This window comes from Triticum aestivum, chromosome 7A (genome assembly GCF_018294505.1).
Source record: "Triticum aestivum cultivar Chinese Spring chromosome 7A, IWGSC CS RefSeq v2.1, whole genome shotgun sequence".
NCBI classification, from domain to species: domain Eukaryota; kingdom Viridiplantae; phylum Streptophyta; class Magnoliopsida; order Poales; family Poaceae; genus Triticum; species Triticum aestivum.
In genome coordinates this window covers 544223639-544295727 of record NC_057812.1, presented here as the reverse complement: position 1 = coordinate 544295727, position 72089 = coordinate 544223639, and the positions used below count along the sequence as shown (strand labels likewise).

The 72089-nt window shown below is 45.6% G+C and overlaps 1 protein-coding gene across 1 annotated transcript; it reads right to left on the bottom strand.

The window, feature by feature from the left end:
- Positions 1–20139: 20139 nt before the first annotated feature.
- On the bottom strand, positions 20140–23341 carry LOC123148088 (probable LRR receptor-like serine/threonine-protein kinase At3g47570). Its single transcript, XM_044567443.1, has 2 exons — positions 20625–23341; positions 20140–20516 (listed from the first exon to the last, which is right to left on the bottom strand). Exons 1-2 carry the CDS (start codon positions 23296–23298, stop codon positions 20164–20166), a joined length of 3027 nt encoding a protein of 1008 aa, XP_044423378.1. The 5' UTR covers positions 23299–23341; the 3' UTR covers positions 20140–20163.
- Between the last annotated feature and the right edge of the window lie 48748 nt (positions 23342–72089).

The window sequence follows — 72089 nt, the reverse complement described above, 5'->3', positions numbered from 1 at the left end:
CTCCTGTTCTTGTGGCTACTCCTACCTTAACAGAGGTTGCCGGATAAACCGGAAAAGCCTGATGAGCCGCTTGCTCAGCTGCCAGTTGAACCGCCAGCTCAGCCTCTTGATGGATTCTCTCTTGATCCGCCAAGTTAAGGGCTCCACCCTGCGCCGGCTCATGCCTGCTCGGTTGGTTACGGTGTTGAGCGTTGCTCGACATAGCGGCTGAGTCCATATGCCTGCTATAGCTCGGGCTCCGGCTTGGGCGAGGGGTTGAATGGATTCTGTCTTGACTGTAAGAGTACGCATCCTGCTACGCTAGAGCCGTCTGAAGAAGTTCTCTCACCCTTCGTGTTTCAATTGTTGTCGGAGAGTTGCCTTCCATCGGGAGAGCCACCAAACGAGCCGACGCAGCAATGAGATTCTCCAAAGGGTTAGAAAAGTGACCCGGTGGTATTGGTGTGTAATGAGGCAGAGCAGTATTCCTATGGGATGCCTCCATGGCCCGCGGTTGAACCGGTGCCCCACCCTCGGGTGTCATGATCCGGTTTGCCTCCGCGGGTTATTTGGACCAGCCTCGGGTGTGTGGAAAGGTTACTAGGATCGTAAGTCAGAGGCAGGCGTGACTGAATTTTCTGGTGCCTTCTTCTCGTGACCTCGTTTGACGCGTTCAGATCCACCGAGAGCCGGAAAGTCTCCGCTTGAAGCTGCTGAGCACGAGCATCCAAAACTGCCCGCTCCGTGGCCATCCTGACCTCTTCTGCTGCTAAATTTTCCTTGACCTGTGCCATCTCTTCGCGTAGCCATGCCACCTCTGCATCATGCTGAGCCTTATCCGCTGGCTCCACTACAGCACTCAACAGAGCCGTCAACTTATCCATGAGGGCCGTTAGCACCTGAGCTGGGGGCGCGCGGGGTCTCTTGACCCGACTGCTGACGACCCGGTGGTTATTGCTGCTGCAGTCGTAGAGTTCTGATAAGTCTCCGTCGTATCTACTTTTCCAAACATTTTTGCCCTTGTTTTGGACTCTAACTTGTATGATTTGAATGGAACTAACCCAGACTGGCGCTATTTTCAGCAGAACTGCCATGATGTTGTTTTATGTGCAGAAAACAAAAGTTCTCGGAATGACCTGAAACTCCACGGAATATCTTACAATAAATAATAAAAAATCATTGCCAAAGATGAAGACCAGGCGGCCCACACCCTATCCACGAGGGTGGGGGGCGCCCCCCCTAGGGCGCGCCCCCCTACCTTGTGGGCCCCCTGGAGACCTCCCGACTCCAACTCCAACTATATATATCTGCTTTTGGGGAGAAAAAAATAGGAGAGAAGATTCATCGCGTTTTACGATACGGAGCCGCCGCCAAGCCCTAAAACCTCTTGGGAGGGCTGATCTGGAGTCCGTTAGGGGCTCCGGAGAGGGGGATTCGTCGCCCTCGTCATCATCAACCATCCTCCATCACCAATTTCATGATGCTCACCACCGTGCGTGAGTAATTCCATCGTAGGCTTGCTGGACGGTGATGGGTTGGATGAGATTTATCATGTAATCGAGTTAGTTTTGTTAGGGTTTGATCCCTAGTATCCACTATGTTCTGAGATTGATGTTGCTATGACTTTGCTATGCTTAATGCTTGTCACTAGGGCCCGAGTGCCATGATTTCAGATCTGAACCTATTATGTTTTCATCAATATATGAGAGTTCTTGATCCTATCTTGCAAGTCTATAGTCACCTATTATGTGTTATGATCCGTTAACCCCGAAGTGACAATAATCGGGATACTTACCGGTGATGACCGTAGTTTGAGGAGTTCATGTATTCACTATGTGTTAATGCTTTGTTTGGTTCTCTATTAAAAGGAGGCCTTAATATCCCTTAGTTTCCGTAGGACCCCGCTGCCACGGGAGGGTAGGACAAAAGATGTCATGCAAGTTCTTTTCCATAAGCACGTATGACTATATTCGGAATACATGCCTACATTACATTGATGAATTGGAGCTAGTTCTGTGTCACCCTATGTTATGACTGTTACATGATGAACCGCATCCGGCATAATTATCCATCACTGATCCGATGCCTACGAGCTTTCCATATACTGGTTTACGCTTATTTACTTTCCCGTTGCTATTGTTACAATCACTACAAAATACCAAAAACATTACTTTGCTTTCATTACTCTTTTGTTACCGTTACCATCACTATCATATTACTTTGCTACTAAACACTTTGCTGCAGATACTAAGTTTCCAGGTGTGGTTGAATTGACAACTCAGCTGCTAATACTTGAGAATATTCTTTGGCTCCCCTTGTGTCGAATCAATAAATTTGGGTTGAATACTCTACCCTCGAAAGCTGTTGTGATCCCCTATACTTGTGGGCTATCAAGACTAATTTCTGGCGCCGTTGCCGAGGAGCATAGCTCTATTCTTTGAGTCACTTGGGATTTATATCTGCTAGACACTATGAAGAACTTGAAAGACGCTAAGACAACAATTTATCCCTCAACTACGAGGGGAGGTAAGGAACTGCCATCTAGCTCTGCACTTGATTCACCTTCTGTTATGAGTAAGCTTGCGACACCTAAACCTACTTTTGCTATTCGTTCTGCTATGTCGCATGTTATTGATGATGCTACTTCTGCTATACATGATACTTCTGATGAAACTACTTCTATGCTTGATACTACTGTGCCACTTGGTGATTTTCTCGAGGAACGACTTGCTAGGGCTATAGAGATTGAAAATATTGAATCTGATTATGATGATGAAAGTGATGATGAAGAATCACTTGTTATTCCTGAGGGTTATTTATTTGATCAAGAAGCTTATTTAGCTATTTTAGCTTGCAAAGATAGATATGAACTCAAAAGGTTATTAGCTAAATGGAATAAGCAATCTCTAAATGCTAGGATGAAACCTGACCCTGCTTTTGCTACTTCACCTATCTATGTTACTAATAAGGATTATGAATTCTCTGTTGATCCTGATATAATTACTTTAGTTGAATCTGATCCTTTTCATGGCTATGAATCTGAAACTGTTGTGGCACATCTTACTAAATTGAATGATATAGCCATCCTATTCACTAATGATGAGAGATCTCGCTACTTTTATATCCATAAAATATTTTTGTTCTCATTAAAGGGTGATGCTAAGATATGGTTTAATTCTCTTGATCCTGGTTGTGTGCGTAGTCCCCAAGATATGATTTACTACTTCTCTGCTAAATATTTCCCTGCTCATAAGAAACAAGCTGCTTTAAAGGAAATATACAACTTTGTGCAAATTAAAGAAGAGAGTCTCCCACAAGCTTGGGGGAGGCTTCTCAAGTTACTTAATGCTTTTCCTGATCATCCTCTTAAGAAAAATGAAATACTTGATATCTTTTATAATGGACTAACCGATGCTTCCAGAGATTACCTGGATAGTTGTGTTGGTTCTCTTTTCAGGGAAAGAACACCGGATGAAGCTGAAATCTTATTGAATAATATGTTGACAAATGAAAATAATTGGGCACCTCCTGAGACAGCTCCTGCTCCAATTAATGATCCTATTCCTAAACCAACTCCGAAGAAGAGAGGTGTTCTATTTCTCAGTCCCGAAGATATGCAAGAGGCAATGAAATCTATGAAAGAAAAAGGTATTAAAGCTGAAGATGTTAAGAATTTACCTCCTATTGAAGAAATACATGGTCTTAATTTACCGTCTACTGAAGAAACATATGATCTTAATCCTTTATTTATTGAAGAACCTCCAGACCTCGATAACCCAACACAGGTAGTAAAGGTAAATTCTCTCTATAGATATGATAAAGTTGAAATCCCTCCTGCTAAAATTGCTAGTCAATGCTTGGATGAGTTTGATAATTTTATGTTTAAGCAAGAAGACTTCAATGCTTATTTTAGTAGACAATTAAAACAAGATGCTGATATGATTAAATATTTGGGTGATTATATGGCTAATATTAGAGGTGAACTTAAACTTGTTAGCAAACATGCTTCTATGGTTACCACTCAAGTATAACAAGTACTTAAAGCTCAAAAGGAATTGTTTAATGAGATGAATAGTAAGAAAAATGATTATGTTGTTAAAGTGGTTACTAAAACTGGTAGAATGACTCAGGAACCTTTGTATCCTGAAGGCCACCCTAAGAGAATTGAGCAAGATTCTCAGAGAAATAATATTGATGCACCTAGTTCTTCTAAAAACAAGAAAAAGGAAAATGGTAGAACTGTGCAAACTTCTAGTGAACCTATTGCTGAACCACCTGATAATCCAAATGGTATATCTATGTCTGATGCCGAAACACAATCTGGCAATGAACATGAACCTAATGAAAATGTTAATGATGATGTTCATAATGATGCTCAACCTAGTAATGATAATGATGTAGAAATTGAACCTGCTGTTGATCTTGATAACCCACAATCAAAGAATCAACATTATGATAAGAAAGACTTTGTTGCTAGGAAACATGGTAAAGAAAGAGAGCCTTGGGTTCAGAAACCCATGCCTTTTCCTCCCAAACCATCCAAGAAAAAGGATGATGAGGCTTTTGAGCGCTTTGCTGAAATGATTAGACCTATCTTTTTGCGTATGCGATTGACTGATATGCTCAAAATGAATCCTTATGCTAAGTACATGAAAGATATTGTTACAAATAAAAGAAAGATACCAGAAGCTGAAATTTCCACCATGCTTGCTAATTATACTTTTAAGGGTGGAATACCAAAGAAACTTGGAGATCCAGGAGTACCTACTATACCATGCTCCATTAAAGGAAACTATGTTAAAACTGCTTTATGTGATCTTGGAGCCAGTGTTAGTGTTATGCCTCTCTCTTTATATCGTAGACTTGACTTGAATAAGTTGACACCTACTGAAATATCTTTGCAAATGGCTGATAAATCAACTGCTATACCTGTCGGTATTTGTGAGGATGTGCCTGTTGTGGTTGCAAACGTTACTATTTTAACGGACTTTGTTATTCTTGATATTCCCGAGGACGATAGTATGTCTATTATTCTTGGAAAACCTTTTCTTAATACTGCAGGGGCTATTATTGATTGCAACAAAGGCAATGTCACTTTTCATGTTAATGGTAATGAGCATACGGTACACTTTCCGATGAAACAACCTCAAGTTCATAGTATCAATTCTATCAGAAAAATTCCATCGATTATTGGAGGTTTTGAATTTCCTATTCCTACTGTCAAGAAGAAGTATGATATACTTATTATTGGGGATGTGCATATCCCCGTTGAGGTAACCTAGTGTTATTCAAAATTTCTCCAGTTTCATGTTAATCGGAATGAGTTTGTTAACAAGACCTGATCAACCTTGCTAGTAGATTCCTTTTGACGAGCATGAGATGGATGAAACTAGAAGCACAACCTTCTGTACCCTCTCTATACTTTCTGTTATTTAGTTGAAATAAAGTAAAAATAGTATTTTTCTGTCTGTTTCCTGATTTATCCGTGCAATATAAAAATGTCCCGAAAATAAAAGTCCTCAGAATGACATGCCAATTTAAGATGATTTTTTCGGGAATATTTGAGGATTTATGGTGCAAAAATTACCGCGGGGGGGAGCTGCCACCTGGTCACGAGGGTGGAGGGCGCGCCCCTGCCTCGTGGGCCCACGGTGGCGCTCCTCCACTTATTCCTGCACCCATCCTCTTCTTCTTCCTCCCACAAACACGAAAAACCAACTCAAGCACGAGTTCCAGCCCTCTTTGCTGTAATTTTCGATCTCCTTGCTCAAAGCACCTCTCACAAAACTTCTTGGGGAGATTGTTCCTTGAAAATGATGAGGAGACATTTGAGGGGCTCATTGAGCCAAAGCTCGAAGGAGAAGGCACCGAAGCCTAAGTATAATTTGCCTCGCACCGCGGAGGTTCGGGCGTGTGAATGGCCTACCGAGGATTTCTTAAGAGCAGCCGGGATTTATGAAGATTTTCATGAGTTGGCTCAGACTGCAGGCCTTATCGCTTTCCTCCACGACCAATGCGATCAGTATCTCTTGCTCACAAATACCTTTGTGCAAAACTTTCATTTTCATTCTAAGAACTCACCACCTACGGTGGAATTTCATTTATATGATGAGCATAAGGAGATGTCACTTTATGATTTCTGTCAGATTTGTTTAGTCCCTTTTGGGGGCAAGACAGAAGAACCACATCGTGATGATGTGGATGGATTTATTGACACTATCACTGTAGGGGAAACAAGGAAGGTTTCCGATGCACGAATCACTAGCATACATTTTCCTGTTTTACGCTACTTTGCATTATTTGCTAGTCGTTGCTTAATTGGTCGGAGAAACTGTGGAAACCTGAGTATCCCTGATATTATTATTTTGCACCACGGCTTATACGGTGATAACTCTTTTAGTATGGGCGGCATTATTGCTAGACGGTTAAGTATGAACCGTACTAAGGGTCCCATCTTTGGAGGCATTTATGCTTCACGCCTCGCTGCACATTTTAACATACCTATTAGGCATTATGAGAAGGAAGAAAAGGTGTTGCCTCATGTTTATTTAGATTATAAAAGTATGGTAGCACATGATTTTATTGTTAAGAATAGGGAAGGAGAGCTTAAATATCAATTGTTCTTTAATAAACATCATCCTGAGACTATTACCTTGCCTGCTCCTTCTTTGTTCGATTTGACTGTAGGCACGTACCTTGTTCCGTTGGCGGCTATTCACGCCTACCGGAACCCTGCACCAGCCCCGGAACCGGAACCACAAGAGGAGCCTCCACGATAGTCTGTTTATTCTTGGGATCCGGAGATAGCTGTCAGCCAATGGCAGTCAGAGTATTCTTCATCACAGTACGACCCCAACAACTATTATTATGGATATCATCCAGGCCAGCCATGGTCATAGATGAACTTAGGCCAAAATCCTAAGCTTGGGGGAGTACGTATTTCTTACCGACATTACATTTATGTTCACACACACTCACTGCTAGATGTCGGTGTTCATACTTTTTCATTGTATCATCCATGCTAGTTTATTTCCTTTTATGCTTTCTTCTTGTGTGTTTGATAAACCTTAAGAAAAACCAAAAAATTAGTAGTAGTTTACTTTTCTGGCTGTAGTAATAATTAAAAAGAAAACCCAAAAATATTTCACGTTCTTCTTTTGCTTGTTGGGAGCTTTCCCGTGTAAATAGTTTTATTTATTTTCTTTTCTTTGGGGGTCAATAGGAGAAGACCATGATTAAATTGTTGAAGTGGCTCTTATATGCTTTATTGTTGATTTAACTAAGAGCCCATATTGCTTTGTCTTCTCCTATTTATTGAATGCTCGCAGATTCCAGCTTAGTCCAATGCACGTGCACTCTTATTATTATTCACATCGTTCGGTCGTGCAAGTGAAAGGCAATTATGATGATATATGATGGACTGACTGAGATGAGAAAAGCTGGTATGAACTCCACCTCTTTTGTTTTTGTAAATATGATGAGTTCATCATTCTTGATTCAGCTTGTTATGAATAAACATGTTTGCAATGACAATTAGAGATCATAGTTGCTTGTGCCATGCTTGATTAGCTATGAGTTATAATGGTTTACCTTACATGCCAACATGCTATTGAGATGGTTATGATGTGGTATGATGGGGTGGTATCCTCCTTTGAATGATTTAAGTGACTTGACTTGGCACATGTTCACGCATGTAGTTGAAACAAATCAACATAGCCTTCACGATATTTATGGTCATGGTGGATTATATCCTACTCATGCTTGCATCCAATGTTTATTAATTTTAATGCATGTACATGGCTGTTGTCGCTCTCTAGTTGGTCGCTTCCCAGTCTTTTGCTAGCCTTCACCTGTACTAAGCAGGAATACTGCTTGTGCATCCAATCCCTTAAACCCCAAAGTTATTCCAGATGAGTCAACTATACTTTCCTATATGCGGTATCTACCTGTCGTTCCAAGTAAATTTGTATGTGCCAAACTCTAAACCTTCAAATAATCATCCTGTTTTGTATGCTCGAATAGCTCATGTATCAACTAGGGTTGTCTGTATCTTCCAAGCTAGGCAGGTTATTCTCAAGAGGAGTGGACTCCGCTCCTCACTCACGAGAAAATGGCTGGTCACCAGGATGCCCAGTCCCATGCTTTATGCAAACTAAATCAAAATAATTGCAAAACAAAACTCCCCCTGGGACTGTTGTTAGTTGGAGGCACTCGTTGTTTCGAGCAAGCCATGGATTGATGTTTGTTGGTGGAGGGGGAGTATAAACTTTACCATTCTGTTTGGGAACCGCCTATAATGTGTGTAGCATGGAAGATATCGCCATCTCTTGGTTGTTATGTTGACAATGAAAGTATACCTCTCAAAATGTTAATTATCTCTATTTCAAAACCGAGCTCTGGCACCTCTACAAATCCCTACTTCCCTCTGCAAAGGGCCTATCCATTTACTTTTATGTTGAGTCATCACCCTCTTATTAAAAGCACTATCTAGAGAGTGCAACTGTCATTTGCATTCATGACTGTTAACTTATATTGAGTGTGACTATGATTGGATCTCTTTTATCATGAATTACAATGTCTAGTCAGTCCTTGATCTTTAAAGGTGCTCTGCATTTATGTTTTGCGGTCTCAGAAAGGGCTAGCGAGATACCATCTTGTTATATCATATTATGATTGTTTTGAGAAAGTGTTGTCATCCGAGATTTATTATTATGGCTTGCTAGTTGATTATGCTATTGATATGGGTAATCATGAGACCTGAGAATTATTGCAGATATGGTTAGTTATAATATTTGCTGAAAACTTGAATGCTAGCTTGACATATTTACAACAACAAGAGCAAACAGAGTTTGTAAAAGTTTTTCTTTATTTCTTTCAGTTTGTCAATTGAATTGCTTGAGGACAAGCAAAGGTTTAAGCTTGGGGGAGTTGATACGTCTCCGTCGTATCTACTTTTCCAAACACTTTTGCCCTTGTTTTGGACTCTAACTTGTATGATTTGAATGGAACTAACCCAGACTGACGCTATTTTCAGCAGAACTGCCATGATGGTGTTTTATGTGCAGAAAACAAAAGTTCTCGGAATGACCTGAAACTCCACAGAATATCTTACAATAAGTAATAAAAAAATCCTCGCCAAAGATGAAGACCAGGGGTCCCACACCCTGTCCACGAGGGTGGGGGGTGCCCCCCCCCAGGGCACGCCCCCCTACCTCATGGGCCCCCTGGAGACCTCCCGACTCCAACTCCAACTATATATATCTGCTTTCGGGGAGAAAAAAATAGGAGAGAAGAATTCATCGCGTTTTACGATACGGAGCCGCCGCCAAACCCTAAAATCTCTCAGGAGGGCTGATCTGGAGTCCGTTAGGGGCTCCGGAGAGGGGGATTCATCGCCGTCGTCATCATCGACCATCCTCCATCACCAATTTCGTGATGCTCACCGCCGTGCGTGAGTAATTCCATCGTAGGCTTGCTGGACGGTGATGGGTTGGATGAGATTTATCATGTAATCGAGTTAGTTTTGTTAGGGTTTGATCCCTAGTATCCACTATGTTCTGAGATTGATGTTGCTATGACTTTGCTATGCTTAATGCTTGTCACTAGGGCCCGAGTGCCATGATTTCAGATCTGAACCTATTATGTTTTCATCAATATATGAGAGTTCTTGATCCTATCTTGCAAGTCTATAGTCACCTATTATGTGTTACGATCCGTTAACCCCGAAGTGACAATAATCGGGATACTTACCGGTGATGACCGTAGTTTGAGGAGTTCATGTATTCACCATGTGTTAATGCTTTGTTCCAGTTCTCTATTAAAAGGAGGCCTTAATATCCCTTAGTTTTCGTAAGGACCCCGCTGCCACGGGAGGGTAGGACAAAAGATGTCATGCAAGTTCTTTTCGATAAGCATGTATGACTATATTCGGAATACATGCCTACATTACATTGATGAATTGGAGCTAGTTCTGTGTCACCCTATGTTATGAATGTTACATGATGAACCGCATCCGGCATAATTATCCATTACTGATCCGATGCCTACGAGCTTTCCATATACTGGTTTACGCTTATTTACTTTCCCGTTGCTATTGTTACAATCACTACAAAATACCAAAAACATTACTTTGCTTTCATTACTCTTTTGTTACCGTTACCATCACTATCATATTACTTTGCTACTAAACACTTTGCTGCAGATACTAAGTTTCCAGGTGTGGTTGAATTGACAACTCAGCTGCTAATACTTGAGAATATTCTTTGGCTCCCCTTGTGTCAAATCAATAAATTTGGGTTGAATACTCTATCCTCGAAAGTTGTTGCGATCCCCTATACTTGTGGGTTATCAAGTTCTGCCCGGGTTGAGCGCCAGCCATGAAAACTCTGGCTCGATTCGGCGGCTCAGAGAGGTCCGGAATACTGCTGCCATCGGAACAGCCCCCAAGCATGCCATCTTGTAGCTGATACAAATAATTTGTCTCGCCTGAGGACGACTCACCGTCGGAATAGATGGCCGTCTCACCGCCATCCACTGATCCTTTAGAGAATTCACCTCCATGGATGCAACCCACGAAGGCATGTCTCACGGCAGGTTGAGCCCGGGCGAATCTCGCGCGCTGAGCCGTCTCGATGAGGTTGGTGCAGACATCCGGCTCAGGGCCCGACTCGTCGATCCGGCCGATGAAGACATGGATTCCACCAAAGGGGGCCCGGTACCCATACTCAATTGAGCCGGCTTCGGGGCCCCAGCCTTCGTCGTCCATGTAGAGCTTGCCGCGATGACTCTTGGTCATCTGGCCCACAGCGTATCCCTTGAGCCCTTCGAAGTTGCCCTTCAAGAACTCAAATCCACCGTGCGCTGGCCCCACGGTGGGCGCCAACTGTCGTGGAATTGTCACGACAGATGTCCTAGCGAAAGGACTTAGTCGTAGGGCCATCGCAACTAGGATGTTTAAAGGGGTTAATTGGGACAAAGGACACGAGAGGTTTATACTGGTTCGGCCCCTTACGGTGAAGGTATGGCCTAGTCTAGTTGATGTTGTATTGCTAGATTTCGATGACCAAGGAGCGAATCTGCTAACTTGGCTATCGATCTCTTGTTTTCTTGTCCTAAGCTGCCGCCGGTTCGTCCCCTTATATACACGGGTTGACGCCTGGCGGCCTACAGAGTCCCGGCCGGCTCATAAAACGTGTCCGGCTCGGTGACTTCTTTTATATTCCTTTCTTTACAAGTCTTTCTTTACATACGGCGGTTTACAATATTGCGCCTTAAGCCGTCTCTGGGCTTAGGCCTTCTACAAGTCTTAATAGACTATCACCCTGAATATTACTGGGCTTCTTTTGTAACCCGCCATTGGGGTTGACCCGGCCCCTCCTGGGCGGGTCATACCTGGTAGCTATATCCCCAACAGGGGGCGTGCGCGTCGTCGTGCGGAGGAGGTGTATGAAGACGAGTACTTCGTGAGGAAGGTCAAAGGTGCTGGGCGCCTCGCCGCTGTGTGGAGGTGGGCCGATAAGTTCCAGCGTGCCACCGACGAGGAGCGCCGGTGGGCGCCCAACGAAATGGCAAGATCGTTCGCGCTCGTCCGCCATCAAGAGGCAGATCGATACGTCGAGTGCTGTGAGGCGGAGGAGGCGGAGTACTGCCCTGCCTCCGCACTGGGAAGACGCCGCGCACGAGGGAGCTGCTGGCGAGGGGCTACCGGAATACTGGCCCTAGGAGGAATTATTAGTTTTAGTATTGTTCGTTTTCAATTTTATGCATTGTACCTAGTAGTTAAGTATCATCACGTATATGTGATGATATTATATATATATATATATATTATGAATTCCATTTTCTATTTATTTTTGTATACTAATCCGAATCTAGCTGTTATCATCCACATATACATAATGGAAAACGTATACACACACAATGAAATAGAGCATATAAGAACGGAAAACAGAATACACACATTGAAACAGAGCAATAAACAAGGCAATACTATGATTGCTGTGAATACATAGCTATCCACGTCAAAACAACTCAACAAAATAAAACGCGTCCATGAGACCATGACCAGCAGCCCTTTCCTACGGTAGCTCTTGTCTCTGCCTGAACTCGTGCACGCGTTCGTCCAAGCGGTCGACATGCTCGCGGTACATCTGGAGCGCGATCTCGAGCTCCAAGTTGGCTATTTTATCAGAGATCACCAGCTCGAGGATGTGATGACCATGTTCCTCTACTGTGCCCAGGTGGACACCTAGGCCAAGGAGGCGGTCGAGCTTACCGACCAGTGCGTTGGCATCGAGCGGGCCGCAGACAAGGCGAACGGTGTGACCCATGCGAACGACACGGCGGGCGTCCGGTGCAAGTACGGCGCGGCCGGCCTCTAGTGCAAGTATGGCGCAGAGGGCCTCTGTCCATTCCTAGCGAGGAATGGGGGTACTGACAGGACGTGTACCCAGCTGCGATGCCCTGTCGACAGTAGGCAAGCGCCGATGGATCCGCTCTTGCTGTGCGGCCGCCGCGCCTCTCGCTCTGCGGCGCTCCAACGGTCTCGCCGTGCGGCGAGCCGCAGCCTCTCGATCATGTTGTGAGGCGAGCTACAGCCTGTCACCGCTGACACGCCTATCTTGATCCGCGGCGCTGAAGCGCCATGTGCGAAGGGTCTGCTCAACCCTGGCGATGACGCGCATAACGGCGTCGTCCATCGCGTTGCCGGGGAGCGCCTCGACCTCGACGGGCCGTGGTGCCTACTCGTTGGCGGCGCTTTGGTGGGTTGGCATGCTTGAAAAAGGTGGATGTGCTACAGGCTGCGCTTGTTGCCTCCGTGCGTCACGCGCCGCCTAGGTTTATGCGCAATATCGCTGAGTGGCGGGAAACAGTGACGTGTTCATAAAATGCCATCAATTAATGGAAATTTAGCATAGAAGGAACATCGAGCTAGCACAAGAAGTAGATGATAATCAGATGATCGTTTATCCTAGTTAATTATGCATGTAATAGTTTATTTTGGTGTGTGGAATTGTCATGTGTGTGTTAGCCACCTATATAATTGAATGTTTGCCGCGTATTACACACATCTTGTTTATATGAAACGTTTCTGTTCTCTTGGCTCAACACAAACAGTTTATCAGAATGAACTGTATACCCTACATTGCATACACCTTGATCTGGTTGAACCGTTTCTGTTGTGTTGCCTAATCCAAAATAGTTCATCCAAGTGAACCGTATGTCGTATATCGCAGACACCTTGATCTGGCTGACCGTTTCTTTTGTGTTGTCTAATTACAAATAGTTTATTCAAGTGAACCGTATGCTGTATATCCCACACACCTTCATCTGGCTGCCCGTTTCATTTGTTCCTCCTCATCGCAAACAGTTAATTTAACTGAACCGTATGCCCTACATCACACATGCAACTAAAATCTGAATTGTGTTTGATGCATCGTCCATCGCAAACACTTTGCACTTTTTTAACGTTTTTTACACCACCGTGTGCGATTATTGCATCGCACACAGTTTCGTTGAAGGGTCTCTGATCATAGTGTCGCGTTAGCAGCATCCTGCAGTAGTGCAAGTAACTAATGAGGTATATATATATATATATATAAATATATATATATATATATATGCAAATGAAGTAACATAAGGCTGTCCGTAATGAGAGTATTATAGGTAGTATCATGCATGACAGCTAGACAATTTTAATGAGGTAACATATAATTAAATGAAAAAGAGAGGGTTGAGTATCATACTAAATGGCCTGCTACTATGTGTCATGCATAACATCTATGATATCAACATATGATACTATGCACTAGGATGTAGTATCATATGCATAATATTAGTATATGATACTCCTCAATACAACCGGCCTAATATATTACCATCACATAGCGGTTTTCGATGTAAAATGACTCTACAAAGTAATAAATGAAGATTTCTATGTTATCACACCTATGACACTACTCCCCATCATGACTTGTAACTAAAGTGCTAGTGTGCTACCAAGTATGCTAGTGTTCTATAGCTAGGCTACAACAACTTGGAGAAGAAGATGACCCCCAATCCACACAATGTGTGAGCTACTTAAAGGGAAAGAAATTAGTGACAGCAAAATAACGGGCAATTTACCAAAGTACGGGTGAATAATCTTTACTTAACTGTTACTCCCCCGATCCTTTTTACTCCGCATATAAGATTTGTTTATAGTCAAACTTCGTCAAGTTTAACCAACTTCATAGAAAAAATATTAACATTTCACAACATGAATTTATTTTTCGTATTGTGTAATTTTAATATTGTAGATGTTGATATTTTTTCATACAAATATGATCAAACTTTAAAAAATGTGACTTCAGACCAATTTTATGTCCATAGTAAAAAGGAGGGATTGCATTTGCCGAACGGTAATCACGGGAGCCGAGCGTCAAGGTGAACAGTTGATCTGGCAAGTGTCAATCGTAGTCGCTCTCGAACTGTTTTGTTCCTCCCTTGTTTCTTCAGTCCGCACCCTAGCATGGATTTCTCCACATAGTTGTAGTTTCGTCAGGTTCGTAGTATCTCCAGCCGCGTCCTAACAGATCCCTAGGCCATTTTTTAGCATCGACGCTAAAAAATGATCCAGTCATGTCTTTAGAAACCCAATTTTCATTGGTTAGACCCGAAATTGATATCGGCGGACCCATGCCGAACCCGGCATGCTGGAGGCGTCCAGAGGCGTCGGGGGAATCATTTTTGGCGCGAAAAAACGGCAGGCCCGCCAAGTCAGCGACTCCGCGCATCGTCGTCCTCATCGCCTCGGTTTCTCACGGGGAATCAATGCCAATGCTGCCGCCGGTCAGCCTTCCATTGATTCCTCACGGGCGGCGCAGTGCGGCGACGCGCCCTCTCCCGCCACGCGTACACACGTTTTGTCGCCCCTCGGCTGCTATAAAAGCCACTCCCTCCCTCATCGGTGGACGCACTCGCCCCGCAGCCCCTCTGTCTCTCGTCGCCGACGCTCTCTCTTCCCCTCTCTCCCCGTCTAGCCACCGCGTGCACGCCCCAGCCGATGGGAGAGCAGTTCCCCGGCGATGGAGCAGCGGCCAACGGCTTCGGCCGCCGCCACCTGCACGAGTGGGAAGCCAACCTCCTCCACGAGGCGAACTACCCGGCGCCGCCCGCCATGTGTGTGCCGGGGCGGTGGAGGCTCAACGCCGGGAGCGTCCCGGTCCCCCCGCAGCCCGGCGTCGCCTACCCGCCTACTTCCACGCCGAAATAGAGCGCGCTTGGGCCTCTCTGACGGAGGAGGAGCGGGGCCTTCCGGAGTACGCCGAAGACGACCACGCGCACTGGGTGGCGTACTTCCAACGCCGGCAGGAGGAGTGGCTCGCCTCCACCAACAACGTGGTGGTTAAGGGGCGCAACAACAGCGACGGCCGCCACCTGTGGTGGGGCGCCCCGGCCGCACGCTCCATGCCGTCCTTGAGTACCTCGAGGGTGGCAACGATTCGCCGCTCGAGTACCAGGCGCCCCCCCCCCCCCCCGTCAGAGTGGCGACCCGTGGCTGCCGAGGCGCATGCTGGGCGGGTCCTCCTCCTCTTCATGTTCCTCCCACTCCCCTGGGTCGCCGGCGCTCGTCGGCGTCAAGGCCGAGCCCATGGAAACGCCGCTCGGCCGGCGCACCCGCGGAGATACCCTCATCATCAACGAGGGCGATCGTGCCTCCTCGGCGCCTACATCCCGCCTTGTCAAGCCGAAGACGAAGCCGAGAATCGCCGCCGTGAAGAGCGAGCATGCGCGATGACATGCCCGCACTCGACGACGAGGCCGCCATGAAGTGAGCGCGGGAAGATTGGGCCCGGCTGGAGATGGAGCGCCAATGCCGTGCCCTAGAGGAGATCGCCGCTCGCCGCCGTGGTCGCGATGAGGGAGGCGTCATCATCCTCGAGGACAGTGACGACGACGTGCTGCCGCCGGCCAAACCAGTCCGCCAGTGCGACCCCGGGCAGAGATCCAGTAGGGACGACCGTGGTGTGAAGAAGGAGAAGGAGGAGGACGACGACGACTATGACACCTTCAGCAAGCTCTTCGGCCTGTAGGCGGCGGCGACAACAATTTTTTTCTTTTAGTATATTTTTATGTTTTCAATATGCAAAAAGTTTATGAAACGCCTAAATATCGCCGAATCTATGTCGTGTTTGCCGAATTTTGTTCAAGTATATTTTAAAAAAAATTACAAAAGCGTCGACTGAGGACGATCTGGGGGTGGCGGCTAGGAACCCGATCACCCCCACGCCAAAATTATCGCCGGTTCGCGGTCTGAACAGCTGGAGATGCTCTTAGAGCGTCAGAGTCCTGACAGGCTGCCGGCGGTACGGCCCTGTCCTGACAGGCTCACCGGTCAGGTTCCCCCACTTTCCACTTTCCAGTCCTACGTCTCCGCCGCGAGTAAATAGTATAAAACTACTACTTTACAGGCTAGGGTTCTAAAAAACTATAGGTTTCTAATTTTTCGCTGATAACTACCAAGTCAGGGGTTGACTGTTTCAAAAAACCCTAAACACAGAATGCTTTAAAATTAATCATGATTATGACAGTTGGGACCCGCACGTAAGAGAACCGTTTGTTTGACCGTTTGTTTGACTGATACCTTACATGTAGGGCCCATATGTCAGTATTTTTGTAAGTTCTTTAAAAAAGCAATGAGGTCCCTGTAACTTTTTTAAAAAAGCAATCGGGTCCCTGGCTGTTTTCTAAAAAAGCAATCGGGTCCCTGACTGCTCTCTGAGGAACGGCGCAGGCAGCTCGCCGGCGGCCTGGTCGCGGCCAAGCGAAAGAAGGCGGCGCGGCCGCCGCGTTCCTTGTCGCGAAGGCGGGGTTCTCTAGTCGTTCCTCGTCGCGAAGGCCGCCGCTAGGAACGAGTATTCCTCGTTTCGCGACGGGCTAGGTGGAGGAGCTCCTTGCCGACAACTGCCGCTGCTCCTGGGCCATTGCGCGCGGCTGGAGGCGGCCAGAGCCTTTGTCCATGGTGTGGCTGGCGAGGGCCCTTGCTCCTCGCGCGTTCCTGGCCATGGCGTACGGCTCGCGACGGCCCGAGCACCTGACCATGGCGCAGCTGGAGGCGGCCCTTGCTCCTCGGCGCGCTCCCGGCCATGGCGCGCGACTCGCGACGGCCTGAGCCCCTGGCCAAGGTGCGGCCCGTGCCCCTGCGATGCGGCTGCTCCTCCGCGCGGCGTTCTTCCTTGCCGTCGGTAGGTGGTGGTTGTAGGGGAGAGGAAGAAGAAAGAGACAGAAGGAGAGAAGAGAAGATAAGAGGAACAAGAGGCAACTTACATGTGGGACCCATATGTAAGTTAACGGTCAAACCAAACGGTCAAACAAACGGGTTGTTTAGGAGTGGGTCCGATCTGTCATAAAACGGTTTAAAGTGTTTAGGGTTTTTTGAAATAGTCAATCCCTAATTTGGTAGTTATCAGCGAAAAATTAAAAACTGGTAGTTTTTTGAAATCTAACATGTAAAGTACTAGTTTTATCCTATTTACTCCTCCGCCGCAGATGGTGATCCAGCGCCTCCGCGCCATGCCCTCGTCCGGCAGGCTTAAGGTCCTGGTGGCGCCGCCGCGCGTCGACATGGCGTTCTGCGGTGCCTCGGTCACCAAGGGACGGGCCGAACGTCGCCGCCTCCGTTGCTAGTACCTCGCCCGCACCAACATCCCATCGCCGGCAGAGGTGACCCCCACTCCTTCCCCTCCCTCCCTCCCCGCCTGCAATCTTAGTACCAACTAATTAATCGCCCGGTTCGATTATCTCATGATCAATTGAACTTTGAAGCCAATTGGAGTTTAGGTTTCATATAAACATTTTCCTGATTGGATTCCAGACAAGTGGCGTGATGCAGGGTTAAATGAATCTGCTGAACAATAATATACTGTAGCTTATACCTTTGCCTGCAGCCGGCTCACTACTGAATTTTGGTCCTGGTTTGCATTTCGTAGGGGTTTTGACTGTTGAGAGGTAGCTGTTATTGTTTATCTGACATGTTCTAATTTTTGTGAGGTTGCCAATGCTTCATTATCTCTTCCTGCTGATTGCAGAAGACTGGTCGTGTTCGATTGCCGTTATTAGCTATGATGTAGATGCAGTTTATGAGCTCCTTCGTTTGCTTACTAGAGTTTGTTGTGTGGGAAATGAAACCTTAATAGAGCTTATTCAGAGACAGTAATGCGGGTAGGGTGAAGGTCTGCCAACAGAACAGACTGCTAGCTAGATTGTTCATCTTGTAAGGTAGCTTCAGCCTTCAGACCACTTTGCCTCCTTAAGCACTTGCTTTTACATGGTCTTCTCTTCAGCCACAGCAACAGCTTGGGCTACAATCAGCGGGTGGCACGTCACAAGCAGCGGCGGTCAGTATCAAGGGGCGGGGCAAACTAGGCTTCCGCGGCAACCAGGTACACGCTTGTGACATGCCTATCTGCTTGATATGGGGCGTTCTTCTCCGCAGATTGGGCGTAGGTTGGTTCTCAACCCCGTTAACTCTGGTTTGTTGAGGTGAATTTTGTGTTCAAGCCATGTTCAAAATCGAGGGTTAATCCTCTATCTGGTTCCAAGTCAGCTTCCCAAATATTTACTCTGACTGCGCAAATCAGTCTAGCTCACTTGTACAACTAAGGGAAAATCCAAACGTGAAACAAAATGCTATGGCAAGAGAGAAGGGTACAGTCTGCAAGTTTCACTAACTTGAACTAACAAATGGAAAAGCCATATATAAGATATTATACCATCGTTCTTTTTGACATGAATTTCTGTCACTAGCTACCATCCTGCCAATCGTTGCTTCATCTGACATCCATGCGTGAGGCCAGATGCTTGATTCTAAGGATCTCGGCAGAAACTTGTCCCATGCCTGGCCGGTCTAACCATTAGAACAACACAGTTCTTCATCACTTCCGGTGCGTTGCTGTCATCTTGTAGCATTGTTGGATCAACAACCTCACAAATATTATCTGGAAATGCTCTACAAACAAATTCATGAAGGCTTGCACCTTCACTGAATTTTCCGTCGTTGGACTTCGCCCTGTTATCATTTGTAACAGAAGCACTCCAAAACTGTAGATATCACCCTTGGTTGATATCTCTTCACTGATGCCATACTCTGCATTTACATTTACAAACACAGTTAAAGAATCTGCAGCATTTGCAAGTTGCAACTCCGTAAAGAACAAACACACCCAACAATCTAACATTGCTGAGGATATGCTTAATCTGACCTGGTGGGATGTATCCGATCGACCCTTTATGAAATGATAAAAGTTTTTACTTCTTGCACTATCTTTTCGATATCCAATGTATCTAATAATCTCACCTGGGTCTTTACTTTTACATGGACAGTGGCCTATATTTTTTCCGATGGATAGCACTTCTTCTTTAATGTAGTCGTTATTCTTACAAATACTATATTTTGCTTTGCCTTTGCTTCCTCTAGTTTATATAGAACTAGATCAATTTTATTATTCAATCCAGAGTACTTTTCTACGAGTCTTTTGTATTTTCTAAATAAACTTTCAAATTTTTGGTCCAAGTTGTCTTTTCTTTTCCCCCAGGATATAAAAAAGCTATATATCAAATCAACAATTGTATTTAGTTGGCTATGAGTAGTATGCCAAATTCTTCAGAGGGATTTATTCTGCACCTTATATCAATATTTTCTTTAGCATTTATTACTTTACCTGTGCTAACTTCTAAATTTAGATACTTCAACCTTTCAATGATTAAACACTAGCTCAGATACCAACAATGCACAATATTCAAGATTAGAATATGTTAATATTCAGTTTATTATTGTTAATATTCGAGATTAATTATTGTAAAATCATTAATAAAAAATATTTAAAGATGTTAATATATGATTTGTACTGTTCAAATTTCCTAAAATCAGATACTATATTCATGTGAGTCTACTGTTCAAATTTCAGGAAATTTGAAGTTACATTTGAAAAAAAATAACTAGCCCAGCCGTGAGTTATTGCAATTCTGAGATTAGAGAAGAAATTTTTAAAAACTGAAATAGAGCAAAAGAGAAGATTACACTGTCAACAAGGGTCACTATCTGTCTAACTGAATTCAAAAGAAGGAAAAGCAATAAGATAGTGCATCATCATTATTCTTTACACAAAATTTTCTCGCTAGCAACCATCCTGCCTATGCTTTGCTTCATCTGACATACATGCGCGAGGCCACATGCTTGATTCTAAGGATCTCGGTAGAAACTTGGCCCATGTCCGGCCGCTCTTTGGGAGATGTCATGGAGCAAGAGAGGCCTATTCTAACAAGTGGAATGACACAGTTCTTTATTACTTCTTGTGCATTGCTGTCATCTTCTAGCATTGTTTGATCAATAACGTCACAAATATTATCTGGAAATGCTCTACAAACAAATTCATGAAGACTTGCACCATCACTGAAATTTTTGTCAGTTGGACTTTGCCCTGTTATCATCTGTAACAGAAGCACTCCAAAACTGTAGACATCACCCTTGGTTGATATCTCTGCGCTCATGCCATATTCTGCATTTCGTTTACAAACACAATTAGAGAAATCTGCAGTATATGTACAACTCTAAAGAAAAAACGAACCCAATAGTTCAACATTACTGAGGATATGCTTAGTCTCACCTGGAGGGATGTATCCGATGGATCCTTTTAGGCAGGCCAGACTTGTTGAATCACCTTCTTGTACATTTGATGTTGTGAATACAAACCTTGCCAGGCCAAAGTCGGTGACATAGGCAACCATGTCAAGATCCAAAAGAATATTGCTTGGCTTTAGGTCACAGTGTATTAGTGGAGATGCACACTGGTTATGAAGATAATCCAAAGCAAAGGCTACATCCAAGCCAATATTGATCCTTCGGCTTAAAGTCAGGATATGTCTCTCACCATGTTCAAGGTCTCCCGGATGCAGCCACATTTCTAGGTTCCCTTTCGGCATGTATTGGAACACTAGGGCCTTGAAATCTGCCCCATTAGAATCCACAGAAGAACATGATGTGATGATCTTTACAAGATTCCGGTGACGGACATTTCGCAGGGCTTCACACTCTGCAATAAAGCTCCTATTTGCTCCATAATTGTTTAGGCTGAAAATCTTGATGGCAACTTGATCTTCCTGAAGCCTTAAACTGCCCTTGTAAACCACTCCAAATGATCCTGATCCAATTAGGTTTGCTGGAGAAAACCTATCTGTTGCCCTTACAATGTCTTCATATGATATCTTCTTCATGTGCTCACTGAATTCTTTCAAATCTGGATTTTCCTGCATCCTCTTCCTCCAGTAAATTGTTGCAATACATGACAAAATTAATAGGACAGCAGAAACGGCTGGCATTACTATCCGTAGGACTAGAGCCGATGAATTTTGTTTCCCTTTTCTGTCAACTTGTGTTGAACAAAGAGGTATACCTCCTGTTGGAATGCTGGTACACAAATCATGATTTCCTTCAACTGACACTGCACCAGTATTGTTAAAAATACCGCCTCCTGGAACTGCTCCATCAAAATTGTTGAAGGATAAGTTGAGATTTTGCAGGGAACTTAAGGATGTGAGGAACTGTGGAATCTTTCCGAACAAATTGTTATGAGAAATATCCAAGTACTCCAGAACCACACACTGGCCAAGAGTGGATGGGATGTTGCCAGACAACCTGTTATCTGATATGCTAATTTTGTTCACATTAATGAGATTGCCAACTTCCACTGGCACTCCCCCAGATAGGTAATTATGTGACAAGTCCAATTCTTCAGAAAGCGAAGAAATTTTGAAGATTTCACTTGGTATATTCCCATCTAGTGAGTTGTGAGCAAGGTTGAGTATTTGGAGTTGATTACAATGTCCTATATCTGCAGGTATCCTTCCGCTAATGTTGTTCCCATCCAATTTCAAAGAATTTAGCTGAACCAGATTACCAATAGTATCTGGGATTTGCCCTGACAGTCTGTTTTGTGCAAAGGATAGATGGACCAAGCTGTGCAAATTACCAATTGTTGCTGGTATATTTCCAGTGATAAGATTGTAATCCATGTACAACCTGCGGAGGCTCTTAAGATTGCCAATCTCTGGTGGTATAGGCCCAGAAATTTGGTTTTCCCTTAGCCACAGCCACTCCAGACTATCAGAAAGATTGCCTATTGAACTTGGCATTTCGCCTTGAAGATTGTTCCCAACCAACATCAGCATAGTCAACCTGGTACAATTTGCGAGTGAAGAGACAAATTCCCAGTCTCCTGCTTCTAGTTTGTTGTATGACAAATCAAGTTCCTCCAAATTTGGCAATGACCCAAAGAAGGGTATAAACCCAGTTAGGCTGTTAGTATACAGGTAAAGCTGACGAAGGTTGTAAGCTTTGGGAAGAGAAGCTGGGATAGGGCCATCAAACTTGTTTGATGAGAGGATTAAATCCTGAATATTCGGGAGTGTGTAGCCAATATTGGAGGGTAACCTTCCAACAAGCGAGTTGTTTGCTAAGCCAAGAAATGTCAGAGATGACATATTGAATAGAGATGGTGGGACTGTCCCAGACAAGTTGTTGGCTGTCAAGGCCAGTACCTGCAGTGTTGGAATATGACCTAAGCTGTCTGGTATACTCCCTACTAAATTATTCTCTGTAAGAAGAAGATCGATGAGGGAGGAAAGGTTCCCTAGCGAGGAAGGTATTTTTCCTGAAATATGATTATAGCTTAAATCGAGGTATTGAATAGGTGGGGAGGTGGCAGTAACAACAGGTATAGAACCAACAAGGTTGTTCTTTTGGAGGGAAATGTCAAGAAGAGATGGACTATTTGCTAGGGACTCCGGGATGACCCCTGTCAGAGCATTCACCCCAAGATCGACATATGTAAGAGAATGGCTGCTGCCCAAAGACGGTGGTATGTTACCTTCCAAAGTGTTCATGCTGAGGTTGAGATCACGGAGCCGGCTTAGGAGGCCAAGCTCCGATGGTATGCCACCATTGAAGCTATTGTTTGACAGCTGAAGCCTTGCAAGAGAGGTCAGGTTGGCAACGCAAGGCGATATGGGGCCTGAGATGCCTTCTGACTTAAGGTCCAGCTCAATCACACGACAAGGGGACACCGTGCTGCAAGTGATCCCATGCCAGTCGCAAACGTCCAAGGACGTGTTCCTCCATGAAGCTAAAACTCCTGCTGGACCCGAGATCCTGGACTTGAAGCAGAGGAGAGCTTGCCTATCATTTTCAGTTTCATTGCAGGTGGATAGTGGCAGGCTGCAAAGGAAGCAGAAGAGGTATAGAAACCAAACAAAGCCTGGAAGCAAGACACCCGAAGATGCCATTTTTGTTGTTCACAGGCTACAGCTATGGAGTATGGTGATGAAAGCTTTCATTTGCAGACGGATGTTTAAGTACTCAGCTGTTGAGTGTGTCAGTAGCCAACCGCTCAAAATAGCACACATATTCGCGGCTCAGTGGTCAATATGATGGAAACGGGCATGATGCATCAGGGGTATGCTTTTGGATCAGATATGGTGTTCATTCAAACTATTTGCTGACTAAATTAGCTGTGACTTGGTAGTTGCTCAAATCCACACTTGTGGAATATTTGTATTGTGAACACGCATTTGGACGCTAAGAGATTACCCTTCACATCTCAGACTGGGACAGGGTGATGCCTCGAACCTCTGCTTACATACATTGCATTGACCCAGCCATCCTCCAACATCAGCAGGAGTGTGTGGTTGCCTGAGGTACAGTGTGGATGCACGCTTCATCCTGAAGAATAATGAACATGAATTTTGATATTACAAAAATGTGAAATATATAATACAGGAAGTGAATGCTAGGAATTTATGACATTCAAAATTTCACAAAAAAAGAGTGTTTGTGTCATGTGCAATCATAAGAAGAGTTAAATATACTCATCTTCTATTCTTTTTACAGAAGATAAACAGTCATGTTTCTGGTTGAATGTTTGGAGGTTCCAATCTTGTGGATGATGCTTCGGTGTCTTAAGGCACCTACCTTTGTGTTCTAATTTTGTTCTAATTTTGTTCCAACAGGTGGCTGGCCCACATGTCAGTGACCCAAAAGCAGGTGCCTTTAAGGCACTGAAGCTGCGTCCCAATCTTGTAACATCCCCAACGTTCACATCGTTTTCAAATTTTCATCCAATTATAGGGTACAAACAACTCTATAATCAGGTTAAGGTTTAGAGTGTGGTTTGTATTTCAGAATGAAAAGAAGGTGTGGAGAATGTTTAAAGTAGGAACCAAAAAGGAAAATCATCAACCAATATGATAATCCATGTAGCATACGAAAAACACCAAAAGATAAAGGGATAAGTATATTTTCCGTCCCTCAACTCTTTCGAAAATATAGAAATCGTCCCTTAACTCCAAAACCGGTAAAGGTTAGTCCCTCAACTTCTCAAACCGGATAAGTTTAGTCTCTCATACCGCTTCGGATGGCTTCGTTGATGGTGTGGCATGGTTTTGACCCTGGTATTCGGAGTTGACTGTCACCTCTTCTTCGTTCTATTTCCCACGCAGTAGACATTTTATCGAATAGTTGATGTGCACACTCTGGCTCGTGGGCTCCTGCCACCTGTGGCCAACTTAGATCGGGAGATTGGAGAGCCATGGAGAGGCGGGAGGAGATCGCGGTGGCCGGTGGCTGCATGGCCCTGGTCGTAGCTTGAGCCTTGAGCAGGAGGGGGCCCGACACCGGCTCTTTTCCTCCTCCACGCCAATGCACGGCCCTCATCGTAGCTTGATCCAGCGGCAGCCTCTCGTACGTGGTGTTGCCGGACGTGGCTGCAATCACCATGACGGGGCTAGAGCCCGGACGCGGGTAGCTCTCCCATCACGGTACCCGCCCACAGGCGAGGTACGCTGCGAGCCCCGTTGTTCTAAGTGGGGCCGGCGCCGGACAGGGACAGTATCTCAAACCGGCCCGTAGGATGAAGGCGGCCGCCCCGGTCCGCGCGGGCTCCAATCGTGAATGCATCTGTTACTTGTGTACTTCTAGCCGGGAACGCGTCCTTTCGGGCGAGGTGCACGGCTAGCTCGAGTTCTTTCCGAGCTAGCTACCGCAGTACACGCTACACGGAGAGAGATGCATACGTACACAAGCAACGTATGCTAGCTAATCGATTTACCCTGAAGGAATCAATCAACCTGGTAGTAGCTAGCTTCGACTGATAAGAGGAAGTAGGAAAAAAAAATGAGGATGCAAAATAAATTGGACCGTGGTGTTCAGCTCAATGCCAACGAGACGTGGTGCCAGCCAAGGACCTTATCGGCCTCGCCGCCTCATCAAAGCTTGATGCGGCGAGTACGGTGACCAAGCTAGAGGTGGCGTGAACGCTGGCCAAGCTCCAGGCCGCTTCCCTCGCAGAAGCTGCCACGGCCACCAGGGTCAAAACCATGCCACGTGCAACGAAACCATAAATGGTATGAGGGACTAAAGTTATCCGGTTTGAAAAATTGAGGGACTAAGATTTACTGGTTTTAAAGTTAAGGGACCATTTCTATACTATCGAGAGAGTTGAGGGACGAAAAATATACTTATCCCAAAGATAAATGAAGTTCTTTTATCATTTATGCACATGGCATAAATAACCATATTTTTTGATGATTTTTCACAGGTCATCATATCTTAACATTCTCTACTACCATGATCTTTTTCTCGTTTTTTTTCAAAGGTTCAGTACACAAAAGTACTTATCAGGACTGGCTAGGTTTTTGTCTAATGTTTATAGTAAGTTAAGTGGTTAATTCTAGGTTGCTTCTTAGTTTAGGTTTAAGTCGGACAACACAAATAGTTTGAGGGCTCAACAGTTTTTTTCCCTCGAAATGTAAAAGTGAAAGTGTTCTCGATCTCTAGCTATGGATTTGCTTAATGGATAATTACTTTGAATCAAATTCTCGTGAGGCCAAGAACACAAGAACAGCTACCAATGTTGCTAAAATTTGCACAAAACGTTGTGTTGAAAGGACAAGAATCAGATTAAAAAATTGTTGCAGCCCTCTCTGGATCGTAGGAATTTCATAGGATATTTGGAGGATCTTAGTGTGGCAAACTTGTGCCGGAAATGTTCTTTAGGTTGACTTCCTACGCCGTAATGTCGTAGAAATTTCAACATCTCCTGGAATCACACTTTCCTTGTGTTCTAATTTTGTTCTATTGAAACCCTGCATGTTTTTTCACACACAAAACGAAAACACTAGTTCTGCATGTTTTTTCCGCAAAAAAGACTATTTCTGTAAGTTTTATGTGTTTTCCAATAATTGTGCCGTACGCGTATACCTGTCAAATTCCTACATTTTCTTATATTTCTCCTGGTTACGATCCAGAGAGGCCCCGCCTGTCCATCTCATTAGTCTGAACCTCCTTTTGGCGCCGCACTTTCTTCAGCCTAAGATAGCGAGGCGACTCTATGGCTGTATGCACTGCATTGACCCAAGCCAGCGTCACCGCACTTCTTCTATGTCTTTGGTGCACCTTCCAGGGTGCATCCTGTCAATACGGCCTTTTCAAGCCAACTCCTTTCCCTCAGGAAAAAATATTTTCTGTACAGATGTTAATGAATAATAGTGAGGGCTACAGTTTGCCAAAAGAAAAAAGGTCCATCCTGTCAAAAAGGGCCACCGGCACTTGCCTGATGAACAGTGGCGCTCCATAATCTGGACGCGCTACCAAGACCAGACCAGCGGCAGAGAACTTTCCTGAAGAACGTTAATGGTACGGTAATATTGGCGCGGTATGAACGAGCGTCTCATCAGGTCATCATCATAGGATCCATCCATCAAGTCTCTCTCTCTACCTCAAAGAAAAAAAATCCATCCATCAAGCTCAGATTCAAATAAATATGATGCTTAAGGGCATCTTGACCCTCAAATGGTCCGCATACGTTCGGATCGTGAAATCCATCTAACGTGGGCATGTATCGGTCCGCCGAGCGGTCCGGACATGCTTTTTTCTGCAATCCAAAGACAAATGTCGGGGGGCTTTATGGGCGTCTGGACAACACCCACTTCCGTGTCTGATTGCCCTGGCCCACTAAAAACCCACCGCTCTCGCTCGTGCGCATTCCCTCCCAACGCCAACTGCCCGCATTCATGCCGTTTGCCGTTGTAGAGCGGCCGCTCCACATTGATGTCGGCTCAGAGCGGACATGATCTCTCGTTGGTTCCGCCATTGAAGCGGTGCCGAGGGTGCCGCCCGCGACGCGTCCTCAGTATCCGTGCATGCGTTACTGGATGGGACGGTCGGATATCTACCACGCCCGTTCAACGCCGTGTCTGTCCGTATGCCGTTATTAAGCAGGCTCGCCGGCCGAGAAACCCACTCTGGCGCCACGCATTAATGCACCTGGATGCCTGGCCTCAGTGAGATCCGGCTAACTCCACAACTCAAGTCGCTCGCTCCACATCCTCCTCCCTTGTCCACACCACATTTGCCATGACTGCAGGCGGCAATGCAATGTGGGAGAGCCTATCAACGGATATGAAGCACGAGGTGGCCGCCCTTGCGACCGGCTGGCAAATCCATCGTGCCAGGCGGATCAAGGCCGGCATGCCAGCCAAATCGCCCGAGATATCCAACGACGAGGACAACCCCACGATGGAGACGGGCTCCGGCGATGCCACACCGGAGCCCGAGCACTTGCCTATGCATGCCGGACTCACCATGGAGCAGGCGTAGACGCACTTCAACGCCGCCATGGCGGAGGAGAAGCCTGTGACGGCGCCTATGTCGGTGTTCCAACAGGCACATGAGGAACAGGCACAGGAGGAACACCGGTACAACCTGTTCCTCCTCGAGTAGCACTGTCTGGTGGAGGGCCAAATCGATGGCGAGCGTGTGAGCGAGGAGGCCGTGGCGGACATGGCCGCGGTGAACCCCAACTTCATCATGGAGCAGCATGCGCTCTACAACGCCATCCGCGCTCAAGCCCTCGCTTGTCAGGAAGCAGCCGCCGCGGAGGCGCAGCTGCAGGTTATCATGGATGAGAACAACGCTAGTTGCGCCTCCTATGCCTCGCCGATGAACTATTGGGCGGGCTAGTTCGACGACGATGGTGCCAGCGCCACCATCTCCATCGTGGACCTCACGTCCACCAGCGACGGACAAAGCGCGGACCCTTTCGAGGATGAGTAGGGCATGAGAGACGACAGATGGAGGACGACAAGGGCTTGGACGTTGGACGCCCCCGTAGGGTTGGTTTAGGGTCGAATTGGTCTTTTTTTTAAATGTTGGGAATGTGATGAAAACCCGACGTGTATATATGAATGTCATACATTTTGTATGAAATCTGTCGTGTTTGTATGAATTTTGTCTGGTTAGTTCAATTAGTTGCTGAAATGTATGCGGACGGTGTTGGATGGCGGCCTCCAATATCAGTGTCCGCGGACTGGTCCTGTCCGCGGACGGATACCGGAGGGAATTTGCAGGTCGCCGTTAGAGATGCCCTAATCAAGCTTATTTTTCAAGCAGGAAAATAGCGCACATTTTTACTTGCTGTAATGTTAATAGTTATTTAGTTCATTCGGTTGCTGCCGGCTTACTTTTTTAGAGAAGAGGCTGGTGCCCGGCTTTAAATTAATGAAGCTCTTACAACCAATATCACAACTCAACATAACACTGCAGAACAAAAGGAAAAGCTCCGGCAAGATACATGGGTGCCCAGGGGGAGCGACAAAGCTCAAAAATAATACAACAAGGCATAGGAGCCCTCAAACATGATTGGAAGACCAACAGTGCGAAGAAGGCCAACTCCGGAAGGAAACCAGCCGGCAAAAGAGGCTATGCCATTGCCATCGCCTGTGCGTCCGACAAAATAGCATCATCCTGCTCCATCGCCGATAGGAGCCCCCAGCTCCTCGCCCTGACTCAAAGGGCGCCGCACCGTTTGAACGATGGAGTGCTCACCACCCTAGAGCGCAGATGGAAGCTGGTGCCAAGACAACAGAGGGAGGCTTTCAAGCACAACCACCTCACCGAACCTAGCTCCTCGAGTGCACCGACGTTGAAGCTTGGACCAACACACGATAAAAAGAAGCTGCCATCTATAGAACTCACCTCAGTGATTGGTAAGATGGGACCTTGCCCATGAGACGGAGCCTCCAAGGAGGAAACGACACCACAACGCCGCCATCGTCTGGTCTGGAACATGCCAGACACACAGACACATGGTTTTCACCTAGAGTGCATGGTGGATACAGGTCACCCACGATGACACCTCCAAGGAGAAAAACGACACAACCAGAGTGTCGCTATCACCGGCACCGACACTGTCGGACAGAGCTTTCGCTCGGGACACGACGCCAACCACCCAGGTCCATCAGCCAAGGCCAACCGAGGCAATATGCAGACAACGCCCCGACTAGGCCGGAGGCCGCGAAGAACACACCCGCAAGCCGGACGCCCCCAAGTAATCCACCTCGCCACCCAAGCGGCCGAGGCGACACATGAGCACCCGCACATCGACACCTGCTGAGATGGTGTCATCGTGCTCACCGTCCGGAGCCGCCGCTCCTGTGACCAAGGGGATCCAACTTCACCCACCACCCACATGGCGATGGGCCGCCAGCACGCATTCGGCCGCCCCGGCTGCCGGACTGACGCAAAACCACCACTCACTGCACACCAAAGCATGCACCTTGCACCCGCACGAAGCCAAACCCTAGATCTAGGATACCGGGTACCCAGAAGAAGTGGCCCAAGGACCACAGACGATGGACGGGCCAAGCCCAAGCATACCACCAGATCGGATCAGGAGCATGCTGGATCTGGCGTCAAGTCTTCAGCGGCGGCCGGGAACTCCCTCCATGACCGCCGGCCACCCAGGGCAGCCGCGTCACCAGGACCCGGAGGAAGCAGCCCGCCTCCCCCCGAGACCGCCGAGGGCCACGCCGACACCAAGTAGGCCACGGCCACCCAGGCAAGGCCATGGACAACGGGAAGGAAGGGGCTTTCCAGATCTGGCGAGGGCCATCGGTGCGAGTGAGCACGCGTGCTAGGGAGCAGGGGAGGGGAGAAGGAGGTGGAGGGGGCGCCCCGCTGCCGCCGGAGGCGGCGAGGGGAAGTAGCGCGCGGAAGGGGCTGGTTGGCGCGGCGGTGACGTTCGACTATTAAAAGTGCAACTAATCCCTGGGCGGTTTTGGTAATTATTAACAACATATAGCTCATTGAATTAATATCCATTCAAGATAATCTTTTCAGTAAGTTCAATGATTGGCATGGCATGGATTAGAGATGTGGACCCCTCAAAATGCTAAGGACACATATTGGCACAAGCTCAAAACTCTACATTTTCATTTTAGTGATCCAAGATCACATTGAGTCCATAGGAAAAGCCAATAATATAAAAAGGGATGAGGTGTTGCTTAATGGCTTGCTTGCTCAAAATGCTTAGTGATATGCTCCAAAAGCCCTCAACCACTTTCTCATTTCCACATATGTCCCAAACCAAAAGTCAAACTCAGCCCCATCGATTTGATCTATCCGACGCCATTGAGTTCACTTGACATAGTCGTAGCCAGAAACCCTAATCAGTTCGGTCTCACCGATAGGGATCTCGGTCTCACCGAGATGGGATTGCAAAATCTCTGTTTCCATTCGTAACGTTTTAGTCCAATCGAAATGAGCGATCGGTCCCACCAAGTTCGCAATGCAATCTCTTTGTTTCCTTTTCATAACATTTCTGTCTCATCAAAATGAGCGATTGGTCCCACCGAGTTCGCCTGACCAACTCTCTGTTTGCCTATTACTGAAATCGGTCTCAGCGAGTTCATGTGATCGGTCTCATCGAGATTAAGTTATGCCCTAACCCTAAAAAATCGGTCCCACCGAGTTGATCGTGTCGGTCCCACCGAAATGCCTAACGTTCACATTTTGAACTAAATCGGTCTGACCGAGTTTCACTATTCGATCCATCGAGTTTGATAAATTGTGTGTAACGGATAGATTTTGTGTGGAGGCTATATATACCCCTCCACCCTTCCTCCATCCGTGGAGAGAGCTACTAGAACGTGCCTACACTTCCACTACTCATTTTCTGAGAGAGAGCCACCTACTTATGTGCTGAGACCAACACATTTCAATCCAACCACAAGAATCTAGATCTCTAGCCTTCCCAAGTTGCTTTTCACTCAAATCATCTTTCCACCATATCCAAATCTGTGTGAGAGAGTTGAGTGTTGGGGAGACTATCATTTGAAGCACAAGAGCAAGGATTTCATCATCAACACACCATCTATTACCTTTTGGAGAGTGGTGTCTCCTAGATTGGTTAGGTGTCACTTGGAAGCCTCCGTCAAGATTGTGGAGTTGAACCAAGGAGTTTGTAAGGGCAAGGAGATCGCCTACTTCATGAAGATCTACCCAAGTGAGGCAAGTCCTTCCTGGGCGATGGCCATGGTGGGATAGACAATGTTGCTTCTTCATGGACCCTTCGTGGGTGGAGCCCTTTGTGGACTCGCGCAACCGTTACCCTTCGTGGGTTGAAGTCTCCAACGTGGATGTACGATAGCACCACCTATCAGAACCACGCCAAAATTCTCCGTGTCTACATTGCGTTTTCTCCCCTCAAACTCCTTCCCTTTACCTTCATATACAATGATTTACACTCTGCTGCTATACTCTTAGAATTGCATGTGTAGGTTGATTGCTTGACTTGTAATAAGTTGCTAAAATCTGTCAAGACTTAAAATTGGGAAAATGCTAGATTTTTATTTGGTCAAGTAGTCTAATCACCCCCCCTCTAGACATATTTCAACCCTACCAGTGGTATCAGAGCTTTTGTCTCCATTTGCCTTGATTTTCATATCTTTGATGATAATAGCCTTGGTTTCACAACCTAGAAGAGTATGGCGTCTAGCGAGGGAAATTACCACCGTAGGTCCTTACTTTGATGGTACTAATTTTGGTAGTTGGCAGCATAAGATGAAACAACATATTCTTGGACATAACCCCGCCATTTGGGCTATTATGTGTATTGGCTTGCAAGGTGAATTCTTCAATGGGAGAGAACCAAATCGTGAAGCTACCGCGGAAGAATTGAAGATGCTGCAATACAATGCTCAAGCTTGCGATATCCTCTTCAATGGATTATGCCCCGAAAAATTCAAAATCAATCATCTTGAGAATGCAAAGGAAATTTGGGATACTTTGATTGATATGCACAAAGGTACCGACTCTGTCAAGGAATTCAAATTGGATGTGCTTCAAAGTCAACTTGAAAAGTTCAAAATGAAGGATGGTGAAGGTGTCGCTGAAATGTACTCTAGGCTCACTCTCAACACAAATGAGATTGCCGGCTTAGGAAGTGAAGAGTTGACCGACAGATTCATCATCAAGAAGATACTAAGAGCCTTGGATGGAAAATATGACATCGTGTGCACATTAATCCAAATGATGCCCAATTACAAAGATCTCAAGCCAACGAAAGTCTTTGGTAGAATTTCTTGCTCATGAGATGTCACTCAAGGATAAAGAAGAGTTTCACAAGTCTAGTGGTGCTTACAAAGCCTCATGTGATGCTCCTACATCATCAAGTGAGAATCAAGTCTTCAATGAGTAATTGAGCCTAATGGTGAAGAATTTCAACAAGTTCTACAAGAGTAGAAGCAAAGAACGAAGTTCCAAGTCAAGGTCCTACAATGACAAAAGATTTTCTAGTCGTGAGCGTAATTGCTACAATTGTGGAAGACCCGGACACTACTCCAATGAGTATACGGCTCCCTACAAAAGAAGAGAAGACTCACCAAAAAGGAGAAGTAGAAGAGAAGAATCACCTCCAAGAGAGAGGAGTAGAGATGATCGTTATGAATGAAGAACCTCTCGCAGAAGTAAGGATTCGGAAAGGTAGGACAAGTCATCAAGGAGCTATACAAAACGAAGGCATCATGCTCATGTTGGTGAATGAGTATCCGGCTCCGACTCCGACCACCACTCCGAGAGAGGTTATCACTCGAACTCCGAATATACTCAAAATGAAGGTGTTGTCGGTCTAGCACTTGTGTCAACCAACTCCTATGACATATTTGACTCACCGAATGAAGGAATTGGAAGATGCTTCATGGCTAAAGGCCAAAAAGTATCACACCCTGAGTATATTGATTTCAATAGTGATGACGATGATTTGCTAGGTGGTGATGATTTACTTGTTGACAACTCTAGTGATGAAAACTATGATGAACTTGCTATTAATCATGTTAATCAAGATAAAACGAATGACGATGATGAGAAGGTGATTGAGCGTCTAACTAAAGAACTAAACACTCTTAAGTTAGCTCATGAAACTACCTTAGAAGATCATTGAGAACTTTTAAAGACTCATGAGAAGCTATGCTTTGAAAAGCTCAACCTAGAGCAAGAGCATGGGTTCTTAAAAGCAATCAATGATGATCTTTGTAAGAAAAGTTTTCTTACATTGCCAAGCGTTTACTCTTGTCTATTTACATGCCACAAGTATAATCTATCAACAAGAGTAAGAAAAAAAATCTTCTTCTAGTAGTAATAATAATCATGCTAAATCCAATGTTGTTGCTTCTAGTAATTTTCTTGATTCCACTAATGATTCTCTTAGACAAGTTACACTTGAGCAAGAAAATAGCTTATTGAAGGGAATTATAGAGAAAGGTGTTTGCAAGAGCCTTGCCGGAAGTAAGCAATTTGAGGAAACTGTACGCAAGCAAGGAAGGCATCGGAAGAATTAAGGTGTTGGTTTTGAACGAAAGTTCAATGCCAATGGAGTTGAGTGGGAAGAAGATCAATACCCCAAGACGAAGTTTGTTCCTCAACAAGAGAAGTATGATCCTACTTCCTTCAAAGGAAGGAACACAAGCTAAAGATGATTTTCCACCACAAGACCACAAGCAAAAAGGTAAGGACAAGCTTCAAGAGGAGATTGATGCATTTGAAGAAGCTCGGAAGGACTTGGTCAAGTGGGTTCCCAAGACTACATCAAGTTCTACTTCATCAATTATGTCTACAACTCCAAAGATTCCCATCAAGATGATGTGGATCCCAAAAAAGAAGAACTAGAGAGTTCTTGAGGGTGACTCCGCCAACATACTTCACTCATATTCATCTTTGGCAAGGACAAGTGCAAACAACTTCCACATCTTGCACTAGTTCAAGGAGTCACAAACCCTCTTGTTGGTAAGACAAGGGACAATGTAACCTAATGCTTTTATGTACATCATCTTGTGTGTACTTCACTCTATGTCTATGGATATCCTTGTTTGTTCCTTGTGGGACTAAACCATGTAGGTATTGAAAGTGCAACTCGCTCCAATGGATTGCTCCAAATGATCTACATCAACGTTGAGCATCCACATCTTCAACATCTACATGAAGTCGTCATCGACAAAACCCAAGGTTAGTTCATCCCTCTTAGGGGGGATACCACATCTAGGGGGAGCTTTACTGTGAGAATTGAGCTAAAACAACTCTAAGGGTGTGAGCATAACAATGCTTTATGTAAAAGTGGTAACCCCCCACTTGTGCTTAAATGATTAGTATGACCTGCGATCAAATGTTCTCACTTGACTCCTCAGTCAATATACTCATATACAGATGACCTAGTCATCGCCAATTGCTTGATAGATGCTGGAGTGTTTGTGCATGCTTTGCCACATATTTCATTTGCCATCTTATTGTGTGAGCATGTTGATTGCATATTTTTCTTATTCGAGGGCATCCATTTGTTGCTTTGATTGTTTGGTCTTTTTCTTTTGCTAAATGGATGGACAAGAATGCCTAAGTACTCCCTCTAGCTATCTATGCTTTTCTTGTCTCAAACTCTATTCGTGCTACATCACAAAGTTTGATCAAGTTAGATTCGAACCCTCTGGGTGAGGAGCACTTGGAGCCATCGATTCGTCATAAACTTAAACTTCCAAAACCTCTTCGTGTATTTTGGTCCGTCCGATTCATTCCTTTCGGTCATACCGAGTTCATTGAGTTGATCTAGGTTTTCAATCTCGATGCAACCGATTTGAACAATTCGGTCACCCCAAGTTGTAGTAACCGCTTGCGATTCTGCATCTCGGTGCCACCGAGTCGTTCCACTCGGTCACATCGACAAGGTCAGGATATATATACTCACAGGTCAAATTTTGGAAATTCCTCCGAAACCTTTCGCCCGCGCGTGTCCTGCTCTGCCGACTCAGGTCTCTGGATCGTATCTTCATTTCCAATGACCTCCCGCCACTAGTCTTCGCCGCCGTCAATGAGAATCTTCACCGCCGTTGTCGCGGAGCGAGTTCACCGTCGAGTTAGGGTACGGACTCGACCCCTATGTGCAATCTTTACCTCTGATTCTTGCACTTAGGTCAATGCCATGATTCTTACCATGTATGAGATCCACTCTATTGAGCTAAAACTCCCTTTAGATTAGTTTTGATTCAAAAATTTAGGGTTAGGTTTCCGCCGAACTCATCTCGGACCGTCCGAGTTGTAGAAATCGGTCTCACCGATTTGGCTTAGGCCATTGCACTTGTGATTTTTGATCTGACCAAAACTTGCAAATCGGTGTGACCGAGTTTGATTTTCAGTGAAACCCTAGCAATCTCGGAGCCACCAAACGGTGTCTCGGTCTGACCGATTCCACTAGTTCATACTCCAATATTGCTTCGGTGGCATCGAGTTTAACAAATTGGTAGCTCCGAAATGCGTTCTGTGAAAAACTAAAACTAAGTTTTTGACTCAATTGTTTTGCAGAATATTTGCACTTTGTGATACTCATCCACTCTATCTCAACTATATCTATTCACAGGGTCAGCCTTCAGTTTGCAGTGTCAGTAATGTCTGATCAAAGTGACAACCAGAATAAGTCTTAGGAGCAAGTCAACTTGAGTGAGGGCACTAGTCCCTATGACAATTATGATGATGGTAGCAGAAGCACCCCGAGCAACTTGCCAAAAGCAGCTACCAGGACAAGGAGAAAGAGAAACTCCAATTCTGAGGATGAGGATTATGTTGCTGCTGAGGAGGAGGTCAGCTCCAAGAAGAAAGTTGTCAAGAAGGAATTTGGCACAGCAGCTTCAACCAAGCCTGGTATGCACAAGAAGGCTCCTGCCAAGAGAGTGCACACGTCGAAGGCGAGAGCCTCAACTCTTGAAGCCTCCAAATCAACTGTGGAAGAGGCTGCTGGTGAGGGCAAGAAAAGGAAAGAAAGGGCCAAAAAGACTATGGCAAGAGTTATTGGAAATCCCTCAATGATGATACAATCAGATGAGGAAGAGGAAGAGGAAGAAGAGGATGTTGCACCAGCATCAAAGAGTGAGAAGCTAATGGGGGATGCCATCAAGTCTGGGGCTGCTCCATCAAAGCCCAAGACTGCCCCCAAAGCTACTGCTCAAGCTTCAAAGGCTGCACCAAAGAGATCCACCAGGAATATACCAGCTGCTGAGAAGAACAAGGCCCTAGTGCCTGAAATAGAAGAGGAAGAAGAAGATGAAGCCCAAGTGCTAAGAAAGTCGAAGCCCAAGATCCCATATCATGATGATACACATCCAGTGGCTGAAAACATGAAGATAAGGAACGATGCAGGTCTCAGATTATGGAGACAGTCAAATCCTTATGCCTCAAGAAGAAGAACTGCTGTAGATTACAAGTTCCACACTAAGGAACAACATGACTTCTATGGGACTGTGCTCCTGGATAAGAAGCCCATAGTCAGTGACATGAAATGGGTTGATTGGAAGTACATCGACAACAATGAAGACCACTTCCCTGGAGTTCATGAGAGCTTCAGGATGAATGGAGTTGATGCCTTTGTGAGTCAAAAATTGACCAAGTGGAATGAGGAGCTTACCATGCATTTTTATTCAACAACTCACTTCTACCTAGATGGAAGAATTGTTTGGATGTCTAAGGGTACAAGGTACCAGTCAACTGTTGCTGAGTGGGCCAAGCTTATTAATGCCCCTGAAGAGCGTGATGATGATACTGATGTGTATGCCAAGCCAAGGAAGGGACACAACTCCATGGCACATATGTACAAGGAGATTCCTGATACAGCGTTGGAACACCACAAGTTTGGCTCTGTCTATTATCTTCTGACAGGATTGTCCACGATCAATACTATCCTCAGGCACACATTGTTGCCCAAGTCTGGAGATCACAGGATGATCAGAGGCCATTCCATCAATTTGCTGCATATGTTTGATGTGCCAGAAAAGTTTAAAGTAATGAGTTTGATTGTTGAAACTATCAAGAGAACTACAGTTGATCAGAAGAGATCATGTGGGTATGCTCCACACATTCAGATGCTCATCAACTCCAAGATGGGCAAAGACATATATCTGTTGGACAAAGAACACCTTCCCTTGAGGCCTGATTTTCAGGACAACACAGTTGGTATGGATGCTTCAGATCCTACATCTGTAGAGGCTCAAGAGAAGAGAGAGAAGGCAAAACCAGAGAAGGCAACCAAGATTCCAAGTATAGAAGAGGCTTCACATGTTTTTCTCAAGTCAAAACAAGACCAACTGGGCTATCTCATTCAGGCTACCTTGAGGATTGAGAAAGGTTTCGTTAACCTGACTCGGAATCAAGAGAGTCTTGAGAGAATATTTGAGACAAAACTTCATGACTTGGATGTCAAGGTGACAGAAATTCAGACATCAGTGGAGAAGATCCAAGAAGAGCTTGAGGACAGGAGTGACAAGACCACTAGTGATGCCTATCAAAGGGTGCCCAGGAGGCAAAGGTCTGCAGCAATGCCAGTGTCAGATACTAGAGTTACAACTTCAGCTCCTGCAGCCACAGATTCAGTTGCCCCTCCAGTTGCAACTCCACCAGCTCCTACTACCTCTAGAGATGCATTTGTTGCAGGACCTCCTCTCCACACCACCTTCGCACTCCGAAGCTCCCGAAGATCAAGCTTAGAGAACCGCATAGCACTATGCATTTTCAAGCTTTTTGGTAACTTGTTGCCAAAGGGGGAGAAAGTGTATAGATCATAGGCTTCGAGAGAGAGAGAGAGAGAGCTTTGCTTCTTTTTGCTACTTATTTGTTTGCTTGTTTGGATGATACTCTATGGTTGTGTGTGTGTGAGATACTTCTAGTCATGTGCTTTATCATATCATACTTTTATGTTTGTGCTTGGACGATGATATTATCTATCTCTCGTGTATGATCATTCACTTTGCCTTGGTGATGAGTGCATATTTCATATTCTCTCATTTTGAGCGCTCCACCAAGATTTATGTGACATGGAAGAGTAAGCCATGATCCTAATCAATTGTGCATTTGCATTCAAAAGCAAATTTTAAATAATGCACAAATTTAGGGAGAGCTCTTGCTTATCACATACTTCTCAAAGCAACGATGTATTTCATTCCTTTTATCATTTGTCGAAGCATTGATCTATATGTTGTCATCAATTACCAAAAAGGGGGAGGTTGAAAGTGCAACTAATCCCTGGGTGGTTTTGGTAATTATTAACAACATATAGCTCATTGAACTAATATCCATTTAAGATAATCTTTTCAGAAAGTTCAATGATTGGCATGGCATGGACTAGAGATGTGGACCCCTCAAAATGCTAAGGACACATATTGGCACAAGCTCAAGACTCTACATTTTCATTTTAGTGATCCAAGATCACATTGAGTCCATATTAAAAGCCAATACTATTAAAAGGGGATGATGTGTTGCTTAATGGCTTGCTTGCTCAAAATGCTTAGTGATATGCTCCAAAAGCCCTCAACCACTTTCTCATTTCCACATATGTCCCAAACCAAAAGTCAAACTCGGCCCCACCGTTTTGATCTATCCGACGCCATCGAGTTCACTTGACATAGCCATAGCCAGAAACCCTAATCAGTTCAGTCTCACCGATAGGGATCTCGGTCTCACCGAGATGGGATTGTAAACTCTCCGTTTCCCTTCATAACATTTTGGTCTAACCGAAATGAGCGATCTGTCCCACCGAGTTCGCAATGCAAACTCTCTGTTTCCTTTTCGTAACGTTTCGGTCTCACCAAAATGAGCTATTGGTCCCACCGAGTTCGCCTGACCAACTCTCTGTTTGCCTATTACTGAAATAGGTATCACCGACTTCATGTGATCGGTATCACCGAGATTAAGTTATGCCCTAACCCTAACAAAATCGGTCCCAGCGAGTTGATCGTGTCGGTCCCTGTTCGTGTCAAAACCGACAGATCTCGGGTAGGGGGTCCCGAACTGTGCGTCTAAGGATCGAAGGTAACAGGAGATAGGGACACGATGTTTACCCAGGTTCGGGCCCTCTTGATGGAGGTAAAACCCTATGTCCTGCTTGATTGACTTTGATGAGTATAGGGGTTACAAGAGTTGATCTACCACGAGATCATAATGGCTAAACCCTAGATGTCTATCCTGTATGATTAGGATTGCCTCTATGGACTAAACCCTCCGGTTTATATAGACACCGGAGGGGCTAGGGTGTATAAAGTCGGTTTATAGAGAAAGGAATCTTCATATCCGAATGCCAAACCTGCCATCCATGCAAAGGAGAGTCCCATCCAGACACGGGGGAAAGTATTCTATCTTGTATCTTCGCGGCCCATTAGTCTGGCCCATGTTGCATAGCCCGGACGCCCGAGGACCCCGTAATCCAGGACTCCCTCAGTAGCTCCCGAACCAGTCTTCAATGACGACGTGTCCAGCGCGCAAATTGTCCTCGGCATTGCAAGGCGGGTTCCTCCTCCGCAGATTTCAAAGCATCTGAACCAAAGGACTGTATTTGGATTTACATCTTCGGTCTTGGTAAGGTGAGCTCTTCGAACAGTTCGGCTTTACATTAAATGTTATATCCTTCGGCTTCTGTGCCATCGCCGCTCCGGTTCCCATGTGTCAAGCGAATACGAAGGGTCCAAGCATTTTTACACATAACACTCGGGCCATGTAGGGAAGGCGTCTATTTAAAGAGATTGAATCTCAGATGCCATTCCACACCAGGAGGAAAATCCTTAGAGTTTGCCACAAGAAACCACGCAAGTATGGCCAGCACTCCCAGTTCTTCTTCCCACCCCCATGGTTCGCAAAAAGGCGATTGGGAGAGTTGTTCTGTATCCCATGCCCAGCTGACCAAGCTCCAGATGCAGGGATATCTCCCCCTACGGATCTAGTCCCCGTTCGGGCGGGATTAACCTCTTTTACTAGTGAGGCCTTGGCAGAAAATTTCCCAAATCCTTCAGAAGGAGAGCGAGTGTGTTTCGTTTCCTTTTTATTAAGAGGCGTTGGATTTCCAATCCATCCTTTCCTCCGAGGTCTCCTGGAGTACTATGGCCTCCAACTACACAACCTCACACTAGGCTCCATTCTGCACATCGCGGGCTCCGTTGCTCTTTGCGAGCTGTTCCTAGCTGCGAGGCCCATTTTGAATTATGGAGAAAGCTTTTCTGCCTCGTCCCTTGCTCCCAAAAGGGATCCATATTTGAGGTGGGTAGCGCCGAAGTGTGGCGCATAGCCGGGACAGGATACCTATCCGGCACTCCAAAAAAGGCATCCGAAGAGTGGCCCTTGGAGTGGTTTTATATTGAAGATGTCGTTCTATCTGACCCAATCCGACGAGGCCTACCCACGTTTTCCAATGCTCCGTTAAAGAAGTGCCACAGCTGGCGCCCCCGAAGCCTCGAGGAGGAAGACAGTGCGGAGGTTCAGAGGCCAATGGACAAGATAAAGACACTCTCCCAATCCGGACTGTCCATTATTGAGGTAATGGCAATTTCAATAACGCGGGGCGTTCAGCCACTCCAATCCAGAGGACTCCCCATGTGGCATTACAACGGAGAAGACGACGCATCACGATGCAGGCGTAAGGGTCCGGACAACTTCGCTGCCTTGGCCGCCATGCTAGCTGATCTTTTTAAGGGGGGAGAGGAATTCACTCGCATTAAGTGCCGAGATGGCTTTTCCATGTACAACCCTCCCAGCTGGGTAAGCCTTCGCTCAGTAATTTTACTTAATACTCCTCCTGAGTCATACCCAGCTCAACTTAACCCCGCCATTTTTTAACAGGAATGGGGGAAAGTTGTCGCAGAGATCTATAGCCCCGCCCCGCAGCCGGAGGACCATAATCGGGACCTGGATCCCGGATTCGAAGAGGTTCCAGATATATCCGTAGAGCTCAAGGAGGGGGTTTTCTATCAAGCGAGTTATGATGGCTCGGAAGTGGCCATGATAGACGATTACCCCGGCCTTCTCCCTTCCTTCCATGTAAGTACCCTGAAGATGTCTCCTCAAAAAGAGTTTTCTCACTGCGCTTCACCCACTGCACTGTCTTGTGTTTTAAAGGGGTGGCGCTCATCTCGCCACTCCGCACTGGAGGCATCCCTTAAAAGGGAGGAGCCCGTGTGAGGTGGGTCTTCGAAGAGAAGGGCGGATGGCGACACTGCCCATCCTTCGTCAAAGAGGTATGGTTTTTGATATGCCCCATGGCAGTCGTACCGAATTCTGACATTCCTTACTGCACCATATTTCAGGATGAGCATTCGTCGGACTGTATCCGGAGACGTCGCCGGACATACATCGACTAATCTGACCCCGGACCCTGCCTCCAGGGCCAGAGCTGATGCGGGTGCAATGCCGGATTGTCCTCTCTTCGAAGATTCGGATAATGTGTCCGTCACCAACTCCGAAGTGGAGAGTGCAATGAACCATCGGCGCCAGAGGGCCGCTATGCGCGACCCCAACTTTATTGAAGAGGCATTCAATGCCTTCAGCTCGGTGGATGCATACATCCGAGCTGCTCGAGATGGGCTTGTTGGAGCCACTTACCATCTTTCAAAGGATATGCGGGTAAGATCGTACTACGTAGATTTAATAATCATGTACCAGTAGCCCCCGAGACTTGAAACAGTTGAAGCAACTGATTTTAAGGATCGTTGTATAATCAGGTACTCTCAGAAGAGAACAACATGTTGTCTCAGGAGTTGGAAAATTGTCGGACCCAGTTAACTACTATTACCGCCGAACTGGAGAAGTCCAAGGAGGCACCGACTGGCAATGTCCCCTCCTGCCCGGAAAATATGATCATGTGCCTGTAATGTTTTTTTTCAAATAAACACCATTGTATTTATGATGGCAGGATCGTTGGGTCAGCTGGAAGAGAAACTAAAAGCCGCGCGAGTGGCTAAACAACATGCCGAAAGGCAAGAGACCGCTGGTCAGCGTGTACTGACACGGACCAGGAATGAAAAGAACAAGCTGCAGCACGCCAACACCCAGCTAGGCGAAGAGCTGAAAGATGTGCGAGCCCAACTGGCGGATGCCTTGAAGGAGAACCGAAAGCTGAGAGGCAGCATATTCAGTATGCTTTTTAACTTACTTCCGCACAGCTCGCTAATGTGAATCCTAACAAGTTTATTGCTGTAGGTGTGCTGATTGGGCGGCCCGAAGAAGAGGTGTTCGGATTTCAAGGCGACCTGCTACAAGAGCTATCGAAGGTGCATGAACGAGCTCGGAAAGCAATGATAAACATCGGTAAGGCTTTATGGCTAGCCGATTCTCCTCCAGGAAGTATGGAGGAACTCGTTAATTTGTTCAAGGGAGCTCGACGTCGTTTTGGGCTATGGAAGATATCAGCCTGCCGAGAAGGTGCGCGAGAAGCCTGGGCCATGGTGAAAACACGGTACACCGGACTTGATCCGAACCATATGGCACGAGTTGGACCTCGAGGATCCGATGGATAGGAAATTCCGGTCAGCCTGGTGTACGACCAAGTGAAGATGGCCGCCAAGTTTTCTCAGCAGGATTGTAAACTAGACAACCTATTAGTGGGTCTAGAGGAAGAAAAAGTTTTTGAGTCCCAGTAGCAATGTACTTTTATTGACAAACTTGTCTCCGGCCGAATTTGTAAAACGATTGTCATGGTAGACTTTCTGCTTCGACTTCCGAAAACCTTAGGTTTGGAGTGTTTCCGAATACTATACCATAGGTAAACACCAAAGTATGTTCGGAAACCAGGCAGTCCAGTCATAGTTGCTTGAATAGACAAGTTGTATTCGGGGAGTTATGTTATATTACAGTTGATTGTAAGAAACATCTTCCAGAGAGAATAGTTTCGTTAAGGGTTCCTTTCCCTGGGCCAACATGTAGTTTTTTTGTGCATACTGAAGCTGTGATGCTAAAATCACAGTACACGTTATAGTCTGGGGGCTTTGTATTGCAACGGGGGCAGTTTGTCTTTTGCTCGCCGACCAATTATTCCCTTAAGAACGCTCGCTTTCGGCTTCACCCGTCTAAGGTACACATCCGGATAACCCGGTTGTAAAAGCGTAGAGGTGCTCCCTTTATGCCCTAGCCGAACAAGCGGGAACGTAGGGCATAAGCACAGGAGCCAGGAAACCCATCTTGGCAAAAAAACATAAGTCATAAAGGTGCATATAATGGTGAAGAAAAGACGTATGAGTAGAAAACACATATATACTGTGAGCTTGATACTCGAAAAATAATAAGCTTCTTGTGAAAAGAAGCCCCCAAGTATTGTGGGGTATATACATTTAAGGATGTATACCCCTCAGGTGTGCGGTTGATCCGAACACGAGCCAGAAGTCTTATAAAATTGAAAAGAAGAAAAAGAAAAGAAAAGAAAAGAAAAGGTAATGAACTGTGAGTTCGGACTTAGGCGTAGAATCTTCGGAGTCTGGCAGCGTTCCATGGGTTCAGCTCTAAGCGATTGCCGGATGCATTACGAAGGCGATAGGCTCCTCCAGTGAGAACTTCATCTATAATGAAGGGACCCTCCCATTTGGGCTTGAGCTTGTCCTTTTTCTTCTCTGGTAGGCGTAGAACGAGTTCACCGACATTGTAAGTCTTGGCCCGCACTTCTCTGCTTTGGTATCTTCGAGCTTGTTGTTGGTAGAATGCCGAGCGAGCTTTTGCGACATCACGCTCCTCCTCTAGGCCATCTAAGTCATCTTGCCGATCAAGCTCGGCTTCTTTCTCCTCGTACATGCGGACTCAAGGTGAGTCGTGGATTATATCGCAGGGCAAGACGGCCTCTGCGCTGTAAACCATGAAGAACAGTGTGTATCCGGTCGTGCGATTGGGCATGGTCCGCAGCCCCCAGAGTACGGAGTCAAGCTCCTCAACCCAGTTTTTATCTGACTCCTGTAAGGATCGCACTAGTATGGGTTTAATGCCGCTCATTATCAGGCCATTAGCCCGTTTGACTTGACCGTTTGTTTGAGGGTGATAGACGGAGGCATAATCGAGCTTGATGCCCAGATTAGCGCACTAGGTTTTTACTTCGTCGGCTGTGAAGTTGGATCCGTTATCGCTGATTATGCTGTGTACGACACCTGATATGAAATCTATCACTGGTCCGGCTTCAGCCGTTTTAACTAGCTTGGCCTCTATCCACTTGGTGAATTATCCGCCATGACCAACAGATATTTTTTCTTATGGCTTCCCCCTTTCAAGGGTCCGACCATGTCAAGCCCCCAGACCGCAAAGGGCCAAGTAATGGGGATCGTTTGTAGGGCGGTAGGCGGATATCCTACACAACGCTGGACGAGGTCTTGCGCATTTGCTCGGGCCGTAGGCCAGAAAAATCTAGTTCTGAGGGCTTTACTTATAAGGGCCCAAGCTGCGGCATGATGACCGCCAAGACCAGCATGGATTTCGGCCAAGAGTTGCCTCCCCTCTTCTTCGGAGATACACCTTTGAAGGACTCCCGTAGTACTTTTCTAGTAGAGCTCTCCTTCATGAACCTTGTAGGCTTTCGAGCGTTGGACGATGCATCGAGCCTCATTCTGGTCCTCAGAGAGCTCTCGCCTATTGAGGTAGGCCAGGAAGGGTTTGGTCCATGGGGCGATTACCGCCATGATTACATGAGCCGATGGCGTTGGTTCGGTGGCCGAGCCCCCGATGATATCGGGATTGTATTCAGAATCCGGAGGTGTGATCGGATCCGGAATGATGTTGCTGCTCTCGTCCTGCCATACCACGGATGGCTTGAAGAGCCTTTCCACAAATGTGTTAGGTGGGACAGGGTCACGCTTAGCCCCCATGCGAGCAAGGATGGCTACTGCCTGATTGCTCTCTCGGCCCACGTGATGAAACTCAAGCCCCTCGAACCGAGCTGATATTTTGAGTACGGCGTTACGGTAAGACGCCATCTTCGGATCTTTGGCATCAAAATCTCCATTTATTTGGGATATTGCGAGGTTTAAATCCCCGTGCACCTCGAGGCGTTGTATGCCTATAGAGACAACCATCCGAAGACCGTGCAATAAGGCCTCGTATTTGGCTGCGTTATTAGAGTCTGTATATAGTATTTGGAGCACATAACGGACTGTATCTCCTATGGGGGATGTCATGACGACGCCGGTCCCAAGTCTAGCTAGCATTTTAGAGCCATCAAAGTGCATCACCCAGTTGGAATATGTGCCGTACTCTTTAGGGAGTTCGGCCTCTGTCCATTCGGCGATGAAGTCAGCCAACACCTGAGATTTAATGGCTTGGCGTGGTTTGTACGTTATTTCAAATGGTAAGAGCTCAATGGCCCATTTGGCAATCCGGCTGTGGTGTCTCGGTTGTTTATAATATCATTGAGTGGTACTTCCGAAGCCACCGTGATCGAGCACTCTTGAAAGTAGTGTCGTAGCTTGCGGGATGCCATAAAGACCGCATATGCTATCTTCTGATAATGCGGGTATCGAGATTTGCATGGTGTAAGGACCGTCGATACGTACTATACTGGTTTTTGGAGTGGGAATTTATGCCCCTCTTCTCGTTCGACGACGAGCACCGCACTCACCACCTGGTGGGTTGATGATATGTAAAGCAACATCCGTTCGTCGACGTTTGGTGCGGCCAGGATTGGGTTGCTAGCTAGCAAAGTTTTTATTTCCTCCAGTCCGGCCGCTGCAGCGTCCGTCCACGCGAAGTGGTCAGTGCGTCGGAGCAGGAGATACAATGGCAATGCCTTTTCTCCTAATCTGGAGATAAAACAGCTCAAAGCCGCCACACACCCGGCTAGTTTTTGGACCTGCTTGAGGTCAGTTGGTGTTGCCAATTGTGACAGGGCTCGGATTTTGGCTTGGTTTGCTTCAATTCCTCTATTGGAGACAGTAAACCCGAGAAGTTTGTCGGCGGGAATGCCGAAAACGCATTTTTCGGATCAAGCCTGATGTCATATGTTCGGAGATTGTCGAATGTAAGGCGTAAGTCATCCACCAATGATTCAACGTGTTTGGTTTTGATGACTACGTCATCTACATATGCCTCCACAGTCTTGCCGATTTTCTTTTCCAGGCACGTTTGAATCATGCGTTGGTAAGTGGCGCCGGCGTTCTTGAGCCCAAAAGGCATAGTGTTGAAGCAGAAAGGCCCATACGGGGTGATGAATGCCATTGCGGCCTGGTTGGATCCCTTCATCTTAATTTGATGGTATTTGGAGTATGTGTCAAGGAAACACAGTGAATCGTGTCCCGCGGTTGCATCGATAATCTGGTCGATGTGAGGTAATTGGAAGGGGTCCTTAGGGCATGCCTTATTAAGGTCTTTGAAATCGACACACAGGCGCCATGATTTATCCTTCTTCGATACCATGACCAAGTTTGCTAGCCAGTCCGGATGTTTGATTTCTCTGATGAACCCGGCTTCAAGTAACTTGGCTAGCTCCTCCCCCATAGCCTCATTTGGGTTCGGAAAATCATCGCAGCGTTTGCTTGACTGGCTTGTATCCCTTCAGTATATTGAGACTATGTTCGGCCAGTCTGCCCGAGATTCCTGGCATATCAGAAGGGTGCCAGGCGAAGATGTCTCAGTTTTCGCGCAGGAATGCGCGTAATGCGGCGTCGACCGTCGGCTCTAGCTATACCCCACTGGAAGCTGTCTTCTTGGGGTCCGTCGGGTGAACTTGAAATATAACTATTTCGTCTGCTGGTTTGAAGGAAGTTGACTTAGGTCTCTTATCGAGTATTACGTCGTCCCTATCCACTGTGGAACGTAAGGTGGTTAATTCTTCGGCCGCGAGGGCCTCCGATAGTGCCTCGAGGGCCAGGGAGGCGGTTTTGTTTTCGGCGCGGAGTGCTATGTCCGGATAACTGGTAACGGTGATAACTCCGTTGGCCCCAGGCATTTTGAGCTTCATATACCCGTAATGGGGTATAGCTTGAAAGCGTGTGAATGCGTCTTGCCCCAGCAGGGCATGATATCTGATGTTGAAAGGTGCCACATGGAAGAGTAACTATTCGGACCTATTGTTGTCCAGTGTGCCGAATACCACATTAGTTTGATTTTCCTGAGCATCTTGCTTCCCGACTGGGTATAATGCCTCGAAAAGTTGTATTACTCTGCTCAATGCGACTCCTGTCCATTTGCATTTTATTGAGCGTGTCCTCATAGATGAGGTTCAGTCCGCTGCCACCGTCCATTAGCACTTTAGTGAGCCGAAAGCCGTCCACGATAGGGTTTAGGACCAGAGTAGCTGGTGCCCGAACTGAGCAGGATCTTGGTCCGTCATTGGCATTGAAAGTAATCGTTGTATCGTTCCAAGGGTTTATTGCTGCTACTTGGCAGATTTTGGCAAGGTCGCGGAGCGCCCGTTTGCGCCGATTATTTGATGAGAAGGTCTTGAAGACTGTGAATACTTCAGGATCGTCGTCCATCAAAGAGTACTTCTCTGGGGTAGTGTTGGTGAGGATACCTTCACCACTCTTGGCAACTTGTCGGAGTATCCAACATGCCCGTAGGCTGTGCGTTGGTTCGGTATTCGGCGTCATGTGTATTTGACATGGCCAATCGAGCCATCCCTCAAGGGCAGTTCTATGCCCCGTAAAGGCCCGTGGTTCCCAGCGGGCTGTCTGAGTTTTCCAATCGCTTTCCATTGCGTAGTACTTCTGCACCATGTGTGCCAAATCTGCAAAGTGTAGTATGCGGCGGCGGTTGGAGGCATTAAGGATTCCCTCATCCATACAGTTGTTGCGAAATACTGAGATCGCGTTGTCGTCGCAGCAATCTTTAATCTTGTTTTTTAACAAGTAGGAATCTAGCCCAAAAGTGATGGACTATTTCCTGAGGTTGCTGACGTATATACATTAAATCGCATATGTCCGGGGGACCGGAATTGCTTGGAGAGTATTGCTTGTGATGGGCGGGTGGGATTAAATCTGATCCTTGGCCCATTGTGGAATCCGGGTTTTGAAGAATTTATGAGCTTAATGGCCCAGGATCCGGAGTGTCCTGAGAGTTTTTAGGTTCGAAGCCTGATTCTATGTTCGGAGGACGGATAGTTTCTCGAAGATGGGCGTCCGGCTCACGGAGCTCAGAGATCCGAACATAGTTTGTTTTTAGCGTAGGAGGAGCGGTATCCTCACCTTGCTCTTCCACGACGGTCACCAAGTGGGTGACCGATGAGGATATGATTTCTCCCTGGTTGGGTTTAAGCCCGATCAAATCATAATCTGTTGAGACCCCAGGGCGGCGAGGCGATCTAGCAGTTCGTTTAAAGACGAAACATCTGGCGAACCCATCTTATTGACGCTTTCGGGGTCGATGCGGAGATGATTTTTGGCAATCCGGGGGGTTGCCTCAGGCTTTATGGCCGGGCGGGCGCCCATGGTGAAATTGCCGATCTGGAGGATCTGCCCAGGAAATAGGGCTTTTCCAGAGGTGGTTTTGTCATTGATGACGAGGCGAGCCATCGATCCTTCCATCGACAACACGAAGGAACTCTCAATGAAAGCACCAATGTTGGTGTCAAAACCGACAGATCTTGGGTAGGGGATCCTAAACTGTGCGTCTAAGGATCGAAGGTAACAGGAGATAGGGACACGATGTTTACCCAGGTTCGGGCCCTCTTGATGGAGGTAAAACCCTATGTCCTTCTTGATTGACTTTGATGAGTATAGGGGTTACAAGAGTTGATCTGCCATGAGATCGTAATGGCCAAACCCTAGATGTCTAGCCTGTATGATTATGATTGCCTCTATGGACTAAACCCTCCGGTTTATATAGACACCGGAGGGGCTAGGGTAGTACAAAGTCGGTTTACAGAGGAATGAATCTTCATATCCGAACGCCAAGCTTGCCATCCACACAAAGGAGAGTCCCATCTGGACACGGAGGAAAGTCTTCTATCTTGTATCTTGGCGGCCCATTAGTCCGACCCATGTTGCATAGCCCGGACGCCCGAGGACCCCGTAATCCAGGACTCCCCCAGTCCCACAGAAATGCCTAACGTTCACATTTTGAACTAAATCGGTCTGACCGAGTTTCACTATTCGGTCCCATCGAGTTTGATAAATTGTGTGTAATGGTTAGATTTTGTGTGGACACTATATATATATATATATATATCCCTCCGCCCTACCTCCATTTGTGGAGAGAGCTACCAGAATGTGCCTACACTTCCACTACTCATTTTCTAAGAGAGAACCACCTACTCATGTGTTGAGACTAAGACATTCCAATCCAACCACAAGAATCTTGATACCTAGCCTTCCCTAGTTGCTTTTCACTCAAATCATCTTTCCACCATATCCAAATCTGTGAGAGAGTGTTGAGTGTTGGGGAGACTATCATTTGAAGCACAAGAGCAAGGAGTTCATCATCAACACACCTTCTATTACCTTTTGGAGAGTGGTGTCTCCTACATTGGTTAGGTGTCACTTGGGAGCCTCCGTCAAGATTGTGGAGTTGAACCAAGGAGTTTATAAGGGTAAGGAGATCGCGTACTTCGTGAAGATCTACCCAAGTGAAGCAAGTCCTTCGCGGGCGATGGCCATGGTGGGATAGACAAGGTTGCTTCTTCGTGGACCCTTCGTGGGTGGAGCCCTCCGTAGACTCGCGCAACTGTTACCCTTCGTGGATTGAAGTCTCCATCAACATGGATGTACGACAACACCACCTATCGGAACCACGCCAAAAATCTCCGTGTCTACATTGCGTTTGCTCCCCTAAACCTCCTCCCCTTTACCTTCATATGCAATGATTTACATCCCGCTGCTATACTCTTAGAATTGCATGTGTAGGTTGATTGCTTGACTTGTGATAAGTTGCTAATATCTGCCAAGACTTAAAACTGGGAAAAGGCTAGATTTTTATTCGGTCAAGTAGTCTAATCACCCCCGCTAGACATACTTTCGATCCTACACCTAGCGACTCACGAGGCCCTCGAGGGGACGTCTCCTCTGATGTTGCCATCAGTACCGGCTTATGTTGCTAAGTAATTTGAACTACAGAAAATGGTTATTTAGTTCATTCGATTGGAACCGACTTATGCCACTAAGGCTCAAATATATACTTTAAACTATAAGTCGAGTGTCACACTCGGTTTCTGGGGCTTGACTTACACCACGTTGGTAATGAGTATAAGTCGAGTGTACTTTTGTTGGGGAACGTAGTAATTTCAAAAAAATTCCTACGCACATGCAAGATCATCGTGATGCATAACAACGAGAGGGAAGAGTATCGTCCATGTACCCTCGTAGACCGTAAGCGGAAGCGTTATGAGAACGCGGTTGATGTAGTTGAACGTCTTCGCGATCCGACCGATCCAAGTACCGAACTCATGGCACCTCTGAGTTCAGCACACGTTCATCTCGATGACGTCCCACGAACTCCGATCCAGCAGAACTTCACGGGAGAGTTTCGTCAGCACGACGGCGTGATGACGGTGATGATGTTGCTACTGACGCAGGGCTTCGCCTAAGCACCGCTATGATATGATCGAGGTGGATTATGGTGGAGAGGGGCACCCCACGTGGCTTGGAATAATCAACTTGTGTGTTCTAGAGTGCCCCCTGCCCCCGTATATAAAGGAGCAAGGGGGAGGCCGGCCGGCCCCTGTAGGGCACGCCCGGAGGAGGTGTCCTACTCCTACTAGGAGGAGGAAAGGAAGGAGGAAAGGGAGAAGGAAGGAGAGGGAGGAAAGGAGGAAAGGGGGCGGTCCCCTAGTCCAATTCATTTTGGGCTAGGGGGGCCGCGCGCCCTGCCTCCTCTCTTCCACCACTTGGCCTATGAGGCCCAATACTTCTTCCCCGTATTCCCGTAACTCCCCGGTACTCCAAAAAATACCCGAATCACTTGGAACCTTTACGATGTCTAAATATAGTTGTACAATATATCGATCTTTACGTCTCGACCATTTCGAGACTCCTCGTCATGTCCCCGATCTCATACGGGACTCCGAACTACCTTCGGTACATCAAATCACATAAACTCATAATACTGATCGTCACCGAATGTTAAGCGTGTGGACCCTACGGGTTCGAGAACTATGTAGACATGACCGAGACACGTCTCCAGTCAATAACTAATAGCGGAACCTGGATGTTCATATTGGCTCCTACATATTCTACGAAGATCTTTATCGGTCAAACCGCATAACAACATATGTTGTTCCCTTTGTCATCGGTATGTTACTTGCCCGACATTCGATCGTCAGTATCTCAATACCTAGTTCAATCTCGTTACCGGCAAGTCTCTTTACTCGTTCCGTAATACATCATCCCGCAACTAACTCATTAGTTACAATGCTTGCAAAGCTTATAGTGATGTGCATTACCGAGAGGGCTCAGAGATACCTCTCTGACAATCAGAGTGACAAATCCTAATCTCGATCTATGCCAACTCAACAAGTACCATCGGAGACAGCTGTAGAGAACCTTTATAATCTCCCAGTTACGTTGTGACGTTTGGTAGCACACAAAGTGTTCCTCCGGTATTCGGGAGTTGCATAATCTCATAGTCATAGGAACATGTATAAGTCATGAAGAAAGCAATAGCAATATACTAAACGATTAAATGCTAAGCTAACGGAATGGGTCAAGTCAATCACATCATTTTCTAATGATGTGATCCCGTTAATCAAATGACAACTCATCTCTATGGCTAGGAAACTTAACCATCTTTGATTCAACGAGCTAGTCAAGTAGAGGCATACTAGTGACACTTTGTTTGTCTATGTATTCACACATGTACTAAGTTTCCGGTTAATACAATTCTAGCTTGAATAATAAACATTTATCATGATATAAGGAAATAAATAATAACTTTATTATTGCCTCTAGGGCATATTTCCTTCAGTCTCCCACTTGCACTAGAATCAATAATCTAGTTCACATCTTTATGTGATTAGTTCACATCTCCCAAAGGGTTTACTAGAGTCAATAATCTAGTTCACATCGCTATGTGATTAACACCCAAAGAGTGATCATGCTTGTGAGAGAAGTTTAGTCTACGGGTCTGCAACATTCAGATCCATATGTATTTCGCAAATTTCTATGTCTACAATGCTTTGCACGGAGCTACTCTAGCTAATTGCTCCCACTTTCAATATGTATCCAGATCGAGACTTAGAGTCATCTAGATCGATGTAAAAAGCTTGCATCGACGTAACTCTTTACGACGAACTCTTTTATCACCTCCATAAACGAGAAATATTTCCTTAGTCCTCTAAGGATAATTTTCACCGTTGTCCAGTGATCTACTCCTAGATCACTATTGTACTCCCTTGCCAGAATGATGCTAAGGTATACAATAGGACTGGTAAACAACATAGCATACTTTATAGAACTTATGACTGAGGCATAGGGAATGACTTTTCTTTCTCTTTCTATTTTCTGCTGTGGTCTGGTTTTGAGTCTTTTATTACTCAACTTCACACCTTGCAACACAGACAAGAACTCCTTTGACTGTCCATTTTCAACTACTTCAAAGTCTTGTCAAGGTATGTACTCATTGAAAAACTTAACAAGCGTCTTGATCTATCTCTATAGATCTTGATGCTTAATGTGTAAGCAACTTCATCAAGGTGTTTCAATGAAAAACTCTTTTCAAACACTCCTTTATGCTTTCCAGAAAATTCTGCATTATTTCCAATCAACAATATGTCATTCACATATACTTATCAGAAATGTTGTAGTGCTCCCACTCACTTTCTTGTAAATACAGGCTTCACCGCAAGTCTATATAAAAGCATATGCTTTGATCACTTTATCAAAGCATATATTCCAACTCCGACATGCTTGCACCAGTCCATAAATGGATTGCTGGAGCTTGCTCACTTTGTTAGCACCTTTTAGGATCGACAAAACCTTCTGGTTGCATCATATACAACTCTTATTTAAGAAATCCATGAAGGAGTACAATTTTGACATCCATTTGCCAGATTTCATAAAATGCGGCAACTGTTAACATGATTCGGACAGACTTTTAAGCATCGATACGAGTGAGAAAATCTCATCGTAGTCAATACCTTGAACTTGTCAAAAACATTTTGCGACAATTCAGGCTTTGTAGATAGTAACACTACTATCAGCGTTCGTCTTCCTCTTGAAGATCCATTTATTCTTAATGACTCACCGATCATCGGGCAAGTCAATCAAAGTCCATACTTTGTTCTCATACATGGATCCCATCTCAGATTTCATGGCCTCAAGCCATTTCGCGGAATCTGGGCTCATCATCGCTTCCTCATAGTTCGTAGGTTCGTCATGGTCAAGTAACATGACATCCAGAACAAGATTACCGTACCACTCTGGTGCAGATCTCACTCTGGTCAACCTACGAGGTTCGGTACTAACTTGATCTGAAGTTTCATGATCATCATCATTAGCTTCCTCACTAATTGGTGTAGGTGTCACAGGAATCGGTTTCTGTGATGAACTACTCTCCAATAAGGGAGCAGGTACAGTTACCTCATCAAGTTCTACTTTCCTCCCACTCACTTCTTTCGAGAGAAACTCCTTCTCTAGAAAGGATCCATTCTTAGCAACGAATGTCTTGCCTTCGGATCTTTGATAGAAGGTGTACCCAACTGTCTCCTTTCGGTATCCTATGAAGACACATTTCTCTGATTTGGGTTTGAGTTTATCAGGATGAAACTTTTTCACATAAGCGTCGCAACCCCAAACTTTAAGAAACGACAACTTTGGTTTCTTGCCAAACCACAGTTCATATGGCGTCGTCTCAACGGATTTAGATGGTGCCCTATTTAACGTGAATGCAGCTGTCTCTAATGCATAACCCCAAAATGATAGTGGTAAATCGGTAAGAGACATCATAGATTGCACCATATCTAATAAAGTACAGTTACGATGTTCGGACACACCATTACGCTGTGGTGTTCCGGGTGGCGTGAGTTGCGAAACTATTCCGCATTGTTTCAAATGAAGACTAAACTCGTAACTCAAATATCCATGATCAGATCGTAGAAACTTTATTTTCTTGATACGATGATTTTCCACTTCACTCTAAAATTATTTGAACTTTTCAAATGTTTCAGATTTATGTTTCATTAAGAAGATATACCCATGTCTTACTCAAATCATCTGTGAAGGTCAGAAAATAACGATACCTGCCGCGAGCCTCAACACTCATCGGACTGCATACATCAATATGTATTATTTCCAACAAGTCTGTTGCTCGCTCCATTGTTCTAGAGAATGGAGTCTTAGTCATCTTGCCCATGAGGCATGGTTCGCATGCATCAACTGATTCATAATCACGTGATTCCAAAAGCCCATCAACATGGATTTTCTTCATGCGCTTTACACCAATATGACCTAAACGGCAGTGCCACAAATAAGTTGCACTATCATTATTAACTTTGCATCTTTTGGCTTCAATATTATGAATATGTGTATCACTACGATCGAGATTCAATAAACCATTCACCTTGGGTGTAAGACCATTGAAGGTTTTATTCTTGTAAACAGAACAGCAATTATTCTCTGACTTTAAATGAATAACCGTATTGCAATAAACATGATCAAATCATATTCATGCTTAATGCAAACACCAAATAACATTTATTTAGGTTCAACACTAATCCCGGAAGTATAGGGAGTGTGCGATGATGATCATATCAATCTTGGAACCACTTCCAACACACATCGTCACTTCACCCTTAACTAGTCTCTATTCATTCTGCAACTCCCGTTTCGAGTTACTAATCTCAGCAACTGAACTAGTATCAAATACTGAGGAGTTGCTATAAACACTAGTAAAGTACACATCAATAACATGTATATCAAATATACCTTTGTTCACTTTGCCATCCTTCTTATCCGCCAAATACTTGGTGCAGTTCTGCTTCCAGTGACCAGTCCCTTTGTAGTAGAAGCACTTAGTCTCAGACTTAGGTCTAGACTTGGGCTTCTTCACTTGAGAAGCAACTTGCTTGTCGTTCTTCTTGAAGTTCCCATTCTTCCCTTTGCCCTTTTCTTGAAACTAGTGGTCTTGGCAACCATCAACACTTGATGCTTTTCTTGATTTCTACCTTCATCGATTTCAACATCACGAAGAGCTTGGGAATCGTTTCCATTATCCCTTGCATATTATAGTTTATCACGAAGTTCCAGTAACTTGGTGATAGTGACTAGAGAACTCTGTCAATCAATATCTTATCTGGAAGATTAACTCCCACTTGATTCAAGTGATTGTAGTACTCAGACATTCTGAGCACATGCTCACTAGTTGAGCTATTCTCCTCCATTTTGTAGGCAAAGTGCTTGTCAAAGGTCTCATACCTTTCGACATGGGCATGAGTCAAAAATACCAATTTCAACTCTTGGAACATCTCACATGCTCCGTGGCGTTCAAAACATCTTTGAAGCCTCGGTTCTAAGCCGTAAAGCATGGTGCACTAAACTATCAAGTAGTCATCATATCGAGCTCACCAAACGTTCATAACATGTGCATTTGCTCCTGCAATCGGTCACTTCACCCTTAACTAGTCTCTGTTTATTCTGCAACTCCCGTTTCGAGTTACTAATCTTAGCAACTGAACTAGTATCAAGTACTGAGGGGTTGCTATAAACATTAGTAAAGTACACATCAATAACATGTATATCAAATATACTTATGTTCACTTTGCCATCCTTCTTATCCGCCAATCACTTGGGGTAGTTCCGCTTCCAGTGACCAGTCCCTTTGCAGTAGAAGCACTTAGTCTCAGGCTTAGGACCAGACTTGGGCTTCTTCACTTGAGCAGCAACTTGCTTGTTGTTCTTCTTGAAGTTCCCCTTCTTCCCTCTGCCCTTTTCTTGAAACTAGTGGTCTTGTCTACCATCAACACTTGATGTTTTTCTCGATTTATACCTTCGTCAATTTCCGCATTACGAAGAGCTTGGGAATCGTTTCCGTTATCCCTTGCATATCATAGTTCATCACGAAGTTCTACTAACTTGGTGATGGTGACTAGAGAATTCTGTCAATCACTATCTTATCTGGAAGATTAACTCCCACTTGATTCAAGCGATTGTAGTACTCAGACAATCTGAGCACATGCTCACTAGTTGAGCGATTCTCCTCCATCTTTTAGCTATAGAACTTGTTGGAGACTTCATATCTCTCAACTCGGGTATTTGCTTGAAATATTAACTTCAACTCCTGGAACATCTCATATGCTCCATGACGTTCAAAACGTCTTTGAAGTCCCGATTCTAAGCCATTAAGCATGGTGCACTAAACTATCAAGTAGTCATCATATTGAGCTAGACAAACGTTCATAACGTCTACATCTGCTCCTGTAATAGGTCCGTCACCTAGCGGTGCATCAAGGACATAATTCTTCTGTGCAGCAATGAGGATGATCCTCAGATCACGGACCTAGTCCGCATCATTGCTACTATCATCTTTCAACATAGTTTTTCTCTAGGAACATATCAAAAATAAACGGGGAGCTACATCGCGAGCTATTGATCTACAACATAGTTATGCAAATACTATCAGGACTAAGTTCATGATAAATTAAAGTTCAATTAATCACATTACTTAAGGACTCCCACTTAGATAGACATCCATGTAGTCATCTAAATGATCACGTGATCCAAATCAACTAAACCATGTCCGATCATCACGTGAGATGGAGTAGTTTTCAATGGTGAACATCACTATGTTGATCATATCTACTATATGATTCACGCTCGACCTTTCGGTCTCTAGTGTTCTGAGGCCATATATGCATATGCTAGGCTCGTCAAGTTTAACCCGAGTATTTTTGCGTGTGCAAAACTGGCTTGCACCCGTTGTATATGAACTTAGAGCTTATCACACCCGATCATCACGTGGTGTCTCGGCATGACGAACTTTGGCAAAGGTGCATACTTAGGGAGAAACCTTGTACCTTGAAATTTAGTCAGAGATCATCTTATAATGCTACCGTCAATCAAGCAGAATAAGATGCATAAAGGATAAACATCACATGCAATCAATATAAGTGATATGATATCGCCATCATCATCTTGTGCCTGTGATCTCCATCTCCAAAAGCACCGTCATGATCACCATCGGCACCGGCCTGACACCTTGATCTCCATCAAAGCATCATTGTCGTCACGCCGACTATTGCCTCCACGACTATCGCTATCGCTTAGTGATAAAGTAAAGCAATTACATGGCGATTGAATTTCATACAATAAAGCTACAACCATATGGCTCCTGCCAGTTGCCGATAACTGTGTTAGAAAACATGATCATCTCATACAATAAAATTTAGCATCATGTCTTGACCGTATCACATCACAGCATGCCCTGCAAAAACAAGTTAGACGTCCTCTACTTTGTTGTTACAAGTTTTACGTGGCTGCTACGGGCTGAGCAAGAACCGTTCTTACCTATGCATCAAAACCACAATGATATTTCGTCAAGTTAGTGTTGTTTTAACCTTCAACAAGGACCGGGCGTAGTCACACTCGGTTCAACTAAAGTTGGAGAAACTGACACCCGCCAGCCACCTATGTGCGAAGCACATCGGTAGAACCAGTCTCATGTAAGCATACGCGTAATGTCGGTTCGGGCTGATTCATCCAACAATACCGCCGAACCAAAGTATGACATGCTGGTAAGCAGTATGACTTGTATCGCCCACAACCCACTTGTGTTCTACTCGTGCATATAACATCTGGGCATAAACCTGGCTTTGATACCACTGTTGGGGAACATAGTAATTTCAAAAAAAATCCTACGCACACGCAAGATCATGGTGATGCATAGCAATGAGAGGGAAGAGTATCGTCCACGTACCTGATACGTCTCCAACGTATCTATAATTTTTTATGGCTCCATGCTATGTTATCTACTATTTTGGGCAATATTGGGCTTTATTATCCACTTTTATATTATGTTTGGGACTAACCTATTAACCGGAGGCCCAGCCCAGAATTGTTGTTTTTTTGCCTATTTCAGTGTTTCGAAGAAAAGGAATATCAAACAGAGTCGAAACGGGACAAAATCAACTGGAGAAGTTATTTTGGAAGGAAAGCTACCGGATGGACTTGGACCCCACGTCAGGAGCCAAGGGAGTTGCTCATGAGGGTGGGGGGCACCCCCCTAGGGCGCGCCCCCTGCCTCGTGGGGCCCCCGAAGCTCCACCGACGTACTTCCTGCACCCATATATATTCACGTACCCTAAAACTTCCAGAACAGACAATAGATCGGGAGTTCCGCCGCCAGAAGCCTCCGTAGCCACCGAAAACCAATCTAGACCCGTTCCGGCACCCTGCCGGAGGGGGCAACCCCTCTCCGGTGGCCATCTTCATCATCCCGGTGCTCTCCATGACGAGGAGCGAGTAGTTCTCCCTCGGGGCTGAGGGTATGTTCCAGTAGCTATGTGTTTGATCTCTCTCTCTCTCTCTCTCTCTCTCTCTCTCTCTTGTGTTCTTGAGGTGATACGATCTTGATGTATCGCGAGCTTTGCTATTATAGTTGGATCCTATGATGTTTTCTCCCCCCTCTACTCTCTTGTAATGGATTGAGTTTCCCCTTTGAAGTTATCTTATCAGATTGAGTCTTTAAAGATTTGAGAACACTTGATGTATGTCTTGCCGTGGATATCTGTGGTGACAATGGGATATCACGTGATTCACTTGATGTATGTCTTGCCGTGGATATCTGTGGTGACAATGGGATATCACGTGATTCACTTGATGTATGTTTTGGTGACCAACTTGCGGGTTGCACCCATGAACCTATGCATAGGGGTTGGCACACGTTTTCGTCGTGATTCTCCGGTAGAAACTTTGGGGCACTCTTTGAGGTCCTATGTGTTGGTTGAATAGATGAATCTGAGATTGTGTGATGCATATCGTATAATCATACCTATGGATAATTGAGGTGACATTGGAGTATCTAGGTGACATTAGGGTTTTGGTTGATTTGTGTCTTAAGGTGTTATTCTAGTACGAACTTTAGGGCTGTTTGTGACACTTATAGGAATAGCCCAATGGATTTATTGGAAAGAATAACTTTGAGGTGGTTTCGTACCCTACCATAATCTCTTCGTTCGTTCTCCGCTATTAGTGACTTTGGAGTGACTCTTTGTTGCATGTTGAGGGATAGTTATGTGATCCAATTCAGAGGCGGAGCCAGGATTTCTGAAAGCCTAGGGCTAAAACTAAGTGAATAAAAATAACGTCAAATACTACACATACGAATGCATGTTAGATGTATGCCATAATTTCACATTAAAATGAAATATGAATTCATTATTACCACAAGAGGAAATTCAATAAAAACAAATAGTTTAACAAAGTGCATCATTGCAAGTATTGGTACCAATTTTATGAAGACTTGCTTAATTTAGGGCCATCATTTCTTCACCATCAATAGTAGAAGGACCTAGAGCTACAAACATAAAATCCAGTATTTAAATCATTTCACTGTACATAGACTAAGTCAAATGTTCATACAAAAAATTCAAAGGGGAAAAAATATCATTATCACAAACTGTACGAGGTAGTAGCTCCTTGCCTTTCCTCATTTTTTATAGCATTGCATAACCTTAATATCATTATGGCTTGCAAATACATCAAGCTCAATATAGCACACCAAACGGTGACTCGTACACTCATTATTCATCTTATTTCACAGCTCGCTTTTTACAATCCTCATTGGTGTTGGTGTTGTAGGATGTTGATTGAAAAAAAGGATTTAATTATACATGCCCTCTTCATCGTGGATTTCTAATTTCTTGGTGAGAATGAAATAAAATCGACTAATTAAGTAATACTTTCTCTGTCCGGAATTACTTGTCGTAGAAATGGATACATTCAAAGAGTATAATTAACATCACTAACTCAGTAAGATTCGTTCATATGAAGGAACTAGGTAAAACAAATTAAGATGATACAAACTACATACCTATACGGCCGCCGGCTGGGTGTACGCGCACTGCAATTTAGCAGTAATCGGAGGAGAGGTGGATGGTAAGGACGCCGGACCGGGTGAGGCGTATGTTGATGAATACCTGTCGTACTTCTGAGAAATTACCGGCGGCGGCGCATGGCCTGAGCGAGGCGAGGGTTTCTCTGCTGTCGATCGTGCGATCCACTGGGCTGGGGCGCTGGGCGATTCATTTTTCGTCCTGATTGGAGAGTTGCACGTGGAGGTAGAGGGCTTATTGTTGGGCTAATGGGCTGATCTACTTGTAGCCTTGTACATTTATGGGCTGAAGCCTGGGGCTGGGCTTCTGTCTATCTCAAATTCTGAAATTTTTGCTACTATTGTATAGGTGCAAGTTGTGCCACGCCTGGGGCTACAGCCCGAGTTGCCCCAGGCCCAGTTTCGCCCCTGATCCAATTATGTTATTATTGTTGAGAGAACTTGCAGTAGTGAAAGTATGAACCCTAGGCCTTGTTTCCTAGCATTGCAATACCGTTTACGCTCACTTTTATCATTAGTTACCTTGCTGTTTTTATAATTTCAGATTACAAATATCTTTATCTACCATCCATATACCACTTGTTTCACCATCTCTTCGCCGAACTAGTGCACCTATACAATTTACCATTGTATTGGGTGTGTTGGGGACACAAAAGACTCTTTGTTATTTGGTTGCGGGGTTGCTTGAGAGAGACCATCTTCATCCTACGCCTCCCACGGATTGATAAACCTTAGGTCATCCACTTGAGGGAAATTTACTACTGTCCTACAAACCTCTGCACTTGGAGGCCCAACAACGTCTACAAGAAGAAGGTTGTGTAGTAGACATCTGTACCTTCGTAGACCGTAAGCGGAAGCGTTATGAGAACGTGGTTGATGTAGTCGAACGTCTTCCCGATCCGACCGATCCAAGTACCGAATGCATGGCACCTCCGAGTTCAGCACACGTTCAGCTCGATGACGTCCCACGAACTCCGATCTAGCAGAGCTTCACGGGAGAGTTTCGTCAGCACGACGGCGTGATGACGGTGATGATGTTGCTACCGATGCAGGGCTTCGCCTATGCACCGTTACGATATGATCGAGGTGGATTATGGTGAAGGGGGGCACCGCACACGGCTTGGAACAATCAACTTGTGTGTTCTAGGGTGCCCCCTGCCCCCGTATATGAAGGAGCAAGGGGAGGCCGGCCGTCCCCTGTAGGGCGCGCCAGGAGGAGGAATCATCCTCCTAGTAGGAGTAGGACTCCCCTTTCCTACTCCTACTAGGAGGAAAGGAAGGAGGAAAGGGAGAAGGAAGGAGAGGGAGGAAAGGAAGAAAGGGGGGCCGACCCCTAGTCCAATTCGGTTTGGGCTAGGGGCGCCACGCGCCCTGCCTCCTCTCTTCCACCACTTGGCCCATGAGGCCCAATACTTCTTTCCCGTATTCCCGTAACTCCCCCGTACTTCAAAAAATACCCGAATCACTCGGAACCTTTCCGATGTCCGAATATAGTCGTCCAATATATCAATCTTTACGTCTCGACCATTTCGAGACTCCTCGTCATGTCCCCGATCTCACCCGGGACTCCGAACTACCTTTGGTACATCAGATCACATAAACTCATAATACCGATCGTCACCGAACGTTAAGCGTGCAGACCCTACGGGTTCGAGAACTATGTAGATATGACCGAGACACGTCTCCGGTCAATAACCAATACCAGAACCTGGATGCTCATATTGGCTCCTACATATTCTATGAAGATCTTTATCGGTCAGACCGCATAACAACATACGTCGTTCCCTTTGTCATCGGTATGTTACTTGCCCGAGATTCGATCGTCGGTATCTCAATACCTAGTTCAATCTCGTTACCGGCAAGTCTCTTTACTCGTTCTGTGATACATCATCCCGCAACTAACTCATTAGTTGCAATGCTTGCAAGGCTTAAGTGATGTGCATTACCGAGAGGGCCCAGAGATACCTCTCCGACAATCGGAGTGACAAATCCTAATCTCGAAATACGCCAACCCAACATGTACCTTTGGAGACACCTGTAGAGCTCCTTTATAATCACCCAGTTACGTTGTGACGTTTGGTAGCACACAAAGTGTTCCTCTGGCAAACGGGAGTTGCATAATCTCATAGTCATAGGAACATGTATAAGTCATGAAGAAAGCAATAGCAACATACTAAACGATCGGGTGCTAAGCTAATGGAATGGGTCATGTCAATCAGATCATTCACCTAATGATGTGATCTCGTTAATCAAATAACAACTCCTTGTTCATGGTTAGGAAACATAATCATCTTTGATTAACGAGCTAGTCAAGTAGAGGCATACTAGTGACACTCTGTTTGTCTATGTATCCACACATGTATTATGTTTCCGGTTAATACAATTCTAGCATGAATAATAAACATTTATCATGACATAAGGAAATAAATAATAACTTTATTATTGCCTCTAGGGCATATTTCCTTCAGTGCCTACTACTACGTGCAGCCCGCTGATGACGACCAGGAGTAGTTCAGGAGGATCCCAGGCAGGAGGCCTGTGCCTCTTTCGATCTGTATCCCAGTTTGTGCTAGCCTTCTAAGGCAAACTTGTTTAACGTATGTCTGTACTCATATATTATTGCTTCCGCTGACTCATCTATGACCGAGCTCTTGCATTCGAGTCCTCGAGGCCCCTGGCTTGTAATATGATGCTTGTATGACTTATTTTATTTGTAGAGTTGTGTTGTGATATCTTCCCGTGAGTCCCTGATCTTGATCGTACACGTTTGCGTGTATGATTAGTGTACGGTCAAATTGGGGGCGTCACACCATGGTGAGCAAGCCTATCTGTCATCCAGCATCTGTCCTGGAATGCAAGCCAAGTGAATACCTTGATGCGGAGAGGTGCCTAAGTTTTCCAAGTGGTGCCCAAATTAAGATCTGGGAAAAGGTCAAGGTAACAGGACTTGGTGGTGTAGTTGTCGGAATCTTAAAGATAGCCTAGCTGCATTGTTTGCTGAATTTAGACAATAGGTGGAATTAGTGAAAAGAATGATGATCTGAATAATGAAAGTTCTTCGGTTTTAAATCAAATAATATACATTTCCAATCCATCAAATTCAAAGAGGCAAGTTGTTGGGGTTACAAATACGTGGTAGGCCCAAGTATACAAGTAGACCATCAATGGCCCGCAACTCGCATAAGACATGGTCCATTAGGCTATGGGCCAAGAGGCTTCACTGGTGGCCCCATCAAAGACAAGGAGGGTGGCATAAGACCGCACTAAGTCCCAACAGCCGTATACCAGGCCACCCGACCGTCAACCATCAGCGGCCAGAGACAAGGGGAACAATTGGCTAGACCATTGCTCGGTGGCTACCTAGGATGCCTCTTAGCCATGATGCCATAATGACAACAGTTACCAACGGCGGTATAATCTAGTTAAATATGACAGTTACCAGTAGTAAATGACATGAAATAGTCGGCCGCATCTGAGGCCATGAATAGCATTAATACATGCCCATTATGTACCCCTACCTGGCACACTCTATATAAGCCAGGAGGGAAGCAACAGGCAAGAGGTTGAACGGAGCAAATAGCATCACAAGAGTAGGGGTATTACCTCCACTGCAGAGGGCCCGAACCTGTATAATCCGTTGAGCGTACTCACAATCGCATCGTTCGCTAGATATGGTTGTCTCTACATTCATACCCCCTAGTATTATCAGGATTATATCCACAATAGTTGGCGCCCACCATGGGGCAAGCGTCTAACAATGGTATGGTATGTTTGGATTCATCATCGGTTTTGGCCGGCAGCATCCGATTCAGGGCTCTCAAGTTCCCCATCGAAGGGTCGGCGTGTCATCCTGATGCCTCGCTGGACAGTGCTGACCTTCCAGCCCGCACGAGCATACATTATCGAGCCACTGACTTGGGGATATTGGGCTTGCCGCTCCCATCATCATACCAGTCGGCACAGCTGGTGCTGCATCGTCATCGAAAGTGATTCGGCAAACCTCGTCCTCAGTTTTGTTGTTCCACGAGCCGACTCTCGGGAATGATGGACTTTGAGTCCATTTATCCTCTCTTGGAGTCCGTCTCCGAGGGAGAAGAGAGATGCAGATCATAAACATCCATGGCGGAGGTCTTCATCGCTGGCACGCCGCCACCTGAGCTGAGTTGCAGGAAGGCTTCGATCGACCTAACCACGAAACTTGGTGGAGACGCAGCTGATGAGGACCCGACCACCTAAGAACAAAGTGAGGCAGCCGAGCGGGTCCTTCACACTCCCATTCTGGGTGACTCGCCGGCTAACAAGGCCCTTGAGGCCATGTGTGAAGAGACTCTGGCTGAGGGCGCCCAGCTGGCTCAAATTGAGCACAACCTAATCATTTGCGAGTAGGAGTTGATATACAACAGTCGACTGCGGTGCCCTGACTCCTCAGTCGTCTAGCGAGGGCGGGACTTGAACAACAATTTTCCAGTCGGAGGCACTAGCGACCTCTGGATCCTTTGCACCTCGAGTGACAATGTTCGGGCAGCAACCAGGCTAGCTGATGCTATCCACCATCCTGGAGATGGATTTGTCACAGACGATAAACATCAACTGTCCAACTTCCTAAAGGCGATGGTCGCATAGAATGAACTCATCTCGTAGTCTCAGGACTAGTTGCCTTCTCACAGTAGGATTTCTGGAGGGACTGTTGTGGTTTTGTCACGGCAGATGTCCTAAAGAAAGGACTTAGTCGTGGAGCCATCGCGACGGGTTAGCTTGAAGGGGTTAAAGTGGACACAGGGACTCAAGAGAGTTTATACTAGTTCGGCCCCTTCGATGAAGGTAAAAGCCTACGTCTAGTTGTGATGGAATTGATGGGGTTTCGATGACTAGGGATCAAACAAGCTTCGCCTATGTCTCGAGTTGTTGTCTGTTGTCCTTGAGCCGCCGCCGGGTCGTCCCCTTATATACATGGGTGACGCCTGTCGGTTCACAAAGTCCCAACACCGGTCGATATTCGTATCCGGGTTAGTCTCTCCTTATTCCTAACTTACAATACAAGTTTATATACAAATACCGGTTTACAGCTACAAGTCTTAAACCAACTACGGGACTTAGGCCCTCATCTGTCTTCTTGGGCTTTAGCACTCTTGAACTACTGATGAAGTTGACCCGGCCCAGATAGGCCGGTTTATGCCCAGCAGTAATATCCCCAACATTAGGCCCCAGATTGATTTGAACGGGTTCATGTCAATCCTTTAACAAAAACTTCATCTTCAACATCTTCTCATAAATTGGTAAACCGCCATGATGTCATCTTCTCTGATTGCTGTAAACCGGAGTGACGTCACCTATCATAACGAAGCTATTCATTATGCTTCCTTGTTTAATAGATCTGCGGAAATCGAGGCGACAGCTCCGTTTCGTGGCCCCTTGATTGTCGCGCCTGACACATGTCCTTTTGCCTTATAAATAGGATCGAAGGGTCATTTCTTTTCTCCCCTTCGTGCCTTTCTTCTTCATCTTCCTCGCGTCGCCAGCCTCGGAGCTCCGCCGCCGCCGTCAACTTCTGCACCAACCTTGGCCGCTGCATCAACCTGAACACACCAGAGCACCGCGGCAACCTTCTGCGTCTTCCTCAACTCTGGTAAGCCTTCTTCTCTTCTCAACACAGATCTGTTCTAGGGTTTCATGTTCTTGCAGTGTTCATCACCTGTTCGTGTTCATATACTAGCTCTTGGATGCATCTGTGAACCCCTGCTCTGTGTAGCGGTAGCTTTTAGTATCCGCCTTTAGTTTCATGCCCAAAACCATAGATCTCACATATATTTCTACCCATTGATTCAATACTGTTCTGCTTTGAGCTTTTGAATATTTTTCTTATTTTCTGAACTTGCTCCAGATCCAACGCTATAGAGAAATCTTGTGAAATCTGTTTCTGCATGCTTATCCATCTGCAATCTCAGCTGTTTCAATGCTTAGATCAGGCGGTTTAACCTTGTAGAAAAAATTGCCAAACCGGTATATACCATTAGTCCCCTTGTTGAACCGCCAGATGTTGTTGCTTCATAAAACTCCGGTTTAGATAGATCTGTCTCCGGTTTAACATTGCACATACCAATGTACCTTGATCAATGCATTTTTGAACCGGGATCTTCTACCTTGTAGATTTCCTCATGGCCAAGCAAGTATATGAGTGCAATTGGGTTCCTTCTTGCGTCACAGAGGCTCAACTGGACGATTTAGTCCTGATCGGCGCTTTAGGCAGCAAAGATACCATCCATTGGAGGGCTCCTGGCAAAGAATGCCCTCCCACACCTCAAGAAGGAGAGGTCGTTGTTTTCATAGATCACTTAGCCTGGGGCTTTAAGCCGCCCAGTTCTAAATTTTACCGAGATGTTTTAGCCGATTTCCAAATCCATCCACAAGACACTGGCCCCAACTCTGTTACAAATATGTGTCACTTCCAAGTGCTCTGTGAGGCGTTCTTTCAAGAGGAGCCCACAGTGGAATTGTTCGGAGACCTTTTCCATCTAAACCGCCGTACTGAGTTTACTGACGGCTCCAATACGGAGTTGGGTGGCGTGGCGATTCAAAAAAGGAAAGAGGTCACATACCCTCACGCCAAACTACATAGCTACCCCAAAGAGTGGAATCAGACATGGTTCTATTGCAAAGACACCTCCCCTGCTGGTGAGAATCCCTTGCCTGGCTTTCGTCCGGAGCGGCTCAGCAATACACACCCCTTTCCGCAAAGGTTGACTGCCCAGGAGAGAAGCAAATATGCTCCTCAACTGTCGAAGCTCAGAGCCTTTATGGCCAACAGCTTAACAGGGATTGATCTCGCTCGCTGTTGGATATCATGGAGCATACTGCCTCTGAGTCAGCGCTCCGGTTTGATGTGCGAGTATACTGGCATTGTTGATGACCCACTGCGACATTCCAACATCCAGCTCATCGATGAAGAAATCACAAAGGCGGTGAACAAGATGCTGAATGAATCGGAACACATCTGTGCTAAAAACGGCCTGCTTCCCTTCTGTGCCACCAACAAACCGCCAGCTGTAAGACTTTGATTTTTCTTTTTGCTGAATCTGTTATTGATATATCTGGCCATTGTTTAATATCAGTGTCTGTGTAACCAGGGCAATGATCTGTTTTGGAGCAAGAAACTGCCGCAGGAGAAACCAGAAAAAACAGACAAACCGAAAAGAGCAACCCGGCAAAAGACTAAAGCTGTGAAGAAGACTGCCCATAGGAAAAGAACCACTGCATCCTCTAATCCGGCCCCTGATGATGATGTGGATAATCTGGACCTTGAGGTAGGGCTTGACTCACTTGGCTTATTTTTCATGCGTCTTATTGATGATGATATTTGTCAGGATGATGCCGAAGCCAGCCACGCTGATGCTGCAGAGGTAATTATTCTCTCTTCCGATTTAGAACCTTTGCCTTCACTAAAAATCCACCAGGCAAACCGGAAAGTTAAATTTTCTCATCCTCTTGCTTATTTGGATCCCAAATTTCTTATGAAGACCCAACAGCACGAAGCTCATCGCACCACTCGGCACAGCGGCCAGGTAGTTACCTCCGCCGGTTTACTGAACATTTCAGTTCAGAAACGTCGCTCAGAGGTCTCTAATTTGCTTGTCAGTGCTTGTCCTAAAGCGGGCTACTTTCATCAACCTCTTAATCCATCTGACTCCGATTACCAGGTTACTTCCCACTCATCCACTGGCGAGTCATCGCCTACTCAGCTGCCACCGCTCAAAACGGTGCTTGGGTAAGCTATACTTATCATAATATTTGCAGCACATCGCCTTGGAACATATGCTGTATTTGATTTTGTTATTCCTTTCAGGGCCAAACCTAGGCCAAGCAAGAAGGCTCGCCTGGACAAAGCGGCCAAAGAAGATGCCATCCTTGAATCGGGCAAGACACCAGATCTTGAAGCGGCTATTCCTGAGGATATACCCAATGATCCATCGCAGCAAGACGACGATCTTATTGCTGAAGAGAGACCTATTGATGCCTCAAGTCCTGTCAATCAGCCCACAAGCTCCATCCGGATTGAGAAATCCACCGGTCCAACAAAGCCTTCTGACAAGCCAACAGCCCCAGTGCAAACCGGCGATACCAAGGATGATGAGGTTGTCATTACTGGCATTGGCCATACAGAGCCAAGCAATCCTGTAGCTTTGTCCAAACATTCTGCCAAGGAAGAATTTGCTGCCTTTGGCAAAGGCAAGTGGAATGCTGATCTAGCAACTTACGCTGCTCTGAACGCCCAAGATATCTATTCCAGCTACCTGAACCGACTGTATACCAGTCGTGACTATGAAGCCGGTCTGGTTAACATGATGAAAGATAAATATGAGGTAACTTCCATATGCTCTTTCCTGCTTGTATGCTTCAATTCTTGCTGACTCTCCTAGCCCCCAAGGGCCGGTTTGTAACCTTCTTTCAAACCGGGACTTACTAATATAAATCTTAATGCTTTGAAATTCGCTGATGTAGCCCCCAAGGGCCGGTTCAAATTAGCGTAGTTAAACCAGTACTTTAAGTAATTGAGATTGCCGCATCAGAATATATACGAGCAAATAGCCATTAGCCCCCAAGTGCCAAGTTGAATACTTGTATTGATCTTGGGACTTTGTAAGCAATTGAAAGATGAAGATCGAATATGCATTAGCCCCCAGGTGCCAAGTGCATAACTTGTTATGTGGTTGGTACTTCAATCCTTGTACCATTTTGCTGAATCATATAACTGTCTGCATGCAGGCTGAGCTGAAGACGAAAGAAAGCCAAGTCGCCGATCTCCAAGATAATCTGAAATCCCAACAAGCTAAAACCTCCAAAGCAAAAGAGGAATTAACCAGCGCTTTAAGCGCCATGGAACAGATTAAGGAGAACCTCAAGAAGAAGCGGGCGGATTGGGCCACTGAAAAATCCGCTTTAATCAAACGAGCAGAAGATGCCGAGGCTGCACTAAAACCGGTGGCGGATGAACTGACCAGCATAAAGCGGCACGTGCATGCCATGACCACTGCTATCTTTGGTAAGCCGGTTTGACTTCTGAACTGATTCTGCCGTCTTACAGAGCTGCTGGTTTGTTAACCCTTTATGATATTTCAGGGACACGCATTGGTCACTTGGGGTCAGATGTGCGAAAGAAATTGAAAGCCGCCTATATGTTGATCGAACAACTGTACACTGGTGCACAGCGTATCATCTGTACTGCATCCCACAACAAACCGGCGCCCACTTTGATTCAAGACACTCTGATGAAACTGTTGGTGCTTCCTGCCCGGGTTGAAGAACTGAAGAAATCTGCTGCTCGAACCGGCGCGATCAATGCCTTAATCCGGGCAAAAGCTTGGGTGCCGGATTTTGATCCTATTGAAGCGGCTCTGGGCTATCCCAGCATGAAGGAAGATGGGTCAGAGTTTGGTGAAGCGGATCTGCGAGCAATAAACCGGGAGGTGCGTCCGCTAGCTTGTCAATTGGCTGAAGAAGCAGACTTGTCTCATTATCAAGCCCAATATGACAATCAGAACAAGCAAATAGCTGCACCAATTCATGAATCGGAAAATCTTATCCCTCCAATCCGTAAGCATACTTACACTCCCGATATTGACCCGTCATTGTTGATCCATGATGAAGCTGTTTTTCAAGCATTAATGGGAATCGATTGGACAACTGTTGATTTCCAGCCGCTGGGTAGAGAAACTAAAGCCAAAGCGGCACAGGATGACCCACAACCATCAGGCCAGGCTGGTGACCAAGCTTGAACCGGAAGCCGGTTTAAAACCGCTTCTCCTTTGCAAAAAACAATGATCTTATTGTGGGCACCGTGTTGCCTTGTAATAGGCTAGCTGATACTTTTGTGCATAATTTGCTCTTCCTTTGGGTGATGAACTTTCCAAAGTACTTTCTGCAATAAAAAATCTTCAAGTGCCACCGCGGTTGTACCGTCAGGCGGAATATGATGCCTGCATACATGAAATCAAAACATCCGAATTTTTTTAAGTATATGACCAAATTTTTGAGATACATAATACCTGCCATCATTGAGCGTGAAGTTGGCTTGGCCAATCTTGAAACGGAGTTTTATAAACCCACACTGTTGGAGGAGATAGCAGCTCCCATATATATATGATGCCGATTTACCATGTAAACCGTGTCGGGTTATAATAAACACCGTGTTACTCCATAAGAGGATGTTAACAAAAAAAGATCAAACCGGGCAAATAGTCTCCGGATTGAAATGAACCGTGTTCCGTCAATTGACAGTGTGAACCGGTTGAAAACTTTGTCGGTTTAAAAACGCAATAAAAAGAAAGAAAAACCTTTCAAAGAAAAGTGTGAAGCAAATGCAATGACAAAACCGTTTGCAAAAAAAGGTTTATTTGAGCTGATCAGATGGCGTTACCATGGCCGAACACGACCAAGCTCCCGATAGGTGTAACTATGGTTCTAGTCAGCCAGGTCCCCAAATGAAACCGTGGCATTTATGCCGATCAAGTGGCATGGCAATGGTTCGGGTTCGACCAATCCCCCAAGTGATTCTGCGGCCTTAGGCCGATCAAGAGGCATGACTGGTTCAAACGTGACCAAGTCCCCAAGTGATCTGGTGGCTCTCGCCTATCAAGAGGTATTGTATTGGTTCGGACACGACCAAACCCCCAAGTGATATAACATGCTTTTAAAAAGCTAACTCAAGGGGTAAACCGGAGGCCGCTTTAGAACAACTCCGTGTAACCACACATGATGTAAAAGAACAGATACCCCGCTTTAGCTGAGGTTCTGGTTTATTATATTTAATCATAATATATACATCGTCGTAATATGTACATAAGTAGAACCAATGGCTCAAGTATAGTAAGGCCGAAGATGAGCTATGTTCCACGGCCTGTTGGTCTCCTCCTCTGATGTACGTGAGTCCTTATGCTCTCGAATATCGATCAAATAGTATGACCCGTTATGCAGATTCTTGCTGACCATGAAAGGCCCCTCCCAAGGTGGGGATAGCTTATGCATATCAGTCTGATCTTGGATGAGCCGAAGCACCAAATCTCCTTCCTAAAAGGTTCTGGTTCTGACTCGGTGACTGTGATAACAACGAAGATCCTGTTGGTAAATCGCCGAGCGGGCAGCTGCTATGTCACGTTCTTCATCCAACAGGTCCAAAGCATCTTGCCGTGTTGTCTCATTGTTTGCTTCAACATAAGCCGCCACACGGGGTGAATCATGACGGATATCACTGGGGAGAACCGCCTCCGCTCCGTAAACCATGAAGAACGGTGTGTATCCTGTTGATCTGTTGGGTGTAGTGTTGATGCTCCATAACACAGATGGTAACTCTTCTACCCAACAACCCGGTGTTCTCTGCAAAGGAACCATAAGCCGGGGCTTGATGCCTCTCAAGATCTCTTGATTAGCCCTTTCTGCTTGACCATTGCACTGTGGATGTGCCACCGATGAAACGTCGAGCCGGATGTGCTCCCGTTCGCAGAACTCCTTCATGGCACCTTTGGACAAATTGGTACCATTATCTGTGATGATACTGTGTGGAAAGCCAAACCAGAAAATCACTTTTTTGATGAACTGAACCGCCGTGGCCGCATCACACTTGCTAACAGGTTCTGCCTCCACGCACTTTGTAAACTTATCAACCGCCACCAGGAGGTGGGTCTTCTTATCTTTGGACCTTTTGAAAGGCCCAACCATATCCAGCCCCCAAGTCGCAAACGGCCAAGTAATTGGAATCATTCTTAATTCTTGAGCCGGTACATGAGCACGTCTTGAAAACTTTTGGCAACCATCACATCGTCTGACCAGATCCTCCGCATCAGCATGAGCAATTAACCAATAGAAGCCATGGCGAAACACTTTAGCCACCAGAGATTTTGAACCGGCGTGGTGACCACAATCTCCTTCGTGGATCTCACGCAAAATTTCACGGCCTTCTTCAGGAGACACACAGCATTGAAATGCTCCTGACACACTGCAATGATGCAACTCGCCGTTG

Excerpts from the sequence above, each read along its gene's own strand:
- LOC123148088 (XM_044567443.1), bottom strand. The coding sequence starts at position 23,298 with ATGGCATCTTCGGGTGTCTTGCTTCCAGGCTTTGTTTGGTTTCTATAC. Across the intron at positions 20,517-20,624 it reads CATCGGATACATCCCTCCAG|AATATGGCATGAGCGCAGAG; the intron begins GTGAGACTAAGC and ends AACGAAATGCAG.